This window comes from Euphorbia lathyris, chromosome 7 (genome assembly GCF_963576675.1).
Source record: "Euphorbia lathyris chromosome 7, ddEupLath1.1, whole genome shotgun sequence".
Classification (NCBI taxonomy): Eukaryota; Viridiplantae; Streptophyta; class Magnoliopsida; order Malpighiales; family Euphorbiaceae; genus Euphorbia; species Euphorbia lathyris.
This window is the reverse complement of record NC_088916.1, coordinates 4808079-4876241: the sequence shown is the minus strand read 5'-3', so window position 1 is coordinate 4876241 and position 68163 is coordinate 4808079. Positions and strand designations below refer to the sequence as shown.

At 37.0% G+C, this 68163-nt stretch overlaps 1 protein-coding gene across 3 annotated transcripts; it reads right to left on the bottom strand.

Moving 5' to 3' along the window:
• Window positions 1–9402: 9402 nt before the first annotated feature.
• Window positions 9403–18951, bottom strand: LOC136201288 (uncharacterized). 3 transcript variants are annotated; one of them, XM_065991918.1, is made up of 6 exons: window positions 18647–18951; window positions 18489–18559; window positions 11653–11740; window positions 11217–11324; window positions 9925–10007; window positions 9403–9838 (listed from the first exon to the last, which is right to left on the bottom strand). In XM_065991918.1, the coding sequence occupies exons 2-6, from the start codon at window positions 18521–18523 to the stop codon at window positions 9592–9594; spliced, it is 561 nt and encodes a 186-aa protein (XP_065847990.1). In that variant the 5' UTR covers window positions 18524–18559; window positions 18647–18951; the 3' UTR covers window positions 9403–9591. The 3 variants fall into 3 exon arrangements, with proteins under 3 accessions (XP_065847990.1, XP_065847991.1, XP_065847992.1); XM_065991919.1 differs by having other exon boundaries at window positions 11220–11324; XM_065991920.1 differs by having other exon boundaries at window positions 11218–11324; window positions 11653–11701; window positions 18647–18949.
• Window positions 18952–68163: the final 49212 nt, after the last annotated feature.

Below are 68163 nucleotides of genomic sequence, written 5' to 3'. Positions count from 1 at the left end.
ATTACTTTGAACTATGTTGGAGGACGCATGAAACGGTTGGAAATTTTAGTCTAAAAAATAAACCAAATCGGAATAACAATAACAATATATTAAATTGAAGTTAGACAAATGAAATTGTATAAGACTTGGACCGATGAATCGCTAGACAAATAATTTTTCATTCTCTCGAAAAGAAAAACTTTCCTTTTTCTTCTTCTTTTGTAAAAGACGGGAATCTCTATCTTCCGAATTTGCTTTTCTATGTGAATCAAAGTAATCGAAGCAGAGGTTGCCCACCTCCTAGACGGTCCAAAAATACATTTTAATACGGTGGGTAAATGATCTAATCAGCAACCCCTTTTAAAAAATTTACCCTCCCAACCAATCTAAAAATACATTTTAATATGGTGGGTGAATGATTTCAACCATGTAACTTTATCATGCGTCCACCTTTGAATTTATATTTGGAATTCTACAAAAGATATTTATACCGTGAAAATCTTTACATAATTCGTCAATTTATCTTTAATGTGATTATGTTTAATAATCTTGCGTATAATTGAATGCACTTCCGTCATTGTTAAATCAACAATATTCTCAGACTATGTATTAACAATTTCCTTAAACAGATTTACCTTTTTCTATTATCGTTTAATATTAATAAACTTTAAATACAGTAAAACCTCTATATAGGAATACTCTATATAGGAATAACCTCTATTTTGTTATAAAAAAACTCGGTCCCAACTTGGGCCCGGTTATAAATAGGAATAACCTCCCAAATGTTATTTGTTATACACTTTTCAAATCCCACCTTTAGAAACCATGCCTCTATATAGTAATATATATTAAAAATTCAAACTAAATTATAAAATATTAAAAAAAACTATTGAAATTATCTATGAGTGGGAAACACCCTATTATTATTTAGGAAATATATTATTGATTGATTTGTATTAGGCATAATTACAGGGCTTGATTATAGGCATAATTATAAGGCTTGATTTTGTAAACTTTTGGGTATTGATTATAGACATAATTATACCAACCTCTATTTAGTAATAACCTCTCAATTGTTATATAAATAGTTCGATCCCAATTGTATTTCTATATAGAGGTTTTACTGTAGAAGTTATTACCGTATTAGGACCACGTAACAAATAGAAGGATCAAACGGAAATTTATTTCCTTCAATTGAATGTGGAAAGAAGAAAAGAGAGTCAAACAAAATTTGTAAGAATCATTGATATTTTAACAATTGAAAATGTTATCTTTTCCTCTCCAAATAGGTTGAGTGCTCGAGAAAATAATATCGTTGAAATTTGAATCACAAAATGGATTATTAAATCACAAATAAGTTATCATTTCCCTTCTCGAGGGAGGTCACATATTGCCCATTTTGATACATACAGCAAGTTATTCACTGTTATATATTTATTAAATCTAAGTCTTAAAATGTTTTGAATCTTCATTCTAAAATTTTAATAAATCTAGATTTAACGGTGAATGACCAAATCTATACTATATATAATTGCTTATATAATAGCGGAAGCAGAGAAAAATGAGGAAAAGTGTTTTAGAGACATTTTTCATGAGTTGTCAACGTAGTAAAAAATCAAAATAAAAAAGATTTAATTAATTGAAAATAACAAATTTATATTTATAATATATTAAACAATTACTAACCTATTAATTAAAATAATAAAAGACAGTAAGAATTATAGGAAGATAAAAAAGACAAAGCAAAGGAAATCCAAAAGTCACAAATAAACTTCTATATAAAGCATGATAGGTAGTATTCCACCATTATATTCATTGACCATGATAGATAGTATTATATTTCTGAAGGTAATTATTCGATTTTTTTCATATGTTGTAGTTATTTTGTTCTCAATTGTGTTGTTGTTTTATTTTTATTAAACAATAGTTGTTATAGTTTCATCTTTCAGATCCATTTCTGTCGTTGCCTAGATTCTATACCTCTTGCTACCTTATCCATGTTTTCTTTTTTATTTGTCTTTTTTTTTTCAAATCGGTATCTCCAATTGAAGAAATCTGATAGAAATAAAAGATGCATGGACAACTAAAATTGGAAAACACAAAAGTAACAAAAATTACAAGAAATTCTTATGTTTCTAAGGTAATTATTCGATTTTTTATATATATATATTGTAGTTATTTTTGTTCTCAATTGTGTTGTTGTTTTGTTTTTATTAAACAATAGTTGTTATAGTTTCATCTTTCAGAGATGAAATTCCATTTTTGTCGTTACCCAGGTTCCACACATCTCGCTACCTTATCTATGTTTTCTTTTTTATTTGTCTTTTTCTCTTTCAAAATGACTAAAATAAAGATTTTGTATATTTGTATTCTTTTTTAGTACATGTTGCTAGGTGTTATCGTTTCGATTGTTAACTCTAACTAAAATTTAGATTTTCGGCTTTATATGAACTCAATTGTTAACTTTAATTGAAGTTAGATTAATTTTTCTAATTCGGAACATATTGAAATCCACTCATTTTTTTAGTTTGAGTTTATCTAACTTATATGGATTATATTTTTTATTTTTATACATTTTGGTACAAATAGATATAAAGTTTCACACAATAGTTGTTCATTGCAGTTGGAGACATATTGAAAAAAATATTAAAGATGTATTGAAATATTATACTTACAATTTAGTTTATTTCAATTATAAATTATGTTATCTTATTATTATTATTATTATTATTAATAAGAAATTATTTAATTTATGGACTTAATACTTCATTAAGAAAAAAATAAAAAATTTAATTAATCGGCAAAAAATGTTTTCACTCTCATCTTTATATGCTTATATCTTGACATTCTCTTTTATTTTCGAAAAAAAATGAGAGGAAGATAGTTCTATCCTAATTATCTTTTTTGTCCCTTTATTTTTGTTTTCTATTCTTTTATTTGTTTTTCTTGCTTGCGAAATTCAAGAATATATAATTATTAAAAATATTAATGAAGTCAAATAAGCGAGCGTGACTAATATTCTATACAATGAAAGAATGAAGAACAAATTGATTGAATACCTTGATGAGATATTACGAGATGAAAATAGGAGAAATCATCACTTTAAGCTGATTCAATTAGATATATTGGGTTATTGTAGCATAATGAATAATTGAATTCAAATACTTGGTTATCATGAAATTCCATCAAGAAAAATGGTTATCATCAAGATGAATTTGTGACTAATTTTTATGAATTTTATTTTTTTTATATGTAACATATTGAATTGATAAAGTTTCTTCATGTGCAACATTAAAAAAGTATTGATTGTAATAGTTTATAGCATAATATATTGATGTTGCTTCCATTGTAATATAGATTGTAATTCTTTTATATCGTAGATATAATATTTAATTTTAATTGTAGTTTAATTCAATTTTTGGTTTTTCATTATATTCTATTATATTAGTTAATTAACCTCCTATTTTATTATCATTGTATCACAGAATTCTGTTATAAAAAATATGAAAATGTATTAAAATTATTAAAAAGTACAAATCATTGAATTTTGTAAAAATAAATAAATCATTCACCTTTAATTAAAATTCTATAAAAAATTAATCAATTATTTTTAAAATTAATTTAATTTAATTTGAATTATCAATAAAAAATGTATTGTTTCAAAAAAAAATGTATATTAATTTCAAATATACATAATATAGAAAAATTTCATAACATGATATAAAATTACTTAAAAGTAAACATGTCAATTTTTTTATTTATCTAAATTATATAAAAGTTCCATATTCCATGCATCGCACGGGTTTCGACTAGTAATACATAATCACTAAGGTCTATGTAATCAAAATCGCATTTCAATATATGATTCAATTAATCCATTGTGTGATTATTCACATTGAGATACCATAAGATAAATTTTATATCTAACATTTAAAATAATGCAATTGTACCCTTAATATTAACAAGTAAAAATAGTTTTACATCTTACATTAGCAAACTACGATCAACTTCAGATATCATTAGAAAACACCTTTTTTGTTTATGCATTTTGCATCAGTTGCATATTAATTGGTTGAGATAAGATTCAAAAATGCCTCTAACATTGTCACCGAAAAACATATTATCTCTAATATTAAAAATGGTACAATTAAAAGTCTCGTAGTAATAATTTGGTTCAATTTTAGACATCACTAACCAATTCTCTAACTTTGTTATAACGTCCCTTATTCCGAAAACTTAGCGGGTTTCAGTTAATGAATTAACAAGCAACCATGTCCGAAATTATTATCAAATAAATTATAGCAGAGTAACAACAAACAACAACAACAAAACCTTAGTCCTTAAATGATTCGGGGTCGGCTAACATTAACCATCATATAAAACCGTGAAATCAAGTCGTGTCAGCGAGACAAATTCGCTCCCTCCACTCCGTCCTATCCACTACCATATTTTGCTCAATTCCCAGTAAACTCATATCACTCTCAATCACCCTCCTCCAAGTTTGCTTAGGTCTTCCCCTACCCCTCACCACTACATCCCTTTGCCACTCTTCGATTCTCCTAACCGGCGCATCAAGCGCTCTACGTCTCACATGGCCAAATCACCTTAGTCGGTTTTCTCTCATTTTATTCTCAATAGATGTGACCCCTACTTTTGTCCTAATTATTTCATTACTCACTCGATCCTTTCTCGTATGACCACACATCCATCTCAACATACGCATCTCCGCCACCGACATCTTATGGATGTGGCAGTGTTTCACTGCCCAACACTCCGTACCATATAACAATGCTGGTCTAATTGACGTCCGGTAGAATTTTCCCTTCAATCTATTAGGCATGCCGGGGTCACAGAGGAAACCCGTAGCACTCTTCCACTTCGACCAACCAGCTTTAATCCTATGAGCAACATCTCCATCTACTTCTCCATCCGTTTGGATAATAGATCATAAATACCGGAAGCAATCCGAGGACTGAACAACTCTCCCATCTAGGGTGATTGTCCCTGCCTCCCTACTCCTATGGCCGCTAAACTTACACTCCAAATATTCTATCTTACTTCGGCTCAACTTAAAGCCTCTAGATTCTAGAGTTTGTCTCCATAGTTCCAACTTCCTCTCCACTCCTTTCGTCTCATCAACCAACACAATATCATCTGCAAACGGCATGCACCATGGTATACCATCTTGAAGTGAACTTGTTAGTTCATCCATAACGATGGCAAAAAGAAATGGGCTTAGTGCGGAACCTTGATGCACTCCAATCGTAATAGGAAACTCTTTAGTCTTTCCAACACTAGTACGTACACTCGTGCATCCTCCCTCATACATGTCCTTTATGATGTCAATATATTTTCGCGAAATGCCTTTCCTTATCAAGACCCACCAAAGTACTGCCCTTGGTACCTTATCATATGCTTTCTCCAAGTCAATGAAAACCATATGCAAGTCTTTCTTCTTATTTCGATAGTGCTCCATTAATTGTCTCATTAGATGGATGGCTTCCATAGTTGATCTTCCCGGTATAAAGCCAAACTGGTTTTCCGAGATCTTCACCGTCCTCCTTATCCTTTGTTCGATCACTCGCTCCCAAAGTTTCATAGTGTGACTCATTAATTTGATTCCCCGATAGTTGGCACAATCTTGGACATCGCCTTTGTTCTTATACAAAGAGATTAAGATACTTTTCCTCCATTCTGATGGCATCTTATTGTTTCTCCAAATTTTGTTGAAGAACGTCGTCAACCATTCGATTCCTCTTTCTCCCAAACATCTCCAAATCTCAATAGGGATGCCATCAGGTCCTACTGCTTTCTTCAACTTCATCTTACTTAATGCCATTTTGACTTCACCCTTTTGAATTCTCCGCAGGCATTCATGATTTATCATATCGTGGTGGATACTTATATCTCTAACATCTTGTCTGCGATCTCCATTAAATAAGTCATCAAAATAGGACCTCCATCGTTCCTTGATATCCTTATCTCCAACTAGGACTTTCTGGTCCACATCCTTCACACATTTAACTTTTCCGAGATCTCGCGTCTTCCTATCTCTCATCCGAGCAATTCTATATATGTCTCTTTCCCCTTCTTTCGTATCCAATCTTGTATACAGATCCCGATTCACCTTTGCTCTAGCATCCCGATTCACCTTTGCTCTAGCATCTCGTGAACTAAGAGGATGGATCTTAGACTCAAGTTTGATCTTTCAAATGGGTTGACTGAAATAGCCACCATGAAATGAATGGAAGGTTTCCTGGAATTTGGAAGTGAATGGAAGACTTCTTAAGGTTGGTTTGCTTTACATGTTGTTTACTGTTTACTATTTTTCCAAAAATAAAATCTCAAAAGCCACTTCACAATGTAAAAGGTAGACGGAAGGTCACTAACCAAACACCTAACAGTTTTTACCGAAATTGGATTTGAATATGTATATATTTTTAGCAGGGGCAGAACCAAGGGGGGGTTGGGGGGCTCGAGCCCCGGCAGGCCGCCCGAGAATTGAGAAAAATATTTTTTTTTAGTAATGGTGTCTGGTAATATTTTGGAGAGAATTATATTGACTCTATGTAGTATTATTCCAATGTTTAAAGGTAGATGAGATGGTTAAAGATGCTTACTTAAAAAGTTTTTATTTATTTTTATTTTATTTTTTAATAATTATAAAAACATGTTACCATTATTAATTAATTTAAATGGACTCTTTATTTTTAGGGTAATTAATTTATTAGTCCCTATATTTTGATAAAACACACTATTTAGTCCCTATATTTTCAAAAACACACGGTAAGATCCCTAATCTTTTTCTCAGTGAACTGTTTAGTCCTTCCATCTGTTTGTTAGATTTTTTACCGTTTATGATTCGGAAATGACTAAATTACCCTTTACTATTTATCAGTTAAAAGCAATTCACACCTCTATGTCTTTCTCTCACAACTCGCGCTCACAAAAAAAAATGGAGAAAGGATTGAATCCCTAACCCATAATCGAATCATTTATGCTCACTCTTCCTGTTTGAATTGAATGTAGAAATCGACTTAAATCTCTCTCGCTTACTCTTTCTGTTAGAACTGAAGGTGGAAATCCCCTTACTCTCAATGGTGAGTTTAATTTGCTCCATATTCTCAACTCATGTTTACTGCCAACTGCTTCAGTGAAGATGAAAGATGTTTCTACTAATCCAAATTGACTAACAGAATCTTCATGAGAGTCTAACGGCAGTTATTAAACAGTTCACCGAGAAAAATGTTAGGAACTAAATAGTTCATCGAAAAAAAAGATTAGGGACCTTACCGTGTGTTTTTGAAACTATAAGGACTAAACAATGTGTTTTGTTAAAATATAGGGACTAATAAATTAATTACCCTTATTTTTATTTGGCAAAAATTATCATTTTTTTGTTCATTAAGCCCTTGATCTTTTATTTGGATACATTAAGCTTCTGATCATTTGTTTTTGGTCTCATTAAGCCCTTTATGACCAAATTAATAAGTTATGAACATTTAATTCTGTTAACAGACTGTTATTCATTGCACCTGCATTTAAAATTTATATTCTTTCACTGGATGAATGCAGTTTTGGATGTGTAATGTGGTTGTAGGAAAACTGTAAAAATCCTAATTGAAACTGTAAAAAAAAAAAATTTAATAATTTTAAATACAGGTGAAAGTTAATAACGTATTTTTAACAGAATTAAATGTTTATAACTTACTAATTTAGTCATAAAGGGCTTAATAAGACCAAAAATAAATGATCAAGAGTTTAATGTATCCAAATAAAAGATTAATGGCTCAATGAACCAAAAAATAAAAGATCAGGAACCTAGTGATGCTTTTTGCCTTTTTATTTTGATAACACTTTTGAATTCATTTTTAATATGTATTTTCCATTAAAAAAAATAAACATATTTAATATTTATTTTTATTATGTCTTTACCATTAAAAAAATAAACATATTTAATTTCATATTAGTTCAATGCTACTTTCTAAAAAAATGATAATATTTTTACAGTTTTAATACATTGGAGGCTAAAAAAATTTTATCCAGCCCTAACAAACTGAACTTTAAAAAAAATTTCTGTCAACCGCATAGTTAATTTCAATTTTTTTTTTTTTTGACGTTTTGAATTTTTTTACTGAAATTTACCTTCATCCGGGGTCCGCCACTGATTTTTAGTGAAACACTTTAGGATCTAACAACTATCAAGATTAAGAAGACAAACAACAACCAAGATTAGGAAGACAGAAATTATAACAGAGTTGAATCTGTTCTGTTAATAATATTTTCCATTGGATCAAATTATTAACATTGAGCAATATTGCTCTTAAGAGATAACAGCTAAGGTATTTTTGCAATTTACCCCCTAGCTGGTTCTAATTTTTTTGGAATAAAAACAAAATTTGACTCTAATGTTTTTTAGCCAAAAAAAAAAAAACAGATTTAACCTTCACCTACAAAATGATCCAAATTTAATTCCAATGTTTTTAAGAGACTGATTTGTGTATTAACTGTCGTACCAAATATAATTATAAAATTTTAATTTACTGACTAGAATTTATTTCATAAAAAAAATTGAATAAAAAGCATTTCAAATAAAATTAGAAAGGTATATAAAATTAGAAAAGTATTTTTAAACTAACTTTATCAATAAAATGAAAAAGAAAATGCTTTTCTAAATATTCAATTGATATTTAATATTTGTTTAAAAATATTATATTAAATAATAATGAAAATGAAGAAAAAAATAATAAATTTGTACAAATACTAATATGCAAGAAAAATTGGTGTATTCATTAAATTTGAAAACCTAAAAATACAAGTGTTTCACTTACATAACTAAAACTAATTTTGCACTTATAATTATGTAAGTACTCATTAAATACAACTTAAAACTAACTAGTGTAATAAATTAAAACACAAAAAACTAACTAGTGTAATAAATTAAAACACAAAAAACACAAGTAATAAACTATTTACTCTAATTAATAACTATTTAACTAATTAAAATTATATATATATATATATATATATATATATATATATGTGCTATAAAAAAAATTGTAATACATCAAATATCATTTTTCGTCCTTTTAATCGGAGTTCTATAGCAAAAACCGAGCCCTTTCAAAAACCACATACATCAAGTATCGCTTTTATGACAAAAACGACACGACTTTTGATCTGTGGGAACCCTTGTGAAGACCCGATCCTTGCTATAATTTTCCCATTAATCAGCCGAACTAAACAAGCCTTTAATGCTACAATCTAATAGTAATTCCACTTCCACACTTCCATAGTTTTACTAAGCTATAAGACTTCTAAACAACCTTCCACAATTTTTTCCCAACGTTATTACCATTGTAACATGTCTTTCTTTCTACATATGAAGACAGCAATTAAATGTTAAAATAATTAAGAAAAACATTTCAAAAAAGTAAGCGCCATAATCAAAATTTAAAAAGAAAAAAGAATACACCGGAAAATACCGAAAACACCACTAGCACTAGAGAATGTTAGTTTCTACAAATATATAAATAGAATTCCATTTAAAATGTTAACCAGAAACTCTATATCCATATAATAGATATTCATTTAGCAAGGAGTAAAACTTACTCACTCTTCTTCATCATCATCAGAACTTGCATATGCTAAACCCAGCAAGCTTTTAACAGTATTTACTTTCTCACTCTCAATCTGATTGATATTACCTGCATTCTCCCCAGCTTTCCCAACTTCCGCTTTCGAATTCGGCAACGCATCATTGCTCGAGGTTGGTGTAGAATGACTTGCATCAGAAGGGTTTGAGACTCGTGCTCGCTTAGGCTTCACTTCTACTACTTTCTTCAGTAGATCCTGCTGTCTGTAATAGTCCGGACAATTTTATAAGATTCAAAAGAACAGAGTAAATGTGATAATGCTAGTTTTTTTAGTGTGAATAATAATTACCTAATCCCGCTTTTTGGCTTCGGCTCAACACGTAATGGCAGGGGAATTGATGCAGGTGAAGAATCTGCTAAACTTGCAGCTTTGTACTCATCCGTCAAGGCTATAAATTATATAAAGACATTTGCCAAAGGATACACAACAAGCATAAAACTTCTAATTATAATGATTTGGTTTCTTAAAGTACACAAAAACCAATCCGTCATTCTAAAGGAAGACCCTTCCTACAATGTAATAAACTTTGATCTAAAACGAACTTTGGATATCAATTTAGTCCACGACTGGCATTTTTGGTAAGTCCAAAAGGAATTAAGGGCCAAAATCACCCTTAATGTTGGCAACAATGATCGATTTAACCCAAATTGAACTAAGATATCAACTCAGTTCTCAAGTTGCTAAATTTTTGACAAGTTAGCCCAAGTAGAATCAGTTTCAATACCTAAACTTTGTAAAATTTGCTAACTTAAGGGCTGAGTTGATACCTAAAGTTCAATTTGGACTGAATTGATCCCGGCTGCCAACTTTAAGAGCCATTTAGACCCTTAATTCGGTCTAAAAGTGACGCATCTAATTCTGGTTATTTTGGCACATGTCAACATCATGTTGACGTGTCATTCCAGACTAATTTGACTGAAAATACCACATCAAAGTTCTAAATTGATACTCAAAGTTTATTTTGGGCAAATTGATCTTGTGAGCCAAGTTGAAGGGTCAAATCGATACTTAATTGGATATTTTGGACACTATAAAAGCAGGTCACATTCATCCAGTTGTCACAAAGTGGAAAACAGTGAGATGACATCATAAAAAGGAAAATATAAAATGAACTAAAAAAAAAACTAGAAGTTGCTGTCCTGATGGACACTAATATGATTTGAAAATAGTTCCATGAACAGTATCAGACAAAACCAGTATGATATTGCCAATAGAAAATTGCCTTAATAATTCAGGAGTCCCTTGAACTTACAAAGTGTCTCCTTAACCTCCCAACTTGCTTAAACTGACATGATTAACCCCTGAAGTACACACGGCAAAACAATAGAGGACTTAGACAAATTGAAATGTATATCACTTTAAACAAGTTTAAGGGGGCAATAGTTTATTGTAAGCACGTTCAGGGGGCCAATAGTTCATGGTAAGCAAGTTCAGGGGCCAGTAGGTCACTTTAAGCAAGTTTAGGGTGGCTAACAAGACACTCTATAAGTTTAAGGAGCCAATCGGCTTTTTGAGCCAAGTTCAGGGAGACCCTAATGTATTAAACCTAGAAAAGTCTTCTTAAAGACCAAGAAAGGATATTTTAAATGCAGCAAATGCTCTTTTTTCTGTACGGCGAAGGAGGCGTTCTGCATCCTCCTCTGCTTCCATTTGCTCTTTGAGATACAGCAAGTCATCACTGTCCAAGGCTGCATAAATAAATCTCAAGAAAATATTAATAGTAACACGCTATAGGAAAAAGAAAAAAAAAAAGGGCGGCCCGGTCGCACTACGCGTCCCCGCTGACCGAGGGTCCGGGGAGGGGTCCCACCACAAGGGTGTACTGGAGGCAAGCCTTCCCCTGCCAATTTATTTGGCAAGAGGCCGCTCCTAAGACTGGAACCCGTGACCTCTTGGTCACACGACAACAACGTTTACCGTTGCGCCAAGGCTCGCCCTCTTAACACGCTATAGAAAGAAAAAAAAAATATATTTGGGCATGCCATTATATGTAAAAAGAGGTATGAGAAGCAATACCCCCTCGTCCATGAAGGTAGCCTCCCCGTTCTCCAGCAACCTCTTGCATCTGCTTGCATCAACCACCAAATAGGAGAAGCCAAGATCCCTGTCAGGGCATGTTATCAGGAATCTTTCAAGTTTTTATTTACCAAAATAAGGCCCACATCCATTAATAAATAGTAGAGTAGACAACTAAAATACAGCTTCAACACCACATGTATTACCAATGTTACAGTCGAAATCTAGCAAATTGACAATGCATAAAAATGTAAGTGACATTCGAAGAACCAATGATTAAATTTGCGACCCCAACAGTGACAGAAGCGCAGAATCTAGTATGTGGCCTAGTACAAATCTTTAGTATACAATCTCCAGAACCCATCCCACTGTGTTGCATCCAACACCACCCATGCTCAATCCTAGTGCAAATCTTTTGGAGGATGCCCTAGAGCAGATGTATACATAGTTATTAAAGGTGCAAGGCGCACTAAGGCGCTAAGGGGTGCTGCAGCATAGGCGCAAGGCTCTGGCGCAGGCATAATAAAAAAAAGGCCCAGAAAAAAAAATAGATACAAAATCTAAATATCAATATTTGATACTAATGTCACTAATACTACTAGTTAGAGCATAAGTTATGATGAACAAAAGGCACACTTGTGACCACACAAACAAGACAAGCCCACATAAAAGCATAAAATTAAACATCAAAAGTTAAGTTCATATAGACATATACTTAAACCTAACTAATGCTAATAAACTTTGTCAATCAAAAACAACAACAAAAAAAAAAAATAATCATCATCCTCAAGATTAATATTGTCCTCTAACTCTTCCATTATCATTTTCATCTCCAATTTCCTCCTTTTCATATTCATCCTCCTCCCCCATAGATGGCCTAGCTCTCACACAAGGAGTTGTGTTGCATTTTGCTTTTGCTTAGCCATAACATCGAAGGTGGAAGCAACACTTTTGCTTCGAGTTATATATATCTCATCGTCAATCCCACAAGCTCTAGCAATTTCACCCCAAGTTGAATCATCATCCTCGAACACTAATTCATCATCCTCATCTACATCTCCTTCCATTCTACCCATCAACCATTCATTACTGCCATCTATATCCTTCAAAGAGATGGGATCAATGTGATCTCGTGTCTCATATCGACGTCTCACAATATAGAAGGATTCTTTTACGTCTCTTAACCTCCCTTATATTTACGTCTCTTCTTATTCTTTTTTAATTAGATTAGATCAACAGTTTCATTTAACTTTACTAAATAAAATAAGTGCTTGAGATTAATAAACCTTTTATTTTCATGAGAACAGTAAAAAACTTTAAAAACCTAATTGAAACCCTTGATGTTCACGAGGTGCGGCCTCGGAAGCCCAGCCGAGGCGCATAATGCGAGGGCCTTTTAAACTGAGCCTCGCCTAGGGGTAATAAGACGCAGTCCCCTGAGCCTTGGCATAAGGCTCACCTTTAACAACTGTGCATGTATATGTGATTACATGAGCATTTTTGCTTCACTGAAAGAACAAACAAAAGTGTATTGAAAAGTGTTTTAGTTTTCTTCTTTGATTTCCTCGCTTTTTAACAAACATGAAATGTGATCCAAAAAACCATAATCATTTTATAAAAAAAAAAAAAAAAAAAAAAAAAATCAGATTTCTAACGAGCAATCAATTATGCTCAGCCTTCGTGTCCCCATTTTTACATAAAATCAAATTTGACGCTCCATGCTCCCCGCTCCTTTGTCTTACCTATAGTAACTAATAATTCCACAAAAATGCAACTTAAGAATCCTCGGCTGGGTAATGATCATTGCTATATTATTTAGACATTTTCCTTTTGAGCTTGCATTAGAAACCATTTTTTTTCTATAACTGAAATTGAAAGGATAATCTGAAGCAGTTTTTAGTTTGCCAAAGAAAAAAGAGGTCCTAAGCTTTTCATTATCATGCTAAGCATCCAAAAACTAGCATAGCACATCCTCCACATAGGCCTTAAAGCACAAATATTACTTGAGTGCAGCAACTAAACTTAAGGAAAAAACTGAACGAAATCACAAAGGTCTAGTTAGATAAGTAATTAAAGCACAAATATCTTTGGTCCTGAAATCAATCATTGTGGTCAGTTGTTGTCTGTTTCGCACTAACAAACAAATTGTGGAAAATGCAATATCTATGTGGGCTATAGGCTGTAAATTTGGTCAAGAATTGAGCTTTTGCTTACCAGAAGAAAAAAAAAAAGAGAGTATAAGTTTCAAAGCGCAAGTATGACTAGAAACATCCCAAGAAATCAAAGCATTAAGTACCTTGTAACAATTTGCATGTTATCCATGAAAATTGGGAACCAAAATTACATGTTAAAATTTTAAAATTCCAACTGAAAATTAATCTTTAGGGAAAAAAGAAAACTGGTTTGAGGGTTTAGTTGCACTACTTTCCAATTAATGTAAAAAAAAAGGATAACCTTTGGTCTCCAAATTTACAGTGAACTTTTTTCTAAACACTTCTCTTTTTTCTATATACGGGAAAAAATTACAGAACAAACTTAAAGTTTTTCCATATTGGAATTGTCTTCTGTCAACAGAAAATAAATATGTTTTCCGTTAAAATTGGCAAAAATGAAGTTTCCAAAGAAAACTAAAGTAGAAAATACTTCTAGAAGTAAACAAGATGTCAAAAACCTTCAGAATTCCCTAATGAGAATAAGTAGCACTATAGAAAAGGCAATGCATGAATTTTTAAATGAAGAGAAAGAACTATACTGAAGAATAAAGGAAAAAATGATGCAAAACAAGCTAACATGCAGAATCCACATAGAGATGGAATAAAACAAAATTTAATTGAGAAAAGATAACACATTGAACATTTAAAAAAAAAGGATATGCAACTAGCATACTGACTGTATTAGCATAGAAAGAAACCAAATAGCTTGATGCTATATTTCCAAACAAGTCAAATGAGTCCCATCCCTCCTAGTTTAAGGGTTCAAGGTTATATTTAAAATATGGCATTGGAGAACGCCAAGCTCTTCATCCACAAGGAAAAGCAAGTTTATGTACTCCCTCTGTCCCAAAATGATAGGCCACTTTCAGCATTCACGTGAAATAATAAAATATAGTTAAGTAAGATAGTTAAAAGACATCTTTCAGCCTTCACGCCCTTCTTTTTTTCTTCCCTTCATCCCATGTTGCTATACATAATACCTAGCATCCAATTACCTTCTCTTCTTTCGTAACTCTGAATAATTATTTCAGCCTCCTTACTGTAAACATCTCTCATTTAAGGTGTGAGAAGGTTAGTACTTAGTACTGAAATTTCCAACTGGTATGAAACTCGAATTATGTGCTTTCTGGATCAACCAACTGCTAGGTATAGAAATGCCACTTCATGCAGTAGATAAGGCTTAAGCTTTCCATGTAATATATACGTCTTACTAATTCATGTCATGTCACTTCTGTTTTTCTAAGGAGTTATTTTCCTTCTATTTCTTCAAAACTAAACTTAAATTCATAAGCCTAAAGGTATTTTCCAAATTAAATAGGCGTGAATTTACAAGTAATGCAAATGAAATTAATAATTTCATCCAAAGACTAGTTCTACAGGACGAAAAACCCTCAACCAACAACACTTATAACAACACAGGAAAGAGAATGACATAGAGATCCTAGTAAGCCAAAATACTTATCCATTTACAGTTGACAGTTATACCATATCCTTCAGCTAATCGGCTTCCATAACTACTGGTACAATGTTTCAGTGACTTGACATTACATTGCAAAGTAACGAGGAAAACCATTTAAAATGATCTGTATGTACATTGGCATCTTCAAGTTTCAAAGCCAAGGTTTGAGCAACTTGATACGTATGGTTATCCAAATTTACTAATGATGAGGGCATCTTGTGCTGGTGCGTGGGGCGAGAGATAGAACCCGTGGAGTGTGAGTCCGGAGCCAAGGAGGGAGGAAGAAAACCACGCGGAGGGGTGATCACTAACGCCTTCCACGCGGAGCGTGTTATAAGACAAGCGGAGCGTGGAGGGATGGTTCGAGAAGGGGATGAAAACCTATGAAGCACGGACTCTTCCCTGGGGTCGCCGTGGCCGAGTCGGACTCGGGGACTCGGCGGGGACACGGCTGGACACGGCGGTGACACGGCGGGGACACAACCGGAAAATGGGACACGGATGGGGACACGGGGGGACACGGCTGGGGACACTGCTGGGTAAAAAAAAAGTTAAAAATTAGGGTTTTTTTTAAATTTTTTTATAAAATTTAAGGATCAATTATGCAATTTGTCAAAAATCCTAAATTATAATCTCTATCGCACGAATTAGAATTAGGTCTTCTCTCCTTCATGCGCAAATCGCGATTTCAACCCCTGTGCTGCGTACATCACAGTTCTCCTAACATCATGATTTCGTTTTTGTTTGGGAATAATCAGAAATAATTTCTTCTCTCCTGGGTTCTTCCTTCTCATGCGCTGCGATTCTTCTCTTGGGTTCTTCTCCTAACATCACTATTCCGATTTGTGATTTAGCATGTTTTTTATATATTTTTATATCCAATATATATATAATTAATTATATAAAATTTGCCGTGTCCCCACCGCACCCGTGTCTCATATTTTCTAAAAATGCCGTTTGCCGTGTCCGCACCCGTGTACGCACCCGCGTCCGCACCCGTGTCCGTGCTTCATAGATGAAAACGGAGCTGACGGGGACCAATTTCAAAGGCCCACTCACGCGGAGCGTCATTCAAGGCACGCGGAGCATGAGATAGTTAAAACAGTCTTCAACGCCAAGCAAAGAAGAGGGGGAAGACTAGGGTTAAACTTTATCCATTTGACTGCCTTGCCCTTGCCTCTTTCTATTTCCTTAATTCATTCCTTAATAAACTCCTTAATTGCCTATTTCTATTTCCTTAGTTTAAATCCTTAATTTACTCCTTAATTTACTCTTTCTAAATTCCTAAGTTGCCCCTACTCTTATCCTTGTTTGTAACCCTAGTTAGGGGCTTATTTAGTCTTTATCTTTACCCTTTTATTAATTAAGTAGTTACCCTTTCGTGTAATTGTTTAGGTTTGTTTTAGGGTTTTGAGATGATATAAATACATCTCTTTCTTTGTAATTAGAGAACTTTTTATCAATCAATTTTATTATCTTCTTCATTGAAGCTTGTTAGGATTCTTAACCTTCAACAATGGGGGATCTTTGATTTCCTACGGATTTTAGGCCGTAAAACCGGGATTCACTCCTTCAAGTTCAGCTTGAGAAGAAACATCTTTGTTAGTTTACGATTAAAACTAACACGTCCCAAAATAATCTGTATCAACTAAAACAAAACTAGTTTTCTTCAACCTACAATTGTAAGCCATTAACCAAAAAATAAGGTTTTACAGAAATCCGGCAGCTAGGACAAGAATGAACCTTCATCCAAAAAAATTGTTTTACATTAAATAACCAAGTTTCTCACCAGCATATGTGCCTTCAGTTATTTAACAATTTTCATTCGTCTAAGATCTCATGCAATATTCTAGCAACAGTCAACTGAAATGATATTAACAACTCTTTACTTGCCCTGTATCTGTATCCACCTCAAACCATAAATCCTTCCCAATCTAGTTTTAGCAGACTGCTAAAACTTTATAGTACAAAAAAAAAAAAGAGTCCCAGATAAGACCAAAAGCAAACTTCTAACAGGATGCTATGCAGATCGCAGAGCTCTCCAATAATTATAGAACATGTGTTCTCTTAGCCACTCTCAGAACAAAATATTGACAGTAATCTAGTACATAGTTTTAAAAGGCGATCGCCTCAGGCGACAGAGGCGATCACCTCATCGCCTTCCAGAATGGAAGGCGATGGACCTGCAAGAGGCTACCGCCTCACCCTCTCAGGCGATAAGTCAGTATTTTTTTTTTTAAAAAAAACCTAATTAATAGACTTTAAGACCAAATAGATAGAAAAAAGACAGCTATACAATTAAAGAAACAGAACAGAAACGTTCTCTCTTCTCCAACGGCTCTCTCTTCACAACACCACCGATGCTTCTCCAACGGTTCTCTCGCCAGCGGCCGGTCATCAATCACCACCGGTATGTTTTTTCTTTCCTTTCCTCTTTATTTCATCTTTCTTTTTCTGTTTAGGGTTAGGGTTTCTGATTCTTCTTCATTCTTGATTTCTTCTTATATTTTCTTTCTTTCCATGTAATTGTGCCGTTATGCTGCCAGATTTTTGTGGGAATTTCTAGCTTTGAGATGTGATTTGAATTTATGCTTTGAATTGATTATATTTTTTCTGTTTTGTGGAATTTTATTGTAATAAATTACTTGTGTATCATTTTTGTTATTAAGATGTTTTCAATTGATTGAATTTTTCTGGTGTTTGGAAATGAGTGGTAGTGCTAATGCTACTGATTCTACTGCATCGAAATGAGGAGTTGGATTTGGGGATGAAGATGCTTGATATTATGCTATTTTGATTTAAGAATTAGCACTTTATTATTAGACTTTAAGTTATTTTGGTTTATAAGTTTAGAAATTAAACTATCCTCAAGGCGATATTTTGCCCTTGTCGCCTCGCCTCATGGCCATATTTTGCCCTTGTCGCCTCGACTGGCCTTTCGCATTTTAAAACTATGATCTAGTATCAGTTCAAAGCAGTTGGGTTTCAGTAGCGCTGATACTTGATACAAATTAAGATTCAAATTACATTTTCTCCAATGCAATGTCAGGCAGCTATAGAGCAGAAAACGAGGAAAACCAGGTCGTATTGCAGGCGAGCAAGCAGTAAATATAAACACATAAAAGCAAAAGATTGAGACAGATAAGGAGAGGCGACCCGCTAACCTTGGCAACCATGCGCTGGAAAGTAATATCTTCATCGTCAATTTTATCTTTCCCTTTTCCCCATTTCTTATCTGCAAATCCATCAGTATCTTTTATTGCTTTTCATCATACAATACAGAACAAGAAAATCAAAAAGAAAATAAGCATTTAAGGATCACCTTTAGGATCCGTAAGATTGGTATACTCCCGGACTTCTCTTCCCGCCATTGCTATGTATATATATATATGTGTATTTCCACTGAAATTCTCGATTAAGAATCTAGGACGAAACCCTAGCTTACCAGCTCATCAACATGCCAACGAAACAGGAATTGGTGATAGTTACACAGGTTGAGAATTTAGGGAGTGAGTTATCAGGATCAGGAGAGGCAGACCGTCAAAAACCACCGCTTTTCAATTTGATGAATTGGGCTTCCCGATCGAAATACCAAGGTACTTTCTAGAACCAGCAAATGTCGATACTGGGCTTCAAAGTAAAATTGCTGTTTTTAGGGCTTAGCATGAGCCGGTTCGATTTGAATAAAAACCGTGGAATATAATCTGAACCGGATTTTTTATTCTAAACCAAACCACATTATCATATGAAGTACCAAAAATAAAAATGAATTGCTAAATACCGCTTATCGTTGACTTTTTATTAGTAAAAAAATGAAGTACCAGAATAAAAGTGAATTGCTAAATACTGCACTCTTTTTTATTAGTTATTGTCTCCATTTGGACTTTTTATTAGTAAAAAAATCATGAAAATAATGTATATTTTTTTGTGATGATTTTGCATTTTTCGTCATTAAAAAATTGAAAATTTTTATATTTTCATCACAAAAAATAGAACAATTTATCATTTTTCATCGCTAATTTTTGTACGATTTACATAGGCCAAAGTTTGGCCTAGAATGGTGTTGGGACCGCCCAGTCCATTGGCTGATTTTTTTATTTGGATACATTAAGCCCCTTATCATTTATTTTTTGTCTCATTAAGCCCTTTATGACCAGGTTAGTGAGTTATAAACATCTAATTCTGTTAAAAATACGTTATTAATTTCATCTGTATTTAAAATTATTAAAAAAGGTATTTTTTACAGTTTGAATTAAGCTTTTTACAGTTTTCCTATAGCCACGTTACACATCCAAAACTGATTTCAAACAGTGAAAAAATACAAATTCTGAATGCATATGTAATGAATAACAGTCTATTAACCGAATTTTATGTTCAAAATTACTTTTTTTAGGTCATCAATGACTTAATGAAACCAAAAATAAATGATCAAGGGCTTAATGAACCAAAAAATGAAAGATCAATGGTCCAACGATGCTTTTTGCCAAATAAAATTATGTTTTTTTTAGAGAAATCAATTTAGCCTCCACGTACAAAATAGCATTAATATATATTAACGTTTAAAAAAAGTATCAATTTAGGTCTTGATAACGGAACGTGACACGTCATTCTATTACTCTGTAAGTTCTGATTTCTCTCTATGTACAATTGACAAAACTTAACAGGGTAATATCAATTACGTGTTACGTTCCGTTATTGAGACCTAAATTAGTACCACTTTTTAAGCGCTAAGCCTATATTAGTGTTATTTTGTACGTAGAGCCTAAATTGATACTTCCCCAAAAACCATAAGCCTATTTTAGTACCTTATCCCATAAATAAAATATATTATATACAAAGCATGAAAAAAATTGGGTGGTTGTAACTAGGGTGGAGTACGGTCTGATATAATTCGGGTGGAGTATGGTCCGATGTAATTCGGAGATTTGAAAATATCCATAATTATATCTAATAATATCAATTGTACAATTCGATTCGATCTTAAAGAAAAAGTCAACAGTTCAATCCGGTTTTGTATTTTTTTCGAATATTCGGTCTGGTTCTATAATCTCCAATATGTGTATCAATAATATTAGAAATTTGAAAATATCCAGAATTGTACCTAATTAAGTCAATGGTACAATTTGGTTCGGTCCTAAAGAAAAATTCAACAATTAAATTCAATTCTAGATTTTTTTATTCAAGTATTTGATCTGGTTCAAAAATCTCCAAAATCCACGTTCAACTCTAGTTATAACGACCATGTGTCGTGACAAAGAATAAGTTGCCCTATTCAAAATGTGAGCAACGTTATTTGCAAAACGATTAAAAAAAGTGGCACAAATGATCCATTAAAACTTTGCATTCTTTCAAAATTGAACGATAAGACGACCGAAAACGAGTTTGACGAATATGGTCCACTACAATTGGAGCATTTGATTCAGTAATGCACCCATCAAACCGTTGTTCTTCAACCATGTCAAGGATTCACGGATACCTATTGCTTTGTCATCTATAGGAAGAACGAGAGAGAAGTTTGGAAAAAACCTTGCAAAACACACTCTCATTGTTACGCATCACAACTCCCAACCCTATAATACCCAAACCTGGAATTACTGAGATGTCAACATTAAATTTTAACAGAGAGCCACTAGGCTTAGACCAACGAGAAGCAATATCAGCATCAATACATTATGGTTAGAATTCCCATAGGACAGATCCGGATGTTGAGGTCTCCTCCAATTATTATAAGAATCGTAAGAGTTGAGGTAAGGGTTCGGGTTATATCTTTAGTGGCCGCCTGATAGGGATATTTTATCTCTATCTTTTAATATGATTTTTGGGATTAGTTTGTATCATTTCATGCCATTTTGTGTTAATTTGATAATATTACTCTTTGTTTCGTCAAGTTTGGTTTTTATTTACTCTTATAACATTTATTTATATTTCTGTCAAAGTTTTATGTTATTTTCAATAAAAGATTGTCAATTTAGTTTAGAGTTTATTATAGTGTCAAAATTCATGAAATTAGTTTACCAAAAACAATCAAGTTTGACTTTTTATTTAAAAAGAATTTTTGGTAAATTAATTCATTGATTTTTGGTAGAGATTTAATGAGATTTTTATGAGATCGTTTGAGATTTTTAGAGATTTGAGCATAGCAAGGATATTTGACTAAAACATACAATGATTTGTTTCATTTGTGTCAGTTATTAATATGAAGTGGATCTTTAACTATGAGCTTGAGCTTTTAGTTCAAATGGTTCCATGACATGGTATCAGAGCCAGTTTGACCAAGTGGTCCAAGGTTCGATTTATGACAGCCCCATTTGTTGAGTTATTTGCAGGACATGGTAATTTGGGCATGTGTTGTGCATGCTTTAGGCATTCGCGTGTGGGGGTGTGTCAACTCATTTATATATGGTGATGAATTATGTTGAGGATGCCCTAGATATATGTCTGTGTCAGGTCTAGATGTTAAGGTTTAATGTTACAATAAAAACAGGACCGGTCTTGAGATTTGGAGTGCCTTTTACAAAAATAAAAAAAGTGTCTAGCTAATAAAGTTAAAAAAAATACAATTAAATAAAAAAAATCAAGTAAAAATAGTTCTTATTGAATTTTTTGAAGAAAAATCACTAATTAAACTCTTATAATCAACATCTTCGAGCAACTCATGTTCAATGGATAATAATGCTAATCCATTTAATCTTTCTTGTGACTTGGTTGATCGTAAATATGATTTAAGTAACTTTCATTTTGAAAAGCTTCTTTCTGCAGATGCAACAGTAAGGGGTATCGTTAATAATATCCTATAAGCAATAAATACATTTGGAAAACAATCAAACCATTTCAAATAACTCAATATGTTAAAAGCATTTTTTTTATCTCTTTTGGTAAAATAGTACGTAAAATAGATATAAAGTCAGAAAATAAAATGGAAAAATAGAACCTGATTTGGGATCTTTGCAGATCAATAGAAATCTAGTTTGAAAAAAAATTATTCGCCCACCACAGCTCTCAAAGTTCTCAAGGAGTGAGAAAGATGTAGTCTGATTGTTATTGTCACCAGAAAGATGGAATATAGAGAAGATGATTTGCAAATTATAAGGCAACGTTAATTCGAAAGGGTTGGAGAATATGAATAGACAATATGATAAGATAGCGTAGAAAAACTTTTTATTAAGGTTTTACCAATTAGGAGTTTAAATAGTAATTGGATTCTTTTTCAGTTAATGCTGATCAATTCTAACGTCTTTTTTACATTAAAAATAACAGTTACCAATCCAATGGCAAACGTTTTTTCTTTTTATTTTTTATATAATTTTTATTATTACTGCATTTTGTTTGCTTTTTTTTTTTTTTTTTGGTAGGCAAAGGAAGAAAAAAACAAAACCAGCAAAAATTAACCCGGGATTAGCCTGGGAAAGCTAACCCCAACTTGATCAGCAGTAAGAAGGGAGAAGAGGAAGTTTGGAGGCGACGCGAAGGTAGATAACTCAATCACCCTATCCTGGCCCTCAGCCGCAAGGCGGTCGGCAACCTTGTTCTGCTCTCTGAACACATGCCCAAAGCTGATAGTATCAAAAGAAGAACATAGCCTTCTGATGCCTTTAAGTAAATTACGGCTGCCTAGACAAAAGGACCTATTATCAGAGATAATTTTTACAGCTTCAAGGTTGTCGGATTCCACACTCAACCTTTTTAAACCCAGGTTCTTAGCGAGCCTAAGCCCTGAGAAAATACCCAGAGCTCAGCAGAGAAAGAGGAACCCACTCCTAGGTTCTGAGCAAAGCCAAACACCCAAGCACCGCCAGCGTCTCTCAAGACTCCACCAGTTGCGATCCTTCCATCCGAGAGACGGGAACCGTCAGTATTTAATTTTACCATCCCTTCCTCAGGTTTCCTCCAACCCAATAACTGAACCACCTTGTTCTGGCAAGAAGAAGGTAAACCCCCCTACTTAAAGCTCTCAATAATAGAATAAATTTTTTTAGAAAAAAAAGGCAAGTAAGTTAGGGCAGATAAGAGCTCCTTCTCCAAAGATGTCCGCATTCCTCCACTGCCACAGCTGGTGACAAACAACAGCAAAGAGAATAGCACCATGTTCAAGCTCCGGTAATAACAAACCTTTAACCCCATCAATAAACCAATCCTGACCAGGGTAAGCCAAGAACTTAGGAAGCAGATAGCTCGGAAGGACTTCCTTCCAAATCTTGTTGCTCTTTTCACAGTCCCTAAGAGAATGGCAAATAGTTTCAGTCTGACCTTTGCATCTACCGCAAGTGTCAGTCTCCATTAAATGGCGTCTTTTCCTTTCCACATTAGTAAGAAGCCTGTTTTTAGCTCCAAGCCACAAAAAGCTCCGAATACGATAGGGAACCTTCATGGCCCAAATGCTCTTCCAATCCAACGAAGGAGGATAATTCGGGTTAACATAGAACGCCTTAAAAGCAGATTTACAAGAAAAGGCCCCATTATTAGTAAGGGACCAACAATGACTATCATTATCATCCTCCTCACTGCTCACTTTAACACCCCAGATTTTCAGGAGCGACTCGAGATTAAGGTAAGCCTCAAATTTGGACCAAATCCAGTCTCCCTCAGAGTCCACTACATCTGCAATCCTCTAGTGGCGAATCTCAAGAGGCAGAGGAGACACACACTCTTCTAATAAGGACTTCCCCCTAACCAGGTATCATTCCAAAAACTAATAGCTTTGCCATTCCCCACCGACCAGCCAATCCCAGAACAGAACTCTGAAAAAACTACATTAACCCCTTTCCATAAGAAGGAGCAACAAGGAACTCTATCCTTAGGCGCCCCAAAAACCTTATCTTTCATGTATTTACCACATAACAGACGGACCCAAAGAGAAGACGGGGACTGCCACATTCTCCACAGAAGTTTCATCAGCAGAACTTTATTATTATCTCTAGCTTGCCTGATTCCTAAGCCTCCCCTATCTTTAAGCTGGCAGACTTCCTTCCAAGGAACCAAATGAATTTTATTTCTTTCTTCCGAGTTCCCCCACAGGAAGCGCCAATTGATTTTATCAAGGCCATTAAGAACAGGTTCCGGCAGCTTACAAGCTTGCATTAAATGATTTGGAAGAGCACAGTTCACTGATTGGATAAGAGTAAGGCGGTCTGCCAGCGGAAGGGAGTTAGCTTTCCAATTAGCACACTTCTTATTAGTTTTATCAAATATCTCTTTAAAGGATGCCTTTGAAACCCTATCACTATGGAGGGGGACTCCAAGGTAGTTACCAAAAGCCCTGGTCAGAGGGATACCCGAAATCTCACTCAACCTCTTACAGACTCTTTTGTCCATGTTTTTAGAGCACAACATCATAGACTTCTGAATGTTAAGTTTTTGGCCAGAAGCAGAGCAAAAATTATTAAGGATATCCATAATCACACCAATTTGCTTAATTTAATTAATGCCCTTTTGTGTATTTATTTTAGTTTATATTTTTATTTATTGAAAGAACGTTTGAGTTTTTATTAATGCCCTTTTAGCTTTTTTTTCTTTTTGAACATATCTATATCTATATAATATACTAAATCTGTAGAAAGTGTGATGATGTGTCAAATTTTTAGACCTTCTTTTGGTGACATGTCATCTTCCTAAATCCTCATATTCTCGCATTTCATATTCTTTAAGACGGTTCACTTTCCACAGATTATGTTGTTTTTGAGCACTCATCTCTGATTCTTCTACCCACGTTCTTAAATGCGATTAACAACCATTTATTTCTCATTGTCAAATTATATCCTCATCATCTTCTATTCATAAATCCCACATCATCAACACAGAAATCCCAAATATTTATCATCGATTGGAGATTTGCCTACATTCAAGGTTCTTCCCATTTATGTTGTACAGTTTATGGGTAATTCTTTACTTATGAATTTTGATTGTGTGTATCTGTTAGGCATGAATTTGACTACAATATAACATATTATTTATGATGAATTAAGGGTGTTTTTAGGGTTAGATTACGGAAAAGAAGGTCTTATAAGTGTTTTTATGCAGATTGGGAAAGATAAAGTCAAACAGACTGTAAGCAGCCTGTTTTGGCATAAACCATAAGGAGATGAGCAACCTATGATCCAGTGGTCTAATGCTGCATTTTTGATGACGGATGGCGACTTGACAGACTGCAGGAGCGGCAGGCAGGAAAGGCAGGAAAAGAGCAGCTAAAAGAAGCATGATGACAAGAGTGTTCGACCCTTGAGTGTTCAAGGGTCAAAAGGATCTTAACCACTTCTAGTAATCTAGGATCTATGAACAATTTATTTGGTTTTTGTAATATTTTATCACATACTCTCGGTATCGTTTGTTCTTTTCTCCTTTAAATAGACGTAGTGGGGAAAAGGAAAGAGAGACCTTTGGTGAATTAAAATAGACGTTTTGTTAGAGAGAAGAGCTCTCGAGGAAGATAATGACTCCATTGATGGAGCTCTGTAGATGGGAAGCAAACTGTTCACTCGGTAGTATGAGTGAGTAGTCGTTTTGAACTGGTACGACCAGTTAGGCTGGTTATGTAAGCTTTCTATTTTCTATTTATGAATGAATGTTGATAATTTATGATGTGTTTGATGAAGCTTCTTACTCCATTGCTTATGCATGTATGCTAGTGTTAGATGAATGATAGGGAACTGCTTTCATCTTCACTGAACTTTTTATCAAACATCCAACCCCGAAGCAGGAATGTTAGGAGGTTGTATCAATGGTTTCCTTTACTGAAATGCTGTTTCGACCGTAATGCAAGAAAGAACCAACCTTGGGGACGCTTATGGTTGTAGTAAGTCTTAGAATCTTGAGAACACACGAGAGTTGACTTAAGTGGGCATTAAAGCAGAAACCTTGGCTTCACTTTACTTCATTCATGAATAAATAGGATGTTTAGGGACTTAGAGTAGCCTGTTCCGCTGTGCCTAACCTATTCTACCTTTTATCCATTATCAAGTAATCATTTTTATAAGTTAAATCATTGACTTTGTTACCTATTCACAATATCTCTCAATCTAAAGAATTCACACATCACGAACACCCTGTTCTGCAAGGTTTTTCTAGTAAAATTTGGTCATCAATCCCTGTGGAGACGATACTCTATTTATCACTTTATTACTTGTATCTAGTGCATTTGCTAGAGTCTGTTTGGAGGACAACAGTATCTCTAATTGCTTATATATGTTTGGATTTCTAACACTCGATTGGATTTCTAGCACTGGATCTAATTGCTTATATATGTTTTAGTTTTAGTTTCTTGAAATTCAGTTATGAAGAGAATTATTTTCAGTTATGGAATCATGGGCTTGAACTGATAGGTGAATTATCTTTGATTGTTTGGCTTGAACTGATAATTTCACGTTTTCTTTGGAATTGATAAAAGATTTTGCAATATTGTATTGTATTTGATTTTTACCTCAATTGTTGTTTACGAATCATGATTTTTCTGATTTTAGGTCTCATCTTTTCTCACCCTAATCTCTTCACCTCATCCTCTATATCCTTTATATTCGTCTCCACAACCTTCATTTTCTGTTCTTTCATCGTTTGTTGACAATTTTTTCATCATTTTCTTCCTCTATTTTCTTCATTAATGCTTTGGTATTGAAATGCATGTTTATGGAATGTCAAATTGAATATGATATCTCTATCCCTAATTTTGCGATAATTTTATTTGCTTTGTGATAGACTACTATCGTTGTTTTTATATTTCCCATAGCTATGGATTTTACTGTGCTTAATGTTCTTTTTTTAGGGAAAAGTACAAAAATAAACATTGTGGTTACACCTGTTTTCGAACAACACCCGTGTGGTTTAAAAGTTTGCAAAATGGTACCTCGAGGTTCATTCCGTTAGCAAACACATACCAAATTGACTAACGATGTTAAAAGTCAAAGGGTAAAGAGTTAATTTGGTCCTTATATTTATTTATTTTATAAATTAAACCTTCTTATTATCTAATTATTATAAAAAAAAACCAAAATAAAAAATAAAAATCAATTACACCATATTCTACATCTCTTTTTAATTTTTAATTTTTTTTCTTATTTCTCTCTCCTCTCTCTCCCATCTTTATTAATTTTTCCTCTTCTCTCTTCTCTTTTTCTCTCTCTTCTCTCTCATCTTTCTTAATTTTTCTCTAAAATCAATTGAATTAAAGATTAGATATAATCTGAACAAAATCCACATCTTGACCCTTACTATGTTTTCAGCTGCGCATTTTTTGCGAATAATTTCAGTGTAGAAGTGATCAGAAAGGGAAATAGGCGAGGATGTCCAAAGGGCAATCCAAGGAACACCATACTTGTTTGCTAACTCACCGGAAAACGTCAAGAAAGCAGCACTTATAATACTAGTGATCTTGATTCCGGTCTCTGCAACAACCGTTTCAACTCTGTTTGTTAAAATTTCAGGAGCAACATTCAAGAAAAGATCAATTTGTTTAACAGAACTCCCAGTGAAACGGTCGTCTTCCACATTGTAAATGTTGATATTAGATGGTAAATGAAGATCGGGAAGCAAGGAATCATTGTAATTTTTAGTGTTGAAGAAAGAAAAAAGAATATCGGGAGCTGAATTTGATGTTTTTAGCAAAAGATTCATGAGTTTTTTAGGTTGGCTGGCAAGAACTGCAACATGTTTCTTATTGGTTTTAATTGGCATGTTTAAGATCAGATTGCAAGGAGAAATTGACAATGAAGTGTTTGAGTTGATTTTGTTAAGATTGAGATGGATTGAATTTATAGGGAGTAAAGGTGTTGAGTTTGTTGATTAGAAACTTAGTTGACAAGGAGGTTGCATGTTTCTTCAACCACCGTTTTATGAGAGTTGATAAGTAACAGTTAGCATTATGAAATTGATAATGTAGCTTTGCCACAATATCAATTGATTTTAGAGAGAGAAAAAGAGATAGAAAAAAATAAGGAATTAAAAAGATGAGAAAGATGGTATAATTGATTTTTGTTTTTTATTTTGGGATTTGTTTGTGATAATTAAATAATAAGGGGGTTTAATTTATAAAATAAATAAATATAAGGACCAAATTAACTCTTTTCCCTTTGACTTTTAACATCGTTAGTCAATTTGGCATGTGTTTGCTAACGGAATGAACCTCGAGGTACCATTTTACAAACTTTTAAACCACATGTGTGTTGTTTGAAAACAGGTGTAACCACAAGGTTTATTTTTGTACTTTTCCCTTTTTTTATTGTGCTTAATGTTCTTTTTCTCCCATCTTTTGGGGTTTCAGGCTCTACCAAATCAGGAGACTGTTGATTATCCCAGTTTCAAACTTGTGATTGTTGGCGATCATGGTACAGGTAAAGTGCTTCATTTCTTTGAAAATTTGCACTTTATCTGATTCCTCCTCCCTCTTCGGTCTATTCATCATCTCCCATTAGGGGGTGAGCAAAACAATCGGTAACCGATTACCAAACCGATAACCGAACCGAAATTTTAGTTGGGTTCGGTTATTTTAACATTCTGGTTCGGTTCGGTTTTAATTTTGACTTAGTTTGGTAATCGGTTATCGGTTCGGTTACTGAAAAAATATATCGGTATAACCGATAACCGAACTGAACTTATTATATAAATATAAAAAATATAATTTTATTTTTACATATATAAATAACTTATAAAATATAAAATCCAACCCCTAAAAAATATACTTTTATCTTTATATATATGAATTTTGGTTCATTAGTCTTTAATTTCTTCAATCGTAACTTTTATATAAGAGCATTATTTGAAAACTAATTAAATAAAAACATGCAAAAATTAAACATTATGAGTTTTCGGTTATTCGGTCGGTAACCGAACCGAACCAAAAATTTTCGGTTAAATAAAATTCGGTTACCAATCTTATTCGGTTCGGTTCGGTTATGAAAATATCACAAAATTCGGTTCGGTTAACCGAAAGTTCGGTTCGGTTAGTAACCGAACCGAACCGATGCTCACCCCTATCTCCCATAACTAATTTGTTCTCTCTGCATTCCTGAACTGCTCTAGCGTGTCAATCTCTCTGAAATTTCTAGCCATTTCCTTAAATGCTTTATAGAAATCAACAACATTATTCCCTATGGTAAGCATATGCATATCTTCTTCCTTTCGATACCTTCTCTCTGTATCTTTTTTTTTTTGGTTAAATTCTTCTTTTGCAGTTGGCCATTATGCAAGGAGATTATACTTAATGAAGAGTGGCATGTCTTGGTTTTTTTATCAGATTATGTATGTTTTAATTGCATTCTTTGTTTCTTTATTTTAAGGAAATTTCAAATCCCAACTCAATGTGATCATTTTAAAGATTGTGTTTTTGTTGGTTAAAGCATATGTTATGTTCAAAATATTAGATGCGCTTTTTTTAGCCTTGACTCACTTCTTGTGTTATGTTCAAATTTCTTAATTTTTTGGAATTATTAATAATATTTATGCATTTTATCTTTTACTCCTTATGTTCTTAACCCTCGTCTAATGTGTTTGCATAAGAAACTGCCCCCCGCCATTTCCTCTCCTATAACGTGATTTATATCAGTTTTTCTTCTTCATTCCCTGTTTGTGGCAGGGAGTTTGTCCTAATTTGCAGCATTTGTTTCACTTTCACTATTGTTCGTGCATCTAGACACAATGTCCGTGCCTATTCTTTATCATATCTGATAGGTCGGAAGGCTATGATTTGTGAGTAAGTTGTATCCTAAAATATTGTTCCACTCTGTAACATTATGTGTTTTGTTTCTTATTTATTTGTCTATTTTAGTTCCAAACCATTTAAGTTCATTGGGATTTATTATTTTTGAAATCTCAAGACAATAATGCTGAAAAATCTTATTGCTTTACTCAAATTTCCTAAATTTGTTATAACAATCTTAGTAGTTAGTTTTTTAATTACATAATCTGTTCTGGTTAGGTTGGCTTGCATTATTATGGTTTTTTTCTAAACATAGAACACGGGACAATAGGATAATGCAAAGAATATATTGAGACAAGTGCACTGTGAGGCAAGGCAAGGCTGGGAATTACCATATAATATGGGTCGTGTCAATCATCATGTTGGACTTGGAGTAAAAAGAAACCTTTGTAAACCGAGCCGAACACGATTGAACTTTTATCGGGAATGGAAATATCAGAAGGCGAGGCAAATTTTTTTTAAAAGCATTGACTAAATTCAAATTCAAGTCTATTTTCATGTAGTTGTATCTCTTTTTATTTACTCAGGAATTTGTTTGTGATGGTATAGATTGGAAAAGATCTATTCAAAGCCTATAAGATCTATATCACCTATTCTTATATGTGGACATCATCAAGATGTTGCAACATAATACTAGCAGTTTATAAACTGCAGCCTGAGAGTCATCTAATATGCGTGAGAATTTTACCTTTCCTTTGCTTTCTTATGAAGATTTTATAGTGTGCTAAGATGATAAAATTATTAAATTGTTCAAATGTGATTTGTCTTATCCGGGGACATCATTGGTGAATTTATCTCTAAGCATTGACTTTCATGTTATGTTTGAAGTTTGAGGAAAATTCTGTGGTAATGGGTTTTATTTACTGATAACATTGTGATATTATCCCAAGGATCAAAAGGGATATTCACCTAAAGAACGCCACGTGTTGATCACCTAATACGGGAATACTACGGCGTATGAAAACAAAGAGATCCGGCGGGCGGATCTCCAAGGACTCACCAAAAGAGACTCACGGGCGAACCTATGACGCGAATCTCCATAAACACTCAATCCGCTATTAGAACGGCTGGGCCGATCCGGCAATAAAGACCATTAATGAGCTATCAATTAGCTAACCGCCAACTTAAGGGTAACCTGTAACCGCCATTAATGGGACATTAATGGAGACTTTATAGTTGCTAGAAGTTACAACTTCATGACTATATATAGCCTATGTCTTAGGCTATCAAGGTACACATTCACTTACCCTCTGTCAATTCAGTTTGTTCTCTTGTTCTTCCTTACTGACTTTGGCATCGGAGCTTCCCCCCGTCGAACCCAAGAGGGAGGAGGAATCAGATAAAGTCATCAATTGGTGCGGTGAACGTGGAATCCTTAATCAAATAAAGGGTTTTTTGTTCACTTTAAAAGGACATGGCAAATGGGGAACCGAACCCCACGTCGGGGGAAGAAACACCATTAGTAACACCATCAAGCCAACCTGTAACTAGTGCTGGTCGCGCTGATTCAAGTGCTCCCACAACACAAGCTGAAGGTAGTGTGCCACCAGACGCATTCATCAACATGTGTGCAGAAGCAATAGGAAGGGAGTTTGGCCCAGAGATGGGAAATCGCCTACGGTCATTCATGATCATTCCTCCGTTTTGGAGCATGACGCCCACGTCTACGGTATCTTCATGGCCCCAGGCGACTATAGGATCAAACTTCCTCAATTCTTCATTTCTCCAAGCTCATAATACAGAATCCATGGTAACTTCCACGGTAGCGCTTGGTGAACGACCGATCAATCGGGAATTATTCCCTGCTGGCGCAGGAGGAAGTCAAAGGAGCGATCAAACTCTTCCTGGCGGGTCCGCAAACCAGGGGATAAACCTGGGCGGATCAAGTATCCCAAGGCGGCCACAGTCGAATCTCTCCTTGGGTGGATCAGAAGGGCGAAGGCACAAAAAGCGTAGAAAAGAGAAAAGTAGGCGGTCCGAATCACCTTCGCCTCGGAGACCGAGATCCTCCCGCAAGGGTAGATCACCCCCATCTACTGGACGTAGACAGAGCAAAAGGCCAGTAGAGACACCACGTTCGAATAGGCCACCGCCACCGCCACACCAAGGGGATGATAGGCACCTTCCTTCAGGAGGCCATGGAGGGGATAACGGTCAAGCTCCCCCGGGCGGACAGGGAGGAGGATGTGGAGGTGGAGGAGGAGGCGGACGTGGACGTTCACCATCGGATCCGTCTTCTGGATCCAGCTCTTCATCTTCTCCAAGTAGATCTCCATGGAGAGGACGCCCAAGGGTGGGTCCGAAAAATTTTGATGATAGAGTTCGAGCTGCGGTGCTCCGCATGAATGAGGAGAATGCTAGGCATAATCCATTCGCCAATAGAGATTCGCCCTTCACGGCTTGGATCGAAGCGGAGGAAACGGATAGGCATTTTAAAATACCTAATCTCCCAATATACACGGGTGTTGACAACCCAGAGGCCCACGCCAGAAAATATCGAATACTGCTTTGCCTCAACCGTGCAACGGAATCGGTGCTATGCAAGATGTTTATCACCACGTTAGGAGGTCCCGCTTATGACTGGTTCCAATCTTTACCTCCTGGATCGATAGACAGTTGGGATCAACTAAGCAGAGAGTTTTGTGCTAAATTCGCCGGATGTATCCCTCCAGTGGTCAAGTCACGGAAGCTTTTTGAATTAAAACAGAAGGCGAACGAATCCCTTCGAGAGTATGTAAACAATTTTAACAAATTGTGTATACAAATTATTGATGTGGATATCTCCATGGCAGTGGAATCTCTGGTAAAGAACACAACATGTAAGAGTTTGCAGGAGGATCTAATTCGAAAGAAGCCCAGTAGCATGGCAAAATTGATGGAACGCTGCAAAGACTTCATGGAGGTGGATGATATCCGCCGAGAATCAGTTTCTCCGCTCAAAAAGGATAAAGGCGAATCTCGCCGTCAGGAGAAGGAGAAAGATAAGTACCAAGATTCATCCTCTAGAGGTCGGCGAAGAGGCTTTAAGAACAAATCGACATTTGTTTCATCATTTACGCCACTCAATGCCTCTAAAAGTGAAGTGCTCATATGGATCGAGAACAGTCAACATAAACGGAGCATTTCATATCCCGAACCAAAAGGGGGGGAGTACACCAACACTGGTAAAAATCCCAAAAATTATTACAAATACCACAGGAAAAATGGCCATGATACAGATGCATGTTGGGAGTTAGCCAGAGAAATAGAACGTCTCATCGAGAGAGGCAAATTGGATCGGTTCATCCAAAATGATGCTAAGAAGGGAGATGGTGATAGATCCAGGGATGATCCGAAGAAGAAAGGAAAAGGGACCATCAATGTCATAGCAGGCGGACCTGGGTACCAACCTGTACTGAAAAAGGCAAAGACCACTGCTCTTGACAGGGCATCACTTAATCACCCTTTTGCAGATGTTGGCCCAGAGATCTCTCCTCATGCGGATGCCTTGGTCATTACTATGATGGTGGAAGGCTGGGAGATGAAAAGAGTGATGATCGATATCGGGAGTTCGTGCAATGTCATCACAAGAGGAGCATTTGCTAAGCTTATAGTCGACCCAATCCAAGTGGAAACCACTATAGTGGATATCCTAGGAGTCACAGGACACACCATTCAAACAAAGGGCCAGGTAACATTAGACTGTGAATTAGATGACGAAGATGTAATGATCAGAGGAAGTCAAAAAGTGGCTCAGGAGACGTATTCAGCATCACTAATGATTCGCCCACAGTCTAAGGATGAGGACGAGGAAGAACTGGTCACAATGGCCTTGGGCGAAATGGAGATGTACCTCATGGCGGATGAAAAACAGGTACGAATGGCTAAAGGGCTCAAGGGAGAAATTAAAGAAGCAATCACCAAGGTTCTCCATGAGGCAGAAGACGTCTTTGCATGGAAAGATGAGATCCTTCCCGGGATTAGTCCAGATGTGATCACTCACAAACTCAACATCGACAAAGATGCGGTACCGGTTGCCAAAAACGGAGAAACCATGTCCTTGAAAGGCAGAAGGTGATAGAGGAAGAAATCACCAAGCTCCAGCGGGCGGATACCATTGAAGAGGTACTTTATACACAATGGCTGGCGAATGTAGTTCTAGTCAAGAAAGCGAGTGGATCATACCGCATGTGTATTGACTTTACAGATCTCAACAAAGCTTGTCCCAAAGACAACTACCCTTTGCCGTGTATTGATATCCTCGTAGATGGAACCGCAGGACACGATATGTACTCCTTCACAGACGTAAAGTCGAGTTATCACCCAATCCCAATGGAGCCTTTAGATAGAATCAAGACCTCATTCGTGACTCACCAAGCCACTTATTGCTTCAAAGTCATGCCCTTTGGGCTTAAGAACGCAGGTGCAACCTACCAACGGATGATGAACAAAATATTCGCGGAAAGCAAAGGTGATAATTACTCCGTCTATGTAGATGACATGATCATCAAGAGTACCACTGTGGAAAAATATGCAGATGATGTAAGGGAGGTACTGGGCGTACTCCGACATCACAATATTAAACTGAACCCGAAAAAATGTACCTTTGGTGCAACGTATGGAAAGTTCTTGGGATTCATGATTAGCCAGAAAGGAGTGAGCCCAAATCCCGACAAGATTAAGGCCGTTCTGGAGATGCAAGCGCCACGGAATATCAGGGAAGTGCAACGCCTTAACGGGAGGATCGTAGCCTTGGGCAGGTTTATCTCATGTTCGGCCCGTAGATGTCAGCCCTTTTATGAGGTGATCAAGAAGCAAAAGGCGTTTGAATGGACTGAGGATTGCGAAAAAGCTTTCGAGGGAATCAAACGGTTTCTCACAGAACCGCCCTTGATGAGCCGACCCTTGAAAGGTGAGAATCTTTACATGTATGTCTCGGTTACAGATAAAGCTGTTTGCACGGTCATGATAAGGGAAGAGGATGGCCAGCAGTATCCAATCTATTACGTGAGCAAAGTATTAAAGGATGCTGAAACCAGATATTCCAAGCCTGATAAAATGGCGTTGGCTGTTGTCACCACGGTAATCCGCCTTAGGCCTTACTTCCAGGCTCATACTGTTATAGTTCGAACAAATATGCCAATGAGGAAGGTATTGCAAAATCCAGAGACTTCAGGGAGATTGATGGAGTGGGCAATCCGCCTTGGAGAATTTGATGTACGATACGAGAGCAGGTCAGCCTTAAAGAGTCAAGTCTTGGCAGACTTTGTGAATGAATTCACTGAAGAATGGGTGAATCTCCCTAAATCTCAAATCGAAGAATGGACGATGTATACAGATGGAGCCTCCTCGGCAGATGGAGCTGGTATAGGCATCGTAATCACAGGTCCTCAATATATAAAACTACGATATGTAGCAAAATTGGATTTTATTGCAACCAACAATGCAGCGGAGTATGAGGCCTTAATATTGGGACTGCGTCTGCTGAAAGAAATCACTCCCGAGCGGATCATGATCTATAGTGACTCCAATTTGATGGTCAACCAAGTGATCAAAAATTACGAGGTAAAGGATGACGTTTTGGCCAAATACGTTGCTGAAGTTAAAAAATTGCTGGATCACCTTGAAGCCAAAGAAACTAAATGGGAGTTGATCCATGTACCTCGCGGATCAAACACTGAAGCGGATCATCTAGCTAAAATGGCTTCCAGCAAGGAGAACTGGGCGGATCCACAATGTCCGTTCGAAGTTAAAGCAGCTCCGGCCTACGCCTCGGAGGAAGTATCCCTACTCACGACAGTAGAAGGTGATTGGAGGTCGGCCATCCGCCAGTATCTGTTAGATGGAGCACTACCTACGGACAAGGAGGAAGCTCGGTGGATAATCAGGAAAGCGGCTTATTTCTCCATGATAAATGATTGCCTCTACAGAAAATCTTTTAGCCACCCTTGGTTAAAATGCATTTTGCCAGAAGAGGGACAATAGGTTCTCAAGGAGCTGCACAAGGGAATATGTGGAGCCCATGAGGCATCCGCTTCCATCTTGAAGAAGTCTAGGCTAGCAGGATTTTATTGGCCCACAGCGGAACTTGATGCACAGAAACTGGTGGAATCTTGCCATAGTTGTCAGATTCATGCGAATGAATCTCATACTGCCAAACATCTCCAGAGGCCCATCATCGAAGGTAGACTCTTTGCTGTCTGGGGAATTGATATTGTTGGACCATTTCCCCCAACTCGTAGACAGAGGAAGTACGTGGTAGTGGCAGTAGATCATTTCACTAAATGGGTAGAGGCTGAAGCTGTCTCCTCCATCAATGCTGAACGAATGGTTGAGTTCGTCAAAGATAATATTGTGGAAAGGTACGGAGTTCCACACACGATCATTACTGATAATGGAACGCAGTTCAACTATGGTGAGTTCAAAGCTTTCTGTGAAAAATTGGACATTCTAAACAGATTCGCCTCCGTATATTACCCACAATCCAACGGTATGACCGAAGTCACGAATCGGACAATCGTAAAAGGAATAAAGAAAAGACTGGGTGAGCATGATAAGAAATGGGCGGATCAGTTAACAAGCGTCTTATGGGCGTATAGTACTACTCCTCGAACGGCCACGGGCGAAACCCCATTCGCCCTCTCTCATAGTGTGGAAGCTGTAATCCCAGTCGAGATATTGGTTCCAAGTGACAGAATTGCATTCTATTGCGAGGATGAAAACAGTTAGAGATTGAAAGAAAGTCTTGATCAAGTGGAGGATAGGAGAGACAAGGCATATGTACGTATGGCGGCATATAAGCAGCGGATCGCGGCTTATCATGATAAGAACGCCAAACTTGTAAACCTGAATGTAGGAGATCTCGTGCTCTGTAAGGCCGACAAAATCCAATCTAGAGAAGGGAAGGGCAAGCTAGGGCTCACCTGGACAGGTCCATATCGAATAGTGGACAAGATTGGGTTCGCCACAGTTAAGATTCAAGACATGGAAGGAAATACATTGCCGCGCACTTGGAATCTCCAAAATCTCCACAAATACTTCGCCAGAAAATAGAATGTAAACAAAGGTCTTGAGTACTCTTTTTCCTTTAATAAGCTTTTTTCCCATGAGGTTTTTCTTATTAAAGGTTTTAATGAGGCTCACATATGAGACCCGCTTGCTTTAATAAAGCGTATCTTCTATCAATAAAAAGCAATTGTTCTATTGTCCATATTCTTTTTAAGTATTTTCTTGCAGCAATATAAATATTCCAGTCTCAAAAAGAAGGGGGGCATCAACGCTTCCCACATTAAAAAGTACTGCTATCTCATAGCTACTTTTTTCTCCTCAAAGATAGGAGAGCAATCTCATGGGCGGATCCATCTGTAGATGATCACCATTCGAGATAGAGTTAAAACATTCCTTGGACGCAAGGTCTTTACACTCTCTTGCACCCTTTCCAAAGAAGGGTTCACAAGTCCTAAAGGCGGATCGCTTCACCTCAAAGATAGGTAGCAAGTTGATCCCTAAAGGCAGCTTTACTTCCTCTAAAGGAATAAAACAGCTTCAAACCTTCACAAAGGTTCGCACAATGGAGTATGGATGGCCACCTACTCCAAAATAAATCCTAAAAGCTTATATATTTACTTACGCAAACGTAAAGGTAAAATAAATAGCAACCATAAGGATTAAAAAATTGTACTTAAGTTTTACAAACAACAAAACTAAACATTAACATGAGTATTTTCCTTAGCATTCTTCTCGCCTGAGGCACCTGCTTGAGAAGCTTCCTTCTCAACAGCTCCAGATACGCCCACCAAGGAGACTTCCTTTTCCACAGAAGGTGTTCCCTCAGGAAGAAGGGTGCCATCGGTTATCAGCTCCTCACCCGCCTTTGGAGGTACTTCCTCGAGATCCACTAGTTTAACATTGGTGGAAGGCTTGCTTTCTTCGACAGGCCCCTTCATCCATTTTCGAACGTAATCACAAAGGTAGTCCTTGATCTCCGGGATTTTGTTATATTTGAAAACATCATCCGGTTCCGGAACGGCGAACTGCGGATCTGTAAAATCGATCTCGGGATACGCCAGCTGGAAATACGCCATGATTAGTTCACCGTAATAGAAAGCTTGCTCCCCATCCATGTACTCTGCATCTCCTAAAGCATCCTCATGCTCCTTAGCATCTACTTCAATTTTTTCCTTTAGCTTTTGGATCTCGGCATCCTTGAGGGCAATGGCGGATGCGGCTTTCACGTTAGCGTCAGCAGCTTCTTTCTCCAACTTTTCTATGGTAGCCTTATCCGCTACGCCTTGAAGGAGCTCTGCTTCCATGGCGCGTAAGCGAGTGTACATCTGTTAAGACAAAACGGTTCATTCGACAGCTGCTAAAAGGGGATCACTTATAGCCAAAGGATAGAAGGAACTAACCGTTAGAAGCTCAATCTTTCCCATTTGAATATGGGCTGATCCAGGGATCTGATTTTGGTTATTCTGTACCTCGCCCAACTGACCTAGGGCCTCGTCCAGGTCATTGATAACAGATTCATTTCTCAAGGATCCCCTAGTACCATACTTGGCAAACCAATAACCGCCTAGGTCAGGCTTCGCCATCTGCATAAAGATGAGAGGATCAAAACTTGGATCCAAAGTATGGCAAAAAGATTAAGGTAAAAACCACTTGCCTGTTCCCCTTCCACCGAGGACGTGGCGGATTTCATGGCATCCGCCATAAACTTCTGACCGCCAGAAGCTGTAGGCTTCCTCCTTTTCAGAGACGGATCAGCCACTGTATCAGCCAGGCGATTCCCTGCACCATTTTGGGGATCTGCCGCCTGATCTTTCTTGCGAGCCTCATCTTCCTTCAACTTCATACGCTTCTCTGCAAGAGCGTGATTGGCCTTAGATAAACCCCTGCCAAAGAGAACAATAAAGCGATCAAGGTTCAAAGAAAGAAAACACAAAGCGAATCAGGGGAATATCATTCATCATGAAGTCTAAGGCGTCAGCGTATGTCCAGGCCTCCGTCTTGACACTCTTCATGAGCTCCGCCACTACCTCATCACTATTCGTCAGTATGCGCATATCTCCCGCCATATGCAAAGGTTTGGGATTCCAGTATGTTGGGAAGCCTAGAGATTCGCCCTCGTTTATCTTTACGTAGAAGAATTTTTCGTCCCAATAATGGACGTTGGACATTTTGCCACTAAATGGCGAGTACACTCCAAACTTTGCAAAGGTGAGGAAAGACTCAGACTTTCGCTTCGACGGTTTATGAAAAGCTCGAAAGATGCGAGGAGTGTAGATTACCCCTAAGTTCGAGGCAAGGTAAAAATCTAAAGCAATATCTAACCAGCCATTTGGATGTAATTGGCTAGCAGTAATGTCAAAATAAGCAAGGATGTCCGCCATCATCTTGGGAAGAGGCAGTCGAAATCCTCTTTCTACATGACTATAGTACACAGACAAAAATCCGCTAGGCGGACAGGCGGGTCGTTGATGAGCCTCCGCCAATTGGGTTTCGTAGTTATTTATCCATGGGAATCTACTCTCCAGATCTGCTAGATCCGCGGCACTCATGCGAGAGGAGGTTTTGACTACTACTACCTAAACGACCGGAGCGGAGGAAGAGGCCACCATCCCGGAAAATCCCCTAGAATCTATGGCCGGAGCAATACCGGTGATAGGATCAGGAAGGTTTTGACTACTACTACCTAAACGAGTTCTACCGCGATTACACGCCGAGTCGAGCAACTCAGCTAAATTGGAGTTAACCGTACCTTCGGAGGAAAGAGAATTTTCCGACGAAGAAGAGGTCCAACTAATTGCAATTTCAGAGGGAGAGGTCAAATTAAAAAGTTCAGAGGTTGACCCGGAGGATGAAGAAGAGCTTCTAAACATTCAAAAACACAATATATGGAACAAAAAGATGAACTTACATGGAAAATAAAGGCTTAAAGGATTCTGAAACTCCGAAGAAGCTCTGCAAAGAAGACGCAAAAGTAAATGGAGAGGAAGAACGAATGAGGAAGAAAGAGAAAAGGAAAAAGAAAGAAGGCGTCTTCTCTCTCCTCGGGCGGTGCGCTTGCTACACGTGTCACTCCATGATTGGCATCGAACAGAGTGCTCATTAATGCAGGTAATCATGACGACGCGTAAAGAAGCTCAAAAGCCCTAAAGGACTTTAAGGGAACTTTGGGGGGGCTTCTGATAACATTGTGATATTATCCCAAGGATCAAAAGGGATATTCGCCTAAAGAACGCCACGTGTTGATCACCTAATACGGGAATACTACGGCGTATGGAAACAAAGAGATCCGGCGGGCGGATCTCCAAGGACTCACCAAAAGAGACTCGCGGGCGAACCTATGAGGCGAATCTCCATAAACACTCAATCCGTCATTAGAACGGCTGGGCCGATCCGGCAATAAAGACCATTAATGAGCTATCAATTAGCTAACCGCCAACTTAAGGGTAACCTGTAACCGCCATTAATGGGACATTAATGGAGACTTTCTAGTTGTTAAAAGTTACAACTTCATGACTATATATAGCCTATGTCTCAGGCTATCAAGGTACACATTCACTTACCATCTGTCAATTCAGTTTGTTCTCTTGTTCTTCCTTACTGACTTTGGCATCGGAGCTTCCCCCCGTCGAACCCAACGACGCCTCCACAGGGACGGAAGCTAATCAGAATTTCTCCACAAGTCATCATTTACCCGGGATTTTTATGTAATGGTTTGTCAATTGTAGGGTTTCTTATTTTTATTTTCCAATTTTTTTGCTTTTCAAATCATCTATTAACTACTTGACGTACATATAAATTTACTTTATCTAATAAAAATATATCAGTTACAGAAATACATGATTTCATACATGAAATCATAAATCTACAAAATAAATCTACAAAAAGATTTTCATAATACAATAAATATCGATTTTGAAAAATTATACAAAATAAATCTACCAATCACATTTAATTAAATTAATATTGATTTCCTATGATTAAGCTACTATTATGAAAGGTTGACTTGACTATTAAATGTGTAACAAAAATGTACTTTTACTTCAATTAGATCAATTAACTTTCACAAGCTATATGAAAAATATTATAACTCTATAATTATTCATATGATAGGATTTTGAATTAAAAGCCTAAAAATTCTTTAAATGAATAAAATGACAATGTTAACAAGGACATAAGCAAATAATATTGGTCAATGTTTTATTCTAAGGACCGCCTTTTCCGGAGTAAGTGATGAGTTGTGGCATCTTGAACTTTCGAGGGAGAGGCTTATTCATGATCTCTCCTGAAAAGGGGAATTTTCTTGCTGTTTGTTCGTCACTGTTCGGAACCAACTTCTTTTGTTCTAATACCTGCTCGATCATCCTCTTAAGATCTACTGTCTCTTTCGCGCTGAACATGGATTCTTCTCCGGCCTTTTCACGTGCTTTCGAATTTTCTTTCCAAGAACTTTCCACAACCTCATGGATCTTTAAGTTGTTTCCCATACGCTTTCCTCCTTCACGTGGTTCTGAGATTTCATCGTGTGGTATCTCGACTTCAGGACGCTTTTCTTTGTTCCGAAATTCTTTGTCCTGCATCTCTTCGTGAACAAAAAGCATTAACTTTTGGAGTCGATTATTTTTTTCCTCAAATTTTTTCTTCAACTCCTCATAGTCCGCTAACGGAACGGTGGGCGGATTAGCTCTTGATGGACCATGTTGGTCTTCAACGTGTCCCACACGTTCTTCTTCATTGGCTTGGCGTGCATCGTGCTCGTCCAAAATATGGGATGTTTGAGAAGGTGGAACTTGAGATCTCTTAGGAGGCATCCCTTTTGATTACGAAAAGTGGATAACGTAGAATGAATGGCTTTTTGATCGACTTTCCCACAGACGGCGCCAATTGTTGTAGCCTGAACTAAACAATAATTTTGTAAGATGGGAGATCAATCGTTGAACTTCTGAAGGAAGGCGGTCCTTCCAATCAGGATGATGACCTTCGGCGTTCCTTGAGGATCGATCCTCTTGAATGAAGGTTGAACGTCCCTTGATGAAGGTTGAACGTCGCTGGATGAAGGTTGAACGTCTTCTGGATGAAGGTTGAACGTCTTCTTTGAGGATCAAGCCTGTTACAGTGTGGGAAGCGATCTTCCCACAAACGCTCCGATGCTTAAGTCAGATATCTTAAAATATAATATTCTTTTTTCTTTCTAAAAACCAACCCCTTCTCCTTCGAACTTAAACCTATTTATAGGAATAAGGGAGGAAGTTACTTGTAAGCTATCGGTAAGAAACCGTACTGAACGTGGGTACAGTTATTTAGGTAGATAATGGGTTACGTGTGTTATGGTTATATCAAAACCTTTTAATGCTAAAGACTAATTTAGGTCCCAATATTGATCAATGTTGTCTTCTCGTTCAAACATTTTAATGCTAAAGACTAATTTAGGTTCCATTTATTTATAAAAAAGAATATTGGATAAAAGAAAATTTTATTTTAAAAAATATAATATTTTTTGATATTTGATTATATTTGGAAAATGGAAAGAAGTGGTGTGTGGTTATTTTTAAAAAGGTAAAAAATTCCTGAATGAAATATATAATTTTTTATTTTATGTTAAAAAATAAAATATTTTTCGGTATTTGGTTATATTCGGAAAATGGAAAGAAATGGTGTGTGGTTATTTTTACAAGGGTAAGAAGCAATGAAATATATTTTTTTTATTGACTAACTGAGATAATTAGAATTCTCTACGAATATTTTATTAAGTTTGGAACACATTATTTAAGCTGTACATGTGAGTAGTTACAACAACTTAGATTTTGTAATTCAAATAAGCAGAGAATAATTCAAAGTATTATCATATCCCATCCTTGTACACGTGATTCATATAATTAATAAGTATAACCTTATCACTCCCCCTTAAACTAACGGTGAAGTAACAATTAATTTTTCCTTAGCTGAAGAAAGCGAGCATTGGGCAGAGGTTTTGTTAAGATGTACGCCTTTTGATCAAAGGTTGAAATTAGACCTCAGCTCGGGTCGGGCTGGACCGGGCTCGGGTCGGGCCTGTCGGGCTTTTAGTAAAGCCTGATGAGCCCAGTCCGCAGGTAATTTAATCGGGCTCGGGTTTGAGATATAAATCCCAAGTCCGTCCGTCCAAGCCCATCTGTATATTTTTTAAAAAATAATTAAATTTAAAATTAAAACATCCTAATAAATTGTAAATTTATCTAGGATTCTGACCATAGGTTTATATAGGATTCCTGTTTCTATCCCCAAAATTTGGCTACCATTCTTTGTCGAGGAAACTTATCCTTTTTAATTTTTTAATTTTTTTTATAATATATCCATTTGGTAGTATATAGTTTTTTTAAATGATAAACTAAAATTACTATTCCAAAATTACTAGACATAGAAATGGATTAAATTATTAACTTGCATTTAGAATTGGAAGTAAACTTTTAAATGTTTACTGCTATATTTTTTATTTAATTGAATAAAACATTCATAGCGAAATACTTTAAAAAAATAGAGAAATGACTAAAATTATTATTTCAAGGACATATAAAGTCATATTTGGGGATCCGTTGGAGATATTCTGAGATGGGGATGGAAACAGAAAAATTATAACCATATCTAACTGCGGCTGTTGGGGACAAAATAAAAACCACTCCAACGGAACTAATTGTAAATTGTAATACTGGTTACTTATTTAATTATCTATAAATTTATATATGGACTCATTTAATTTATATAATTAAATTTATAAATATATATATATATATATAACGGGCCGGGCCGGGCCCGTCCATTTACTAGGCGGGCTTAATCGGGCTTGGACCAGGCCGAGCCTGACACTAATTTTATGTGTCCAGGCCCGGCTAAATAGGCTTGGGCTCGGGGCGGGCGGGCTCACCAACCCATGGCGAGGTCTAGTTGAAATGTAGGAAACTCGAAGGGCTTGGCGTGCTACATTGTCCCGTACGAAATGAAAATAAATTTCTAGATGTTTGGATCGATCATGAAAGATGGGATTGGTGGTGGGATAGGTTGCACCTAGATTATCACACCATAGCACATGTGCTTTAGAGGAGCAAAACCAATTTCTTGCATTAACATTTGTAACCATAAAAGTTCCGATGCAAGAGAAGCTAGTGCTCGATATTCAACCTCAGTTGAGGACCTCGATACTGTGTGTTGTTTACGAGACCCCCAAGATACTAAATTGGGTCCAACAAAAATGACATATCCGGTGGTGGACTTGTGATTATCGAGATCACCACCCCAATCAGAATCCGCATTTTTGCCACGATGAATTATAAGGCCATGAGTAGTCGTGTCATGAAGATACCGAAGTATATGTTTTACAACTTTCCAATGGTCTTTGGTAGGATGATGCATGAATTGATTGGCCTTGTTAACTGAATGATTTATATCAGGCTTTGTGATGGTAACATATTGTAGACCACCCATGATACGACGATAAAAACCTGGATCGTCAAAGGGTTCACCACTATTGATGCTTAACTTGGTAGAGGTTCGTGATGGTGTCGAAATTCCCTTGGAATCTGCCATTTTTTATTTTTGTAGTAAGTCATTGATGTACTTCTTTTGACTTAAGTGAAGAGATGAATGACTCTAAGTAGCTTCCAATCCAAAGAAGTATGAGAGTTTACTAAGGTCTCGAATGGAAAAACGAGACTTGAGTTGATGCATAAGACATCTCACAGCCTTGTCACAACTCCTAGTGACTAAGGTATCATCAACATATAGAAGGCAAAACATACGAATTCTGTGAGCATGAATAGAGAGATGTGTCCGCTTTCGGACAAACGAATCCAAGTTGAGTGAGTGTATTAGTTAAGCAGATGTGCCACATTCGAGGTGCTTGTAAGCCCATAAAGACTTTTCTTTAATTTGCAAACATGAGTTGGATGGTCATGGTGAACAAAACCAGGTGGTTGTTGCATATACACTGTTTCATCCAAAGTTCCATATATGAATGCATTTGAAACATCTAACTGCTTTATGGACCAATTATTAGACACAACAATAGATAATAGCAAACGTATAGTTGTTGGTTTGATAACGGGGTTGTATGTTTGCTCAAAATCAATTTCGGGCCTTTGGTGAAAGCCTTTAGCAACCAATCTCGCTTTATATCTATCAATTGAACCATCTGCATTCAACTTGGTTCGAAAAATCCATTGACATCCAATAACATTGGTTGCAACATGGGAAGAAACTAATTCCCAAGTTCCATTGTCAATAAGAGTATTATATTCAGAACGCATTGCTTGTCGCTATTCCAGTTTGGTTAATGTCTTTATGCAACATGTTGAAGTGAAAGTTTCATTAACAGATTATAAGGCTTTTGGTTTGAGGCTTCCTGTTTGCTTTTTAGTGACCATAGGGTGTGTCTTAGTAATGGTTTGAATAGGGGCTGCTAGTTGTTGTTTTGTAGGTAATGAATTTTTTTGTGAGCTATGTAATGGTGGACGTAGAGTTCTGGGACTGTTTTATGGATCTGAAACAGGTAAATCAATTGTTAATGGGACTATTTGTGGTATTACAACTGTTTCAGGGGCTGTTTGCGGCATTACAGTTATTATAGGAACTGGTTGTTGATTTAAAGTTGGTGCAATGGCTGTTTGTGGAATTAAAACGGGTGCAGGGGTTATTTATGGAATTAAAGATGGTACATGAGCTGTTTGTGGCATTACACCAAGCTGTTGGCAAGTATTTGACAAGTTTGGCAAGCAAAATGTAAGTGGTGGCAAATATGGGATTATAGCTTGAGATGATGCCAACTGTTGAACCGAATTAGGCTTGTAATTGTCTCATGCCTTAATATCAACTTTGATTGTATTTAAGGAGGTATGGTTATGAAAGGTTCTCTGATATATGGAAACGTAACGGTAAGTGGTTCGAGTGTTTGATAGACTTGTGAAAGACGACACGACTCATTCTCTAACTACGGCTAGGGAAACTCCTATTCATTGAAAACAACATGGCGTGAGATAAAGAGTTTATTTGTAAGCAAGATATAACATCTATAACCCTTGTAAACTTTACTATACCAAAAACAGATACACTTTCGAGACCGGGGAATTAGTTTATTCGAATTATAGGGGCGAAGCCAAGGAAAACACAAACAACCAAATGGACAAAACATGTTGTAATTAGGAATTACACCGAACAATTTTTCATACAAAGTAGAAAAATTTAACAAGTGAATAGGTAAGCAATTAACATGCATTGCACATTCAAACGCATAGGTCTAAAAATTTATTTGGTAATTTGGCATGATGAAGTAAAGATAGACCTATTTCAAGTACGTGATGATGCTTACGCTCGGCATAACCATTTTGTTCTGGTGTATACAGACAAAAGACACATTGATTGATTCCATTGGCAGTTAACTATTTTGATAAGGCTTGAAATTCACCCCCCCCCCCCCCCACCATTCGGATTGAAAATTTTGAATTGATCGGTTAAAGAATTTCTCAATAAGTGTTCTGAATTTAATGAAAACACTTAATATTTTAGATTTATATTGCATAAAAATAGCCATGAAAATTTGCTATAATGATCATAAAATAGCACATAGAAGCGATAATTATCATGAGAAGTAACGGGAGCATGGCCCCATGCATCTGAACAATTTAATCACAACAGATTAGAAGCAACAAAATTAGACTTAGAAAAAGGAATTCGATGAGCTTTACTAACACAACATGAATCACACAAAGTTGGATTTTTTATTTCCACTAAATGCAATCTTATTCAATGAAAGAGTTTTCTTAACAACTGGAAAATTGCCATGTCCTAATCTAGCATGCCATAAAGGAAGACTGGTATTAAAGGCTCGAACTTGACAAGACAATGATGATGGTAGTGACATGGTATAGATACCAATCTTATGCGTTCCTCGATATATCTCCCTCTTTGTCTTCAAATCCTTCAAAATAAAATAATTAGCGAAAAACTCAATAGAAATAGGATTTGAACGAGTAAGGAAAGAAACAGACAATAGATTATTGACAGTTTTAAGAACATGTAGAATATTTTAAACTGAACGGATGTCTGAGAAACTAGAAATTTAGAATGACCAATATGAGAAATAGGGATAATGTTACCATTACCTACTGTAACCTCTCCGGGACCATTGTATTCTGAATGAACATGGAGATTATCCAAATCCGCACTAAGATGATGAGTCGCGCCGGAATCAATAAGCCAATCGTTGGAGCTGTTGTTGGAGATGGTGGCCATGTTTGATGATGGTTTCAAATTACCATGAGTATTGCGGCTGAATTTAGGTGATGGACACTGTTTAGAAATATGTCCCGCACCTTTGCAATTATGGCAATATAGAGAGCTCATATCAAGAGGCGCAGACATGGTGATATTGTTGCGATTGGAAAATCTGTTAGAAAAATTCCCTCGACCACGTCCTCTGCCACTAGTTATTATTACTAGCAGAATAATTCACAGATGGAGAAAAAATGGGTGTGGCACTTTCTCTATTCAATTGCCTTTCTTCACTCAATAAAAGGCCAGTTAAATAATCATAAGAAACAATTTCTAAACGAGCCTCAATGGTATGAACAAATGGTCTATAATAAGGGCCAAGACCATCAAGAATTACTTCAACCAAACCATCATCTGACACAAGATGTTGAAGAGTAGCCAACTGATCATTAATAAATTTAGCGTTTTAGAGATAAGAGGAGATACTTTCATTCTCCCTTTTTAAATTATGTAAGCGATATTTGAGATCCCTTACTTGAGCATGAGAACCGCTTGAATAAGCTTTCATTAGCTTTTTCCATGCTTCTTCGGATGTTTCAGCCCCTACTACTTGAGGCAAAACGACTGTTGATGGTGATGAAACTATCCAGCTAAGAACTAATTGGTCCTCTTGTTCCCAAGATTTATAGTCCGAATTGACAGCTCCAGTGGGCAACTGTTTGGCTGGAGGTGGTATGGTTGCATCAATATGATGTGCGAACCCTTGGCCCCTCAATGATGGTAGCAGTTGGGTTTTCCAAAGCAAGTAATTATTGGAAGTGAGTTTTAAGGAGATTTGGTGAGTGATGTGTGGTGTTTGGAAGGATTTAGTTGATTGGGATGTGTTTTGGGTGGAAGATTCGCTGCCATTTGTGGCTATAGCTTCAGCTGCTGTTTAAAGGAGTTCAATTTCGTGAAAAAAGAAACGAAAAGAAAAAAATCAAAGAGTTATTAAACCTCTAGAGGCTTCTGATACCATGAGATAATTAGAATTCTTTGTGAATATTTTATTAAGTTTGGAACACATTATATAGTTTGTACATATGAGTAGACCTGGGCCAGTGAGCCCGCCCGGCCCGGGCCCAGGCCCATTTAGCCGGGCCTGGACACATAAAAATGTATTCAGGCCCGGCCCAAGCCCGTATAAGCTCGTTAAAAATTGGGCGGGCCTGGGCTTTGCATATATTACATCGGGCCGGCCCGGCCCGGCCCGACCCGATATAATATATATTGTTTTCAAATATTATTATTAAATATATAAATGTTATTATTATTAATGATTTATTATTATTATTATATAAACAAAAATCAAAAAAAAATTCTTAACCTAATCTATCGCCCCCATTCGCACTTCAGAGAAAAAAAGAGAAGAAGAGCCTCGTCCTTCACACACCGCCGTCCTTCACCGCAGCCTGCAGTCCTTCACACACCGCCGTCCTTCACCGCCGCCGCAGGGAACCCGCCGTTGTCCACCGCAGGGAGCCCTCCTTCACGCCGCAGGTTTGTTCTCGACTATCTCATTCTCCCTGTTTTTTCTCACTCCCGTTTTCTATCTCTAATCGTCGGCCCTTTTTAATTCTGGTAATTTCACTGTGGTATTGTCCTGATTTTGATTTATTTGTTGCATTGTTTAGGTCAAACATCCATTGATCTGTAATTTTGTTACTGTTTCGGTTTTTTTAATAGTCAAATATCTATTTGGTTTGATATTCTTTGGTTTGATCTTGGTTTTTATCATGATTTTTGATTTTGATACTGTTTTGTTTTGGTTTGATATTCTTTGGTTTTGATTTTGATACTGTTTTTATCATGATTTTTTATTTTGATACTGGTGTGAATTATTCTATGTGTTTGTGCATTATTTTATGTGTTTTTGTGAATTATTCTATGTGTAAATATACAGACGGGTTTGTACGGACGGGCTTGGAATTCGTATCTCAGGCCCGAGCCCGAGCCCGATAAATTTCCTGCGGGCTGGGCTGGGCTTGGGCTCAGCAGGCTTTATGAAAAGCCCGACAGGCTCGGCCCAGCCCAGCCCATGCCCAGGTCTACATATGAGTAGTTACTGTTAGAGTTAAATTAAAGTTATTTACCTCATAGTAAATACCATTTCTCTATTTACCTCTTGACCTAGTCATAGTCTATCAAGACTTATTCAAATTCTATTAGTTAGACTAGAATCCTAAATCCCTTAGTATCAGCTCTCAACCTCCCATATCTTAGTTGTTGTATATAGGAATATAAATACTCACTGAACTCTCTGTAAATGATTCATTCAAAAATATACAATACATTACGTTCATTATCATTTCTCAAAAATTAACATGGTATCAGACTCTAGTCACAACTCTGGGCCACTTCCGTCAACGGCAATTACTCCGGCATCGATCCTGGATAATTCGTCACCGCCGATCATCTGAATATACATTAATATCAGATGTTGCTTCGTCTTTTGCAACACAACCCACACCCTTCACTTTTTCAACCGATCTTTTCTGCAAATTCACTCCCACCGCTGCCTCCTATCACCACCCATGCAAACTCCATATCTTCATGGCAAACCCACCACCAACCTATTCCGCCGGCACCTAGAACCATTATGCAACCCCATTTCACGCCGACTTCCAATGAGTCAGGATTTTCAATTCTAGAATCATCTCACCTGCAAATAACACCTATGTTCCCGACGGGACCTCCACCGACCACTATGGCATCGGCCATCCGTGGTTTTACACCACAATTCACAGCAGCACCATTCTCAGAAATGCCCAATCTCAATCCTCAATCTCATGAACAACAAAATCATTTGCAATTTCAGACCACCGCCCCACAAACGATGGGCTATTCTCATCATCGATATTCTGTCGATGCCAATGGCCATCAAAATCAATCGAGATAGCTTGGTCCGACTCATATCCAAAATTCATGACCTCCATTCAATCTAGGCTCCTACATACCGCCGCATACAACTTTCAATTTCAATCCAGTCAATTCTATGGTAAATGGTTCTTGCCCTGAGTCTAACATTCATGGTTCCACAATCATGAACAACAGACCTTTACACATACCAGCAAATACAAATGTTCAAGTCAAAGTGCAATTGAACAATCACAATTATCGTGTCTGGTGCATAAACATCACAACTGTTATGAAATCCCAGAAATTGTTTAAACACGTTACTAGCCCAGCCCCTACTCCATCAAAATTTCTTCACCATCTGAACAATCCAATGGATTTCATCACCAACCCATCCTATACTGATTGGGACAATGTAGAAAACATTGCCAGAGCTCTCCTTCTAAACTCTATCAATGAAGAGGTCTACCATGTCATCACCAACTCACAAACTTCTTATGATATCTGGAATACCCTTGAACACACATATGGCGTAATTTCTGGCAGTATAAGATTAGAAATCAGTGCTGCAATTGATAGCTCACTCAAGATGGTATGTCTGTTGAACAATACCTAACCAAACTCAAGGTCCTTTTGGATGATTTATCAGCATCCGGTCACCCTTACCCATCAGATCTCCTACCTGGTCTAATCTTCCAACGTGTTCACAAAGACTTCAAGCCGATTATTGTGTCTCTCATGGCTACATCAAATAATATTGATTATTTCAAACTTCGACATCAATTAGTCTCATATGAGACTTTGCTCAAAGGGCATTGTGACAATCCAGTCATACTTGCTAATGCCAGCACCAACTCCACCAGAAATGACTCTCACTCGGTCAAGAAACGTGGTTACTGCTACATTTATGGAGATACCACTCATTGGGCTGATAAATGCACCTCTAAAAGACAAAACACATGCAATCATGGCAACAAACATGGGAGTCATCGTCCTTCTCACCCACGAGCTCAAGCTCATATAGCGTGGCAGCAGCCACATGATATTTCAGTGCTTGGTGAACAGCAGCCCTGGTACCCAGATATAGGTGCAACCCACCATATGACATCAGAACTGACACACATTCCATATGCAGCACCGTATCATGGTCATGATCCCGTTTACTTTTGTAATGGGCAAGGTTTGTCTATAACTCATTCTGGAAACATTAAAATTCAAAACCTTGAATTAAATAATGTTTTACTTGTACCTAAACTTACAAAGTCTCTACTGTCTGTTCAATAATTCACAAAAGATAACAATTGTTTCTTTAAATTTTGGCCTAATCAACTTCTTGTGAAGGATCAGGTAACCAAGGAAATCCGACTAAGAGGACCGAGTAGGAATGGATTATATGTGTTGCCCCCGAGTCTTAAGTAAGCATTGGTTGGTGACATCATCTCCTTCTCCTAATGGCATGCTCGACTTGGACATTGCCACAAAAAGACTGTCAATAAAATTGTTCACACAAATAAATTGCAATCAGCTGGCACTGTTGTTCCTTATAGCTATTGTCCTCTAGGAAATTCATCTAGAGCACCTCTTTCGTCTATCAAAAGAACAAGTAGAATGCCATTTGAGAATATTCATGCTGATGTTTGGGGCCCTGCTCCTGTTATTTCATTTTCTGGTCATAAATATTTCATTGTCTTTATTGATGAATTTACCTGATTCTCATGGGTGTTTTGTTTGCATAATAAAAGTGATGTCTCTGGTATTTTTTCTAGCTTTTATGCCTTGGTTGTCAATCAATTTGATGCTAAAATTAAAAATTTCTATTCCGATTTTGGTGGTGAATTTCAGAAACTCACTTCCTTTTTTAAACAAAAGGGCATAATTCATAAAATTGCTTGCCCTCACACCCATGCACAAAATGAAATTGTCGAATGAAAAATTCGACATCTTGTAGACAAATGCTTAACTCTATTAGCCCAATCTGCTATACCATTAAAATTCTGGAATTTTGCAATTTTACACAGCACTAGATTAATTAACATTTTACATACCCCAGTTCTTCACAATAACTCTCCATCATATCGTCTGTTCAAAGTGCATCCTAAATATGACAAACTTCGTATTTTTGGTTGTGGAATTTTTCCCTTCTTATGCCCGTACAATCGTCACAAATTTGATTACAGGTCCAAATTATGTGTCTATTTAGACCATCACCTAATCATGCAGGGGATTTATGTCTTGATCTTCAAACTGGCCGCCTATACACTTGCAAACATATTGAATATCGTGAAGATTTATTTCCTGCTTCTAATACTTCAGCAACAGCATCACCAACGACTCGTCAAGACTCAGGCTTCACATTCTCTATACCGTCATACGTTCCTTCTACACGGAAATCTTCCTTGGCTCCTGTTTCTGGTCAAAATATCATTGTCACTCTTGTTTTGAATTCTACACAGCAGCAAAACATTCTGCCAAACACATTGGTCACCTCTTATACAAATTGCACACCTGCTACTTCCTCAAATCAGCAACTGATGCGTGCGGCGCCTAGGTAGAGTTTCTACGACGAAATATATGTTACGATAAGTGCGTTATGGCTATGGATGTGACCTTCCTAATTACTTTATCTCAACTAGACGCTATGACTTAGGGGCAAGTGTACCCCGTCGTATCAAGTAATAATCCGGTTAAGATCGGGTATCGAATCCGCGGGATTTATAACTGCAAGTATTAAACGACTCGGTTTTGTATGTTATCTAAGCGGTGAATACTTTGAGTTGATTCGGGGAACAACTACAAACTACTCCTAACTACGGGTGAGGCAAATTTATATAACAAAACTCTACGAAATGATATGGATGGCGATAAGTTATAATTATGACAAACAATGACTCCTAATGTATATACGGTTAATGATTTACTTTTGCAATGACGACTACGTGTAGTGTGACCGACCCGTGAAGTACTTAGACTACGTGGTTCCTAGTCAAGGCGTGTCTAATGCATGGGATCAGAAATTAGGGTCCGTAATAAGTTCTGTGGCTTGTCAATTCCTACGGTTTCCGGAGCGTCACTTCCGGTAAGGCAACACCTATGTGAATCTCTAAAGATAGCCCGAATGGCGTCGGAAATCGCGTTCTCCTACACAATAATCAATTACGAATATCAAAACAAGTAACAAACATCAACACATATATAGAAAAAGAGATTATGAATCATAAATTATAAATATGGAGAATGTAAATATGAAATACAACCAAGCCTAGTACATAGGAAGAGTACAAGCTAATTAGAAAGTGAAAAGGGAAGAATCCACCCTCGGAACTAGCTAACCGGACTCAAAGCCGTCTCTTAGGTCTTGGAGGTGGAGCTTTCGAGCTTGGTGAATGGAGATGGAACGGAACTTTGAAGGGATGCCGGAATCAACGAACAAGCTCTCAAGATGCTAGAGTTTAGCTATATAAAGCCTAAAAACAAAATCTAAAACTACAATAGCAAGAACTTAATCTATATCAAGAGTTTCTTTCTATGCAAAAGAGGTGGTGAAATGAGTGCTAGTCACTCCTATTTATACACATCAAGTTAGGGTAGATTTGTAATTTCACAAAGTACAAGCATGGAGCAACATTATTTTCTGCAGAATTCCCATGATACGCTCACGTATGGTGTGGAACACCCCGCGTGTTTGCCCATTCCGTCAGAAATCTTCTGCATGTGGACCAAATCCAGATCTTGTTGTCTCAACCATGCCCTGCGTAGACTGGGATGCGCCTCGCATGTTTGAGTTTCTAGGATTTTATTGCTTGAATTGGGTCATTTATGCACCGCGTAGCTGAGGCACGCCCCGCGTAAATGGGTCTCTGAGCTTTTTGCATTGAAGAACTTCCTTACACGCCCCGCATGTAAGGTGGTACGTCCCGCGTAGGGTAGTTGATTCAGGGAGACCATGCAGTCTGACTTTCAGGATTAGGCTTATCATTTCTGACACATGTTCCACGCCTCGCGTGGTTGTTGATACGCCTCGCGTATTGCTGAGTAGATCCCACGTGGTACCTGTGGATAAGGCAATTATTTCTGACTAAGTGTTCCACGTCCCGCGTGAGGAGTGATACGCCCCGCGTATTTTGGTAGATTTTCACTTCTTGCTCGTACCTGAAATACAATTCTCGAGAACCGAGTTACCTTGACATTTTATTTTCTAAATTAATCAAAAATAAGGAAAATTAACCGAGAGTATGGAATTTATTTTTATTTCGTTATTTTATTAAAACACTCTATTTTTGCAATTAAACTTATTTATTTCATCCAAAATTAATCCGTAAATCACGCTAAAAGATAGGGACGAAACGCCCCTATCAAACCTCCTCGGACTTTAAAGTTTTACTTGTCCTCAAGTAAAAGAAATCGAAAGACAATGGATTGAGATTATTAAAAAACAAACCGTCGGTTGGTTTTAACAAGTGCGTGATTCCGAAGCTAAAGTTTTATGCAAAGTTTTCGGCAAGTACCTACGCAAACAAATGAGTGACCAAAACTTGTTTGAAACCTCCATGATCAAATTTAATAGGCAATATTAACGGGGATCGATTATCTTTTGAGAACCCGATAGTACCTCACCAAGGGATTTCACTCTTACGCTCAAATTTTTGGTGGGTCGGTGTTTTTGCACTCTTCTTTGCACTTACTCGAAGTCACTTTGAGTTTGCATTTTCATCCGGGTTTTTCCTCCTATGTTACGGTTTAGACAATATTAAAAATGAACCCGGAGGGGGATTATAATGCGGGTGGCTTTTTGGTGGTTAATTTTGGAAACTCGAGTTTAAACACCTTTTTTATGATCGCACCGTGCTTTTGTTTTGGCCTTAGTAAGTTCATAAAATATAACTCGAAATTGCTCGGGTGGAGCTTGAGAATGCCTTTTGCTCTTTATTGTGTTTTTCTTTTTCTTTTTATTTTGAGAGCGGCACAAAAACGATTTCGAAAGCTTATGGTGCTTACTTATCAAGGCCTTGGCTTATTTCGGGTGCGATTTGATTTTGTTGGTATTTAAACGAGAGGAAAAAGGGTCAATTGTTAAAAGGGTATTGACAAGAAAAGTCGGTTAATAGGCTCGAGGGGGTTTCCTAGAGGTTGATGAAAACGAGAAAAATAATTTAAGAAAGGAATTAGACTAAGTGGGTTCGTTTTATCATCTATTGTCATTTTAACCAAAATAAGTGTACTTAACCCGGTATTAGGTGCAAACTCTATGAGTCGAGTGAAGTCAAAGCTCTCGAAGAATTGTGAAAGAAATAGAGTTCTCGTACGAACTCTTTTAGGCTCAAAAATATCTCACAACATTTCGGGTTAAATTGTGTACATTCAAGTTCTCGTCAAATTTTCAACTATCCCGTTTTTATTGCCTTTTTAAATTTCATTATAGAGATAACCTTTGGGTTTGGGCTCAATGCTTTTGTTTAGTACGAACCTAAGCTTTGCATAAATTCTAGAGCTTCGGAATTAAGACTAAAATTTCTTACTAAAACCGATCCTTTGTATTGATGTCTTTACATCTAAGGACAAATAACATAACTTTAATTAATTTCCAAGGGAGGTAGTGTGTCGGAAAAATTAAAGAATCAATAAATTAGTTTAATTATTTTGTTGTTTATTTAATTTTTATTTTTGTTTTTGTTAGTGCAAAACAAACGGTAAGTGCGTGGTTGCACAGCCCTCCGCGTTATTAAAATGACGTCTATTCCAAGGACGTCGCAAAAGAAAAGAAAAACAAAAACAAAAATAAAGATGGAATTTAAATTAAAAATAGGACCCTTGAAGGACAGGTCCTACGCGAGGCGTGCCCAGGGGGGCACCCCGCGTAGGAGGTACATTTTTAGCCATTTTGACCAGAGACTCAAATACGCGGGACGTATAGGTGTGTACGCCCCGCGTGGCTTATTTTCTTTGGATTAAAAGTAGGATTTGTTTTTCTTTTGATTTATGAAAAATAAAAATAGAATAAAAATAAAAATAAAAATAAAGGTAAAAATAAAAATAGAAAACAAATAACATAAAAGAGAGAAAACTAAAAATAACATAAACGAGAGAATAAATAAGAATAAATAAAAATAAGTTGAAAAACGGTTATGATACATATAAACACAGGGTTTGAGAAATTCAAACCGATGCTACATTTAGAGTCGAAGTAGCTCGACTTTCTCATGCGGCGGGTTACTACAGGTTGTCCGAGTTGGAACTTGACGGGTCCGAATTTCTACTATTTAGGAGCGTTATCGCCTGTTCGGACTCTCTATTTTTGCCCCGCGGGTTTTGTTCGGTGTTTGCCGGGAGGGTTCCTAATGGCCTCTCCTGTTGCTGACGATTCAAGTGGGCTACTTGGCGGCTAAGGTCCCTACAAAACACCTCACTATCGGCCAAACGAGTTAAGATATCCTTTAACAAGGACGTTACAGACTGGCCATGCACATTATCGGGGGGTGGAGCGTTCCGATTACCGGGCATGGTTTGTGATTGCCCTAGCCCGTTTTCCCGATATTCTTGATCAAAGTCGGATGGGGGCCTCAACACATTATTGTTATTGCCATATGACAAGTTCGGGTGTTGGTATCGAGGCCTCCATCCGCCGTTATTATTATTGTGGTGGTGTGAATAGGAGTTCGGGTTAGGATTGTACCTTTGATTGCCTCCTATGTAACTTACATTTTCGGTATCGCCGGTGAACGGACTACCGGCTTGGCAATTAAGTCCGTCATGGTCTCCACCACAATGATTGCACATCAAGACCTGTGCACTTTTGTTGAGGCTCAACTGGGCTATTAAAGCGTCAAGTTTTTTATTCATTTCCTCCATGGAACTTTTCGGAGCCTCTTTCTCCACGGCGAACGTTTGATGTCGCGAAGGTCCGGCAAGCTGATCTTCTTGCCACTGCACGCTTTTTCTCGCGAGCTCGTGAATAAGCTCATAGGCCTCACTTGCTGACTTCCGAAACAAATCCCCACCTGCAGCGAAATCAACGGTCGCACGATTAGTGGGGGTTAAACCGTGGTAAAAAGTACTTACCAAGTCGTGCTTTGGGATGTCATGGTGGGGGCAGTTTCGGAGCAACTTCCGAAACCTAGCCCAAGCTGCATGAAGGGCCTCACATTCCAGCTGCCTAAAGGACGTGATATCAGTCCTCAACTTGACCGTTTTGGACGGCGGGAAATAGTAGGAAAGGAACTCCTTCTCGAGCTCCTCCCATGACGTGATGGATCCCGCCTCCAACGAGTGTAGCCACTCCAACGCTTGTCCTGTCAAAGAAAAGGGAAACAACTTTAGTCTTACAGCCTCAACGGGAACACCATTTTGCCAAGAGGTGTCGGCACATGTAAGAAATTTATCGAGATGTTCGTTAGGGTTCTCATGGAGTTCCCCTCTGAATTGACCGCATTATTGTATCGGCTGGATCATACCGGTCTTTATCTCGTATGTGTTGGCCAGGATTGTGGGGACGACAATTCCGTTACGATTTTGGGGACGATGCGGAGCAAGGATCTCCATCATTGAACGCGTGTCATTGCCCCCGTGGATGTTGTTCACGTGCGGCCTTTGGTTCCATTCGGGCTGGTTGGCTTCGGCGTTGGGGTTTGCCATTTTCTCTCTCTGAATCCTACAAAGAGTACGTTCAATTTCGAGATCAATAGGAACGAGAGTATCACTCCGAGATCGGGTGTGCATAAAATAAATGAAATAAAATATAAACAAGAAAAAAAAATGTTGTTAGTAAAAAGTATATACAAAAAAGTATATATAAACAATTTATACAAAAAGAATGCTTAAACTAACAATAAAACGTTTTTGTCTAATATTGCAAGATATTATAAATCCCCGGCAACGGCGCCAAAAACTTGATGCGTGCGGCGCCTAGGTAGAGTTTCTACGACGAAATATATGTTACGATAAGTGTGTTATGGCTATGGATGTGATCTTCCTAATTACTTTATCTCTACTAGACGCTACGACTTAGGGGCAAGTGTACCCCGTCGTATCAAGTAATAATCCAGTTAAGACCGGGTATCGAATCCGCGGGATTTATAACTGCAAGTATTAAACGACTCGGTTTTGTATGTTATCTAAGCGGTGAATACTTTGAGTTGATTCGGGGAACAACTACAAACTACTCCTAACTACGGGTGAGGCAAATTTATATAACAAAACTCTACGAAATGATATAGATGGCGATAAGTTATAATTATGACAAACAATGACTCCTAATGTATATACGGTTAATGATTTACTCTTGCAATGATGACTACGTGTAGTGTGATCGACCCGTGAAGTACTTAGACTACGTGGTTCCTAGTCAAGGCGTGTCTAATGTTTGGGATCAGAAATTAGGGCCCGTAAGTTCCGTGGCTTGTCAATTCCTACGGTTTCCGGAGCGTCACTTCCGGTAAGGCAACACCTATGTGAATCCCCAAAGATAGCCCGAATGGCGTCGAAAATCGCGTTCTCCTACACAATAATCAATTACGAATATCAAAACAAGTAACAAACATCAACACATATATAGAAAAAGAGATTATGAATCATAAATTATAAATATGGAGAATGTAAATATGAAATACAACCAAGCCTAGTACATAGGAAGAGTACAAGCTAATTAGCAAGTGAAAAGGGAAGAATCCACCCTCGGAACTAGCTAACCGGACTCAAAGCTGTCTCTTAGGTCTTGGAGGTGGAGCTTTTGAGCTTGGTGAACGGAGATGGAATGGAACTTTGACGGGATGCCAGAATCAACGAACAAGCTCTCAAGATGCTAGAGTTTAGCTATATAAAGCCTAAAAACAAAATCTAAAACTACAATAGCAAGAACTTAATCTATATCAAGAGTTTCTTTCTATGCAAAAGAGGTGGTGAAATGAGTGCTAGTCACTCCTATTTATACACATCAAGCTAGGGTAGATTTGTAATTTCACAAAGTACAAGCATGGAGCAACATTATTTTCTGCAGAATTCCCATGATACGCCTCGCGTATGGTGTGGAACGCCCCGCGTGTTTGCCTATTCCGTCAGAAATCTTCTGCATGTGGACCAAATCCAGATCTTGTTGTCTCAACCACGCCCCGCATAGACTGGGATGCACCTCGCATTTTTGAGTTTCTGGGATTTTATTGCTTGAATTGGGTCATTTACGCACCGCGTAGCTGAGGCACGCCCCGCATAAATGGGTCTCTGAGCTTTTTGCATTGAAGAACTTCCTTACACGCCCCGCGTGTAAGGTGGTACGTCCCGCGTAGGGTAGTTGATTCAGGGAGACCATGCAGTCTGACTTTCAGGATTAGGCTTATCATTTCTGACACATGTTCCATGCCCCGCGTGGTTGTTGATACGCCCCGCGTATTGCTGAGTAGATCCCACGTGGTACCTGTGGATAAGGCAATTATTTCTAACTAAGTGTTCCACGTCCCGCGTGAGGAGTGATACGTCCCGTGTATTTTGGTAGATTTTCACTTCTTGCTCGTACCTGAAATACAATTCTCGAGAGCCGAGTTAGCTTGACGTTTTATTTTTTAAATTAATCAAAAATATGGAAAATTACCCGAAAGTATGGAATTTATTTTTATTTCGTTATTTTATTAAAACACTCTATTTTTGCAATTAAACTTATTTATTTCATCCAAAATTAATCTGTAAATCACGCTAAAAGATAGGGACGAAACGCCCCTATCAGCAACCAACCATCCATTCTCTTTCAATTACCACCAGCTCCTCTCCCGTGCACACACCATCGCCAACTGCTCTTCGAATTTTGGACATTGCATACCACTTACCCGCCTCTCCCATATCTCCAACTTTTGGTCTCTGAAACACTACATCACCTCCATCCATTTCCACAACACCTGCTTGTCCATCAGCCTCTGCCCCATCGGTTGTGTTCCTTTCACATGTACGGGACGCATCAGTAATATCTCCCTCGCCTTCGTCTGTCTCGTAAGCTGTCCACTCACCCATCGTTGCACAAACACCATTCTTGGACAATGCCTCGCCTAGCCAGCACATTTGCACTCGTAACAACACTTCTGCCTTGACAACTACTGCACTACCTATTTCTTTGATAAATCCCATCAATTCTTCCCGTCCCTCCATCGTACCTATCAGTACTGCCCCTCAAATCAATCACCACATGCAACTACGACCATCAATATATAACTCTCTTGGCAGATTTGTGGGACTTCTTCTTCTTATACGTCTGACGATATTGATCCAAATTGCTTTTCTAAAGCAAACAAACTTCCTAAATGGCGAGTGGTAGGGGTCAAAAACCCATATCTTTGGGCATGGTTTTAGGACTGGTTTTAGCTTAGTTTTGCGAATAAGCGAGCAATTCTTGCATTTATATGCTTTTGTATGAGTTAGTTAGAAATTGTATATGTTCTATTTACTTTTCGTTGTTTAGGCTCGTTTTCTGATTATTTTAGGCAATTATGGCCAAATTAGTATGTACGTTAAGTTTCAATTATCTTTTATGGCTAATTGGTCCGCCAAAAGTCGCACCAAATGGAGTATTTACTCAAAATAAGCGATTGGAGGGTCAATTTAGCCTCGGGACTAATGTTATTTGGAGTTTACGTGCGTGTGCAGGTTAAAACAGGAACGAGTTTGGGCGAAAATTGCATTTCGGGACATCCGGCAGTCGCACAAGACGTTCTAGGCACTCTCGCTCGTCGAAACTGGCCTTCAACCGGTGACTAAGATTAACACGACATACCCTTGACACAAACAACATGACATGACACGAGTTTTATATAAAAAAATAGATAAACGTGTTAATTTTACACGAACAACACGACCCGACCTGCCCTTGACACGAACAACACGACCCGACCTGCTAACACGGTTTGACCTGCTAATAAAACCTAGCCTATTTGAAGAATCTAAAGGATTCCAAACCACTCAAACTATTAATTTAGTACTAATATAATAAGATAAACACAAATTTAACCATAAAAATACATCATCAAATTAACAAATAAAGTCTAAAACATCCATTAAATCTAAAATTCAAAACGTTATTATATCAAATTAAAAATATCCATCATAAGCCATTTGAGGAGAACTACTCTTAATTGCATCATCCATCTCCACAACATCTTCAACTTCGATAAGTTTCTATATGTCGAAATTAAATTGCCAATTCCATGCTTCATTTCCGCAACATAGAAAGACCCACATTTTTTACATTTGTAGTTTGGTCGCTTGTCATTTTCATCTCCAATATATACCAATTCAAAGATTTCCCAAACTATAGACAACTTTATTCTGCCTTTTGCTAGCACTATGTCAGCCAAAGAACTCATATGGAATACAGAACCTGGTAGCACAACATAAAATTTCTACCAAAAGAGCAAATATTTCCCACAAAAAAAATTATGATATGCAAATCACTAGCATTTCCTCACCCAAAAGAACCTGATAACAACCCCATTAAACTTCTCTCTTCTTTGTATACACTATAATTTGTATAAGTTACAAAGTAATAGCAAAACAATAACGATCATTGGCATAATTAATAATGATGAAGCCTTCCATCTAGGAATGGAAAAATGTAGGTTACATGCAGAAATATCCCTATCTCTCCCGTTTCATTACTGATTTAAGAACACATTTTAAATCTCATTCCCGTCCAACAATTTTGGGCACACATTAATACCTGAACCGCCTAAAAATTAGGCTTCAAACACATAAATTAACAAATCATCCACAAATTTAACAAACCAAACCAATAGATTAATCCTTCCTCACTTGCACTTGCAAATGAAGACATGGTCAAAGAACAAATCTACATAAAAATATAGAACATATTCTCATTTTCAAGAAACAGAAATACAAAACTAAAGTTCAATATCTCAACAAACAACTCAATCATTAAAATGGACGAAAGAACAAAAGAAAAATGAAATCAAACCCATTCGACTAAAAAACGAAATATAAGACTAATAGTAACTTATTCAAAATCAGCAAGACAGTACCCAATGTATTATTTTATTTTAAAAAATTACTCTAATAACCCAATTTTCTAGCAAGCAAACGCAGAGCAAAAGAAATTACCTTCAACCGGTGACTGGGATTAACACGAAAGGGAAGAGAAGTGAGAACGATAGAGAAAACGTCGATGACGGCGAAGAGATCGGCACATAGAAGAATAAGAATGGTGCAAGAGTGGTGGAGCTGGTGTTGAATCAACCTGTGGATTTGTAGTGGCCAACGGTGGATCTCGAACTTAGACAGTGAATTTGTAGAGGCCATCGGTGGATTTCGAACTCAGTCGCTTACCCTTGGCTGTGAAAGAAAAATGGAAGAAAAAGGAAGAAGGATGTCGGCTTCTAAAGTTAAGAAAACCTAAACAATTAGGTATTATACTCAAATGTGAAACCTAAGGGTAATTTTGTAACTTTGTGATTTCGTGTCATTTTTGTGCTTTTCGGGTTGACCCGAACACGACATGAACTATTTAGTGTCATTTTCGGGTTGACCCAAAAATGACCTATTACCTACTAAGCTCAACACTAACACTAAAAATCAGTGTCGTGTTTATGTCGTGTAATCGGGTCGTGTGTCATTTTGCCACCTCTAATAGATTATGATAATAAAATAAAAAAAAGTCAAAGTATAAATAAGCCTATTGAAGATTGAGGAATCAACACCAATGGACTAACCTCACATATTCTCCACTACCAAAACAACTTGGCTCAGCGTGTTAACTAATGACTCGCTGAGTCATCATCATCTAAGCGTAGAGGCTTTGGGAAATAATGTCAACTTGTGGGAGAGGACTGTGTTACAATCTTTTCCCTATCGGTTCCTACACAATAAGGTAAGAATAAAATGCCACACTTGCAACAAAATAGTCTTTCACACAGTTAAACTCGGTTCCATTGTCATTACACATAAGGTTCAATTTTTGAGAGAAGTGACATTCATTCACCGCAATAAAGGACACAAATATGTTAAAAACTTCTCTTTTATCAACTAATAATAATCCATACATTATGAGAGTAATCATCCGTCAAAGTGAGCATTACTAAAAGAAAGTTCATCACATGGACCCCATAAATCAAATGTACTAATTCAAAGATCCTAATAAATTTTTTCACTTAAAAATAATATATAAATATATTGATTTAAAGAGATATATAATTACAGAAGTTAATCATTTGTAATTATGATAATAAAATAATAAAGCAAGATAAAAAAGAAATTAGAAAAAAATATCCCCATAATACAATAAATACCTATTTTGAAAAATTATAAAGTAAGTCTATCAATCAAATTTAATCACATTAATATTGATTTCTTTAAATGAATAAAAATATACCTATAATTAAGCTACTATTATGAAAGATTGACTTTGATTATTCAATGTGTAACAAAAATATACTTTTCTTCAATTACATCAATTAACTTTCATTAAGTTATATGAAGAATATTATTAGCCTATAGTTATTCATATAGGATTTTAAATAAAAAGCCTAGGAATTCTTTAAATGAATAAAATGATACGACATAAACAAATAAAATATTGGTCAATGTTTTATTATAGTTCAAAGCTTTTAATGCTAAAGATTAATTTTTTTGAGAAGAAGTAAAGATTAATTTAGTACTATAAAATTAGATTAATTTACATAATAATTACTGGATAAATGATTATAAGATCCCTATATTTTTAATTAACTTACTAGTAGGTCCATCATGTTACTACAACGTCCTTAGGTTTTACCTTAATCACCTCTTTAGTCCTTTTATTTATTTTTGTGCATAAGAGTATAAAATTGCCCCTAATTATATAGATAAAATAACTTATCTTCTAGTTTTTAAATTTAATCAAAATAGTTTTAAAGAAGTTTGTTTAGTATATATACACCGAAATTCTTATACTTGTGTATATTAATTAAAAAAATATATTTATTATTCTCTTAAAAAGAATCACTTTTATAATAGTTCTACTCCAATTCTAATAATTCTTACAATATTTATCATTTATTTTTTTAATGCATAAGTTCTACACTACTAAATTAAAATTTATAACTATATGAAAATTAATAAAACAATTAACTAATATTGGGGAGATCATTATTATCAAGGAAAGAAAACATAAAATAGGAAAAATGGATCCAGTGCATCGTGCACGACCTCCAAGTTGAGGCCTTTGACCTGAGAGGTCAGATGGTGGAATATTGAGAGGAAGTTTCTAAGTAGTTTCGTGGGCCTTTGTTGGAGTCCATTAGGATATGAGCTAATATTTTTAACCTTTGCCACCGTCGCGAACCTCGACAGGAAAAAATCATTCAAGAGATTAAAGGAATCAATTGACTCAGGTGTGAGACCGCAGTACCATTCCTGAGCGCTACCTGAGAGGGTTGTGGGGAAAAATTTGCACATGATATCCTCATGATTTGAGTAGATATTGGTAGTGCTTATAAAGGAAGCTGCATGGTCATTGGGGTCTTCAGTTCCTGAGTAAAAGGCTAGTTGCGGAGTCTTCCAGTCTATCGGGAAATGGGTGTTGATGAATCGATGAATGAGGGGTGTTTTGCTAGAGGTGATGTTTCCCCCATTACTCCACCCAATGCCATCTTGTCAAGGAACCACTATATTTTGGATGATTAGAGTCGTTAGTCCGCTCATGTTGGTCGCCTAAGAAGTGGATGGATCGGTGAAGATTTCGGATAGGGCTTACGACTGTGTTGATGAGGGTCCCGCCATGCCCATAGAGATTACGGGTGGAAATCCTTCTCTTGTTGCGGTTTGATTTTTTAGGAACTCCTAGATTCTTGCATGTTCCTCCTGCATGCGTTGCTTCTGCTCGATTATCTTCATCTGTCCTACGATTTTGACAGGCTTGTGTTGTCTAGTAACTGCAGATGACATTGACCAACTGTGCAGTGGTGCTGACTTCCTCCTCTTCGGGCTCTACCTTTACAAGAAAAGGGGTTAAGTTTAGTGGCGCCACTACGGGGCTCTTCAAAGTTTGAGTTGGACATCCCCCTATGAGTAATAGGCATCTCTTTAACATGGGTCGGTACTTGCGGATCATTCATTTTTTACAGAGTTTTGGAATGGGGTGAGGATCACTTGTTTTCCATATTTACGACACTAAATAATGGAGATGTGAGGATTCAAGGTGATCTTCAATGTCTTGGAGGTACCTCTGAGGGGAACGGTCCCTAGGAACACTCCAATGCCCAAGTTAGTAAACGAGTTAATAGAGAGAGAGTCTCTATATATTGAGAGATAATTGTTGGTCTCTTGTGTCGTGAGAATAAGTTCCTAATGGGGGGGGGGGGGGGGGGTTAAAGGAACTATTTAAAATTTTAAATCTTGTTATGACTTATGAAATATATTTTCTCACAAAGTTCAATAGCACAAAGATACTATGTGTGATCACAAGCAACTTTAGTTGATCAGCAACTAAGGTTCTTTCTGATGTTGATTTGGGAATAGCACTTGGAAGTCTATTCCTTAACCCATCACTTAATCTAGCAACTCAGCAGGCTTAAATTAGATGGTCACACAGTAAAGTTAAAACAAGCAAATATAGGAGACAATGGATAGAAGATATACTCAGCAATTTTATCCTAGTTCGACCTCCTGCCTACATCCAGTCCCTGGAATTCTTCTTCCGAGCTTTAATCCACTATTGAGCTCTTTCTGGTAGAGCACAAACCCTTTACAATAGTCAATGAGTAGTTACAGAGTACCGTCCTCTATATACTCTATACTCAGAACTATCCAACTTTGATTGCTGAATACCGAGCAACTCAGAGCCTCCTAACTAGATATAATGATTGATAGTGTTTTGTTATAAACTAAGAACACTTTGATTCAACTATTCTATTACTTACACAGAAAATAGGAGTTTGTGTAATATTGCTTTTCTTTGCTTTTGGCTGGAACTTCAAGAATGAATTTGCTCAGAGCTTTCACATGTATGAAGATCAAGTTCCAATAAAGCAAATGACATACCTTTTATAGTGACACTTCAAAGCATCAGTCATTTCGAATTTTGAAATAACCGTTGGAGGGAAATGGCTCTCCTGTCCCTTTCATCCTCAGCAGTCAGTGCCATATGGCCAATCACAACGATGTTTTCTCTGTCATTCCGAGTCTTGATCAGTAGCGCTTCAGTGCTTTACTGAGAAACTTCAGATTGTCTCTCCATTTTTGGCAAAGTCTTCAGGCCAACACAGCGACAACTTATCTGTTGCTTCTGAATCTTTCCTCAAATGGTTAAGCTTTGTCTGCAAGTTAACAAGTCAACTTGTGCTTTGTATGCTTCCTTCTTTGGTCTTCGAAGTCAGCAGCTTTGTGAAGAAGGCAATGGCTCTCTTCTGGATCTTCCTCTTGCTGGGCTGAGTCAATTCACAAGCCTTGGATCCATTTGACCTTCTTCCTCATATCCTTGGGCTTTGACTTTAACTCTTGGGCTTGGGCTTTATTTTACTTACTTTTACACTTATAATTTAATTCATTCAAACACTCAACAAACACATTAGTATACCAAAAATCAATACTTTAAATTTAATGTGTTAAGAATTTTATTTAGGGATATTAATTCTAATTTATATTGTCAAATCAAAATTAATGTGGAAATTGTGTTTCAACAATAATATCCAACTTTTTTTTTTGAATAAATATAATAATAATATCCAACTTGTGTATAAGGTAATGATGGTTCCTTTTATAAAGTATGGTTTGTTAGGTTGTAGACCGGTGCTTGAGTTTGTAATTGCTAGCTCATGGGCCATAAGTCCGTGTGGTTGTGCCTAATGGGCTTGACCCATATCCCTCATCAGTTTATAAATATAAAAGTCAGTATTTTATCATAAATTACTATAATAAATTACATTAATAAAATAATTAAAAAATAAAGTAGAAAAAAATTCCCATAATACAATAAATACCTATTTTGAAAAATTATAAGATAAATTATTTATCAATTAAATTTAATCATATTAATATTGATTTCCTATAATTAAACAATTATTAGGAAAGGGCTTAGTGCTGTGTTTGCTGAATTCTGCTCGAGGGTTGGCCTGGAAGTGGGCAATGGTAAGTCAATAAGCTTCTGGTATGATACCTGGATCGGAGATAAACTGCTTATAGATGTTTGTAGCTCTCCCCCGCCTAGCAATATCCGCAACTGGAGGATTGCTGATGTGGTGGACTCGGATGGGGACTGGATTTGGTCTAAGTTTGATTCCTTCTTGAGCCTGGATTCTCTCCTCGGAATCAGAGGAGTTAAGATTAGCAATCTTGAGGAGGACAAGGTTAAGCATTGCTGGGCCTTGACTAACAATGGAGCTTACTCTTGCAAATCTGCCTTTGAAGCCTTTTCCCTTGACAGACCTGTCCCTCTCTCGGATACTTGGAAATCCATTTGGGCTCTGAAAATCCCTTATCGAATGAGGAGCTTCCTGTGGTTAGGAGTTAAGGACAGGTTGCTTACTAATTCAGATAGACATAGACAGTATTTGGCGGTCTCAAGAGCTTGCAATAGATGCAGAGGCCAAGTTGAGTCCTTGTGCCATGCCCTTAAGGACTGCCCTAAGAGTAAGGAGGTTTGGCAAAAAGTTCTTCCGCACCACATTCTCCCCTCCTTCTTTGCCCACTCTGAGAGTGACTGGTTCTCTAATGGGGTTAATGGGAAGTTACTGGCTAACATAAAGCAGGGAGACATTTTCTTTGCTATTATCTGCCACCATCTTTGGAAATGGAGGAACGAGGAGATCTTTGTTGAGAAGAATGTTTTTATTCAGAACTTACCCGAGTTCTTCTTGAAAAAGCTCCTTACTATTACTGAGAGCTTCAAAGGGGACCTCCTTACCAATTCTACCCAGAATAATGAGGTTCACCTTGTTGGTTGGTGTAGGCCGAAGGAAGGGATGGTGAAGCTGAACACGGATGGCTCCTGCCTCAACAATGGGAGAGTCGCGGCTGGTGGTGTTCTCAGAGACGCGGGAGGTGCCTGGTTGTCTGGGTTCACCCATAATCTGGGGTTGGGC

Excerpts from the sequence above, each read along its gene's own strand:
- LOC136201288 (XM_065991920.1), bottom strand. The coding sequence starts at position 18,695 with ATGGCGGGAAGAGAAGTCCGGGAGTATACCAATCTTACGGATCCTAAA. Across the intron at positions 11,325-11,652 it reads CTACCTTCATGGACGAGGGG|CCTTGGACAGTGATGACTTG; the intron begins GTATTGCTTCTC and ends TTATTTATGCAG. Across the intron at positions 9,839-9,924 it reads AAGCCAAAAAGCGGGATTAG|ACAGCAGGATCTACTGAAGA; the intron begins GTAATTATTATT and ends GGACTATTACAG.